This window comes from Chiloscyllium plagiosum, unplaced genomic scaffold, assembly GCF_037043375.1.
Source record: "Chiloscyllium plagiosum isolate Xiang-an unplaced genomic scaffold, Cpla_swu_hap1 HiC_scaffold_37, whole genome shotgun sequence".
Classification (NCBI taxonomy): Eukaryota; Metazoa; Chordata; class Chondrichthyes; order Orectolobiformes; family Hemiscylliidae; genus Chiloscyllium; species Chiloscyllium plagiosum.
Window position 1 is genome coordinate 23,823,205 of NW_028270175.1, and position 60,849 is coordinate 23,884,053.

At 41.1% G+C, this 60,849-nt stretch overlaps 2 protein-coding genes across 3 annotated transcripts; both read right to left on the bottom strand.

Annotated features, from left to right (window-relative positions):
• Positions 1 to 3,644: 3,644 nt before the first annotated feature.
• ube2j2 (ubiquitin-conjugating enzyme E2, J2 (UBC6 homolog, yeast)) lies at positions 3,645 to 36,442 on the bottom strand. 2 transcript variants are annotated; one of them, XM_043675810.2, is made up of 8 exons: positions 36,253 to 36,442; positions 27,563 to 27,639; positions 24,631 to 24,761; positions 21,706 to 21,746; positions 16,922 to 17,024; positions 12,427 to 12,565; positions 7,238 to 7,318; positions 3,645 to 5,132 (listed from the first exon to the last, which is right to left on the bottom strand). In XM_043675810.2, the coding sequence occupies exons 3-8, from the start codon at positions 24,759 to 24,761 to the stop codon at positions 4,854 to 4,856; spliced, it is 774 nt and encodes a 257-aa protein (XP_043531745.1). In that variant the 5' UTR covers positions 27,563 to 27,639; positions 36,253 to 36,442; the 3' UTR covers positions 3,645 to 4,853. The 2 variants fall into 2 exon arrangements, with proteins under 2 accessions (XP_043531745.1, XP_043531744.1); XM_043675809.2 differs by lacking the exon at positions 27,563 to 27,639 and having other exon boundaries at positions 36,253 to 36,441.
• A 5,509-nt stretch (positions 36,443 to 41,951) lies between these two features.
• mrpl20 (mitochondrial ribosomal protein L20) lies at positions 41,952 to 45,853 on the bottom strand. The gene is made up of 4 exons (XM_043675811.2): positions 45,695 to 45,853; positions 45,428 to 45,538; positions 43,778 to 43,855; positions 41,952 to 42,307 (listed from the first exon to the last, which is right to left on the bottom strand). Exons 1-4 carry the CDS (start codon positions 45,779 to 45,781, stop codon positions 42,134 to 42,136), a joined length of 450 nt encoding a protein of 149 aa, XP_043531746.2. The 5' UTR covers positions 45,782 to 45,853; the 3' UTR covers positions 41,952 to 42,133.
• Between the last annotated feature and the right edge of the window lie 14,996 nt (positions 45,854 to 60,849).

The window sequence follows — 60,849 nt, forward strand, 5'->3', positions numbered from 1 at the left end:
CCACCTGCAGGATTCTTACTTCAGGCCATGTGATGCTTTCAAATTTCTGTTATTTGGGCCCACTTAGTAACCATTAATTGAGTTCTGGAGGAACCTTATTTGCCAGAAGATTGCAGAAGCATTTTTGAGGTTCATTGTCCCGGCAAAGGTAATCATTCACTCATCAGTTGCGAATGTAAGCAGCGTATGGAAATCAATACCTGCCAATAAATTAAAGTTAATTAAAAACTGGCCACGAAACAGCTTACCATCATGCCCAAATTTTGTTTTGCATCTATTATTAATAACTTTACCAATCCTGGTAATAGTAACTCCATTCATATTGCGTGTGCAAACAGAAACAAATGAAAACATTCACTGACAGGCATGAGAAAAAAGGAGGCATATTAAAGTCATGGAGTTTTAAGTATTAATGTGCCTCAGTGTCAAGAGTATTTTGGAACTTAATTTCAGATGACACTGCAGTGAAACATCAAGGGACTACCATATTGCGGTCACTTACATGGGATGTTTAAAATATTCAAAGGCAAGAGATTCAAAGGCATTCCTTTAAGTTCTTCATGCATTGACAAGCAGCTGCTGAAAACATAGCAGCACATCGCCTCAAAGAATGTTACAAACTCTCAAGTACAGGGTTGGAGTAGTCATACAAAATAACTGGTTTCCTGCTCCATGTTACGGTGCCATTTACAACTATTAGAACAATGTTGGAACCCTCCAGAAAATTTAGCACAAAATATTTTTACTGCATCATCTTCCTAAAGTAGTACCTATTGCAAGGGACCTGATGATGAGTGAAATTGACAATACATGTGAAATTGAAACTCCGGTTACATGCCACCTACAGAGACAACAGCTACTTTTATGGTAAAGTCCAATTGGAGGAAAATGCTTATAAAATTTGATGCAACATGTGCCCCATCACTTTTGAATGTATTTTAAAAAGGTCAATGTCGGGGTAAAAAGTCTATGAAAGGAGCATAAATCCTGATGCAAAAACATGTGCAGCCATATTTTGTAATTACCACCCCACTCCCATGCCCAAACGATGACCCATTGACCAGGGAGATTTCTGTTGTAATGCCCAAGTTAGCTTCTTGAATTATTTCAGTCAGGGTTTCAGTTGGGTGCCTACAAATGGGCCCAGTGTCTCTGGAGGTTAAGGCAAAGGCAAAAATCAGCAGGAACAGAAGCTCATCAGGTCCCATGAATCTGTGGCTGTGTGCATGTGTGAAAATTAAGGATGGACAAAATTGGGCTCAATCTCCCAAATGCTAGGTCCCATTTACAATGCTGCAATGAGGCATTCCAGCTATTACTGCATTCAGTAAATTAACATAAAGGAACAATAACTTGCATTTCCATGTGTCTCTATACATCAATGCACCTTACAGCCAAGGAACTCACTGACAAATTACAATCATTGCAATGTAGGTAAACAAAACAGTCAAATTGAACACAAAATTCCAAGCAGCAACAAATTACCAAATAATCTCTTAATAACGTTAAGAAAGATTATCAACTAAGGCAATAAGTACAGCTTTGCCAATGGTACCAGGAGATCTTATGCATCCAGAGGGAAAACCTGGCCTTCATTTCACATGTCGTCCAAAATAGAATAAAGCAGCTGCAAGAGTACACAACTGACTTAGACAAAACAGCACAGAAATGGTCTAATGGTAACTAAGAAAATACAACAATCACATATTTGAAAGAGAAGCAATGAAAAGCACATGCAAGTGGGATAACTAAGAGCATGTGAGAGCGAAAACATGAGTGTAACGGCAACAGTTGCAGCATATTTTATATTCAACCAGTTTTAGTTATACAGTAGCTTTCACAACAATACTTCAAATATCATTACAGCCAATTTAGTCTAGTACTGAGGTAATTGTTGTAATGCATGAAAGTAAATTTTACATACTGAAGTCCAACACAACCAACAATATGGTAATGATCATTAGTTTTTTTTAAAACCAATCTATTGATTGAGGATAAATATCGGTCAGGATGCTGCAAAGAACTGCTCTGTTCCAAGAAATAATGTCACAGGCTTTTTTGCCTCCACTTGAAAGAATCAAGGTTTTGCATCTCATTTGAAAGAAAGCAACTCTGTTAGCACAGCAGTTCTGATATTGTTTTGGACTGCCAGTCTAGATTTTGTGCTCACAAACTTCTGCAGCGTGACCTGAACCATCTTTTGACTTAGGGCAGTACTATGATTGAGCCATAGATAAAGGACAAGCTCAGTTTACAATCATCTGTGATGCTTGATCCATGTCAGTATAGAAGAAAGAATTACAGCTGATTTTTCTCTACTTTTGTAGCTGTAGTCTGTCAAGATATAGGAAACCATGTTCAAGGCAATGATTGCAAATGATCATTATAGTCACTCTTAAAATACACTACAGCCTACAAGTGCAAATCAATCTTCACTTCACAATGTAATCTGTGCTCACAATATCAAAATAGCTAAAATTAGTTATGAATTACTAACCAGGCAATTATAACCTGAACAGAGACTAAAGCACAACCAATGGACAAAAATTTCCTGAGTGACGTCTAGGAAGTTCACCAAACAGCAGGACACAAGTTTAAATTATGTTGGATTACATATTACATCCTCTGTTAATCTATGAAAAGATCTATTGCCCTGGTGCTATTATAACTATCATTCAAATATCCTTGCATAAAATGTGCAGTGACTGTGGCTAAATCTTTTTCAAAATTTAACAAAACCCCAGATCTCATTTTCGTTTTATTTAATTCGTGTTTTAAATGAAAAACCTCAATTCCACCACCTCTTTTAATCTTTTACAGTATCCATCCAAAATGTATTATTACACATTTCTCTGCATTGAATTGCTGACTGAGCTCATGAATCTATGTTCTCCTGCAATCTTCTTCATTCCCACTACCCATATTCCACTAGTCCAGAAACCATCCAAGTGTCCCAGCACTTTGCTTCTTGAGCAGTCTCAAAAGGATAACAATGATGAAGAGGTGGTGGCAGAATCCAGGAAAATCCAGTACAAAAGGGATGATCTGAATTTCTATTTTCATTTGTGAAAAAGAATTTATTGATTTTAAAAGCAAACAGATCAGAACATAAACCTTATCAAGTACTGAAGTCAACTTTAAAAAAAACTTTAAAATAGATCTCTCTGGGCAAGTTCATCAATGGTTTCCAGATTGTATAGTTTACATTAAAGCTTGCAATTAACTCTCACTTTTATGGAATAAGGGTTTAAAAAAAAACTTTTTCAAATATTAAAATAATCTTGTGGATGATGCGGGGAAGTCTTGCAAAGTTATAACTTTAATGCCCGCCAGTTTAATGAATTTGCATTGCTTTTCCATTCAGTTTTCAAATAATTCAAAAATAAAAAGTCACCAACACATTCTCAATTCCAATACAGCTTTCAAGAAACACTTTCTAAGGCTTGACAAATATTTTGTACATTATAAAATAGAACTGTAGATACTTAAATGAATGACAAACATCTCCCTACTCTGTAGTTTCAGAATAAAATTGTGGACTTTACATTTATGTTAATATCAGGCTCTTCATGGAAAATAAGTAACAAATTTTGGAAAGTTTTTAGATTTTTTTCTTTCAATGACATTAAAGACAAGCAACAATATTACTATATCCTGTAAATTTTATTGATAGTCAATTTACAAACCAGTCATTGCTATTACACACAACACGTTCATTTCAGATGAACAGCCGAGTGGGACATGTATAACTACATCCAGAAAGGTACTTAAATTTAGCAAAATGACAGTGTCTTCAGTCAAGTGAAAATGTAATCTAACTTCTATTGCTTGTTAGAAAGGACATTTAACAGAATTCCAAATACCCTATTTTAAACGTGTAATGCCACCCATAAAATTAGGATGAGGAATTGCAAAGAGCTTCTTAAATCACCAATTTACAATTGTGTGCATTGCCATGTCTATCAAATTTTTTACACAGGTTTTTTTTTGGAAAACGTATTGCAAAATTCTAGATATTGCGTAAAAGGAAAGGCAAACTTAACATTGTCCAGAAATAACTGGTTAAGCAGCAAATTATTGTCCATTAAAGCACTGTTTCCAACGATACAAATGGGGCATTGAGCATCTTTTCTTCATGGAGAACAATTACAAAACAAATTTCATTTATAAATTATGGTTTCTGTAACTGTTTTGCCAAAGAGTTACCCATAAACCTAATGAGGAAAAGCCTGTAATCAGTTTGTTGGAATGTGCACAAGGTCTTGATTTCTCTGGCGGTCACTTACATTACACTGGATGACCAATATCGTTCCCTTGCCTTTTGAATTTTGCCAAACTTCCATTTTTTAAGTCCATGCTCAGTTTTATCCTGCTTAGCATTTAATTTCTGCATTTTGTTTTTATTTCAGAAATGCTTCCAATATATTCCAAGGACAACAGTAATATAAATACATTAAAAAGTCATTTATGTTGGGGGCATAGATTTTTAATCATTGTGAAGTAAACAATTAAAATCTGAAAATGCTGCTGCAAAACACACCCCTTTTACAAATAGCACAAGTTTCAGATTCACCATAATTAAGAGGCAGAATATTGGTCATCCACTGTAAAATATGCTTGACCAGTACAGTAAATCCGAACCCTTGCATTCTTGAACTATTTGTTAGCTCCGTTGATCTGTACATCTCTGAAACAAAACCATAGGCTCTAATTGGTCACTTTTGTACATATACAAATGTAATTTTAATTACATCACTCCAGCGAACAGTCTTAATCTTGCCTTTCTGCAACGTTTCCCCAAAAGGAGTCCAATTTGTTTGCAAGGTTGCAGTGATTTGGTCTCTTCAGCAGCTTTATTCTTGTGCTATGCTTCGTAACACATACTTCACTGTGTAAGCAAAGGCTGCAAAACCAACAATGACAAATAAGTTTGCTAAAGCTCCCCCTAGGAGTCCGTGGTTTCGGTTGGCCTGCTGAAGGCCTTGGTGGTTGGCAGCCGGTAGCACTGCATGGCCATTAAGAAGCGGCATACCATTTTGGTGCACTTCACCATCAGGGATAACATCTGGTAGAGGCAAGGCCTGAGCCCTATTACTTAGTTCTTCTTGTGCTCGTTGCTTTTCCTTTATTTCCTAGAGTTGAAAGAAGTAAAACTAATGTCATTAAATCTGTTTTGCTTCGAGCTTCCTGGTTTCTTCTCCTTTTCTTTGCACTGTATCCTTTGTTCTTAAATTCATCTCATGAATATACCTCTCTGAAAAGTATTGACCCAGAATCCCTTGCAAATGTAATAAAAATGACTGTTGGTAGGGTGGAAAAGACCCATAAAGATCTAGTTAAAAAATCACACAACACCAGGTTATAGTCCAACAGGTTTAATTGGAAGCATTAGCTTTCGGAGCACCGCTCCTTCATCAGGTGGTTGTGGAGTACACAATTGTAAGACACAGAATTTACAGCAAAAGTTTGCAGTGTGATGTAACTGAAACTATACATTGAAAAATACCTTGATTGTTTGTTGAGTCTTTCATCTGTAAGAATACCATGATAATCTCACTTCTTTCATATGTAAATCACAAAACTTTTTTTAAAAGTTACATTGTCAGGTTAACTGTAACAATTGGTGTCAGCCAGATAATATGTTGAAGGTGTTAGCCCCCTGTGTTCCCTGTCTGTGCCATAATGTTTGGTCTGATTCTAATCTAAAAAGTGAGTTGACAGAGTCTTATATGGATTCATATTTTGAGCAAAGTACAATGTAACTCTGCAAGTACAAATTCACCCACAAACGTATATGTATATGTGTATGTGTATGTCTGTCTGTCTGGGGTGGGGGGGATTGTGAATGTGAGAGTATGTGTATGAGACTGTGATAGGGTGCATGTGAGAGTGAGTGAGAGAGTGAGAGAGTGAGAGAGAGAGAGAAAAAGAGAATGTGTGTGTGAGTGTGTGTGGGGGGGGGTTGTGAGTGTCTGTGAGAGAGAGTGTATATGTGTGTGTGAGTGTAAAGTGGTATAAGTTTGTGAGAGGATGCATGTGAGTCTGTAGGAGTGTTTGTGTGTGTCTGTGTGCATGTGCATGTGCGTATATAGTGCAATAGTGTGACATGAACCTAAGGTCCCAGTTGAGGCCCTCCCAATGGGTACGGAACTTAGCTATCAGCCTCCGCTCGACCACTTTTCACTGCTGCCTGTCCCGAAGTCCGCCTTGGAGGATGGTCACCCGAAGGTCCGTGGTCGAATGTCCTGGACCACTGAAGTGTTCCCTAACTGGGAGGGAACAGTCCTGTCTGTTGATTGTTGTGCGGTACCCATTCATCCATCAACAAACAATCAAGGTATTTTTCAATGTATAGTTTCAGTAACATCACACTGTAAACTTTTGCTATAAATTCTGTGTCTTACAATTGTGTCCTCCACAACCACCTGATGAAGGAGCGGCGCTCCGAAAGCTAGTGTGCTTCCAATTAAACGTGTTGGACTATAACCTGGTGTTGTGTGATTTTTAACTTTGTACACCCCAGTCCAATAGCAGCATCTCCAAATCATAAAGATCTAAGTTTATCAAATATGAATTACACATGAGCAAAGGAAAAACAACTACAAATTTATGATTACAAGATCACAGAAACAAACTCAAACACTCAGAGCTGTATAGCATGGAAACAGACCCTCCAGTCCAACACATTCATGCTGACCAGATATCCTAAATTAGTCTGTTCCCATTTGCCAGCATTATTTTAAAGTTAGATTCTGAGAATTTGTAGATTTCTATGTTGCTGCCTATCCTTAACTTCTTAAAAACTAAATTATTTTTTAAAAATCTTCACCAATTTCCTACTGTCACCTGCGCAGATTAAATTAGACTCCTCTGTACTGTGGCAGGATTCAGATTAAATTAGAACACTGTCAGAGACTGTGCTACATAAGTCAGGTCAACAAATTTCAGCACAGATAGCTATAAAAATTTAGCTGCAATGATCTCCAGATCTTCTTTCCAATCAACATGCACCACTCCTGTTCTATTAAATCGACCCTTCTTTTGATTTCAACTTGCATTCTCAAAACTCTACAGTGTCTACTCACTCAAGAAAATCTGATACAACCTGTCCAGTTAACTGAAGAATTTCAACATTCTAAATCTGGTTTCATTGTTTTTCATCATTTCCACTACTTAATTCAATATCAATGGAGACAAGATTGATTCTGTACTATTGGCCAGAGGTATGACCACTTACCCCTACTAAATCTGGGAAGAGTTCACAGAACACTTTATCCTTTAGATTAAAAGCACTGCTTTGGGCAGCAAGTTGCCTTTTCTGCAAGGGAAAAAAAAAAGATTCAACATATTAGCATTACTTTGGATTTATTCAAGAATCAGGATAAACTGCCACAAGACAATTCTAATGTATTGTCAGTTAAAACAAAACATTACTGAATTTATAAAGAAAATTGACAAGTAACTTTTCAAAGACAGTAAAGTATTTGATCAAAAATTGATTTTAAAGCATTATTCAGAGCAAGTTAATATCTATCAAACCTTAAAAATGATCAGTGCTTTCAAGATTCTAAATGGTATAGCCCCAGTAGGCTGACAGTGCAAATAAAAACAAACCATGATCATTTGATCAATATTAGATCTAGCCCTGATGGGATGATCCCTCACCCAAACGAGTAGCCAGACACTTAAGACAAAGCGAAACTGCAGCCCTCAGCCCTAGCTGCTCACAATGAGTTCTATTTTAACTCTCTGAATTGTGCCTATTTTCAGCCCACAACCTAACCTGTGCATAGTTTGGGGCCTCAATTTAACCCAAACATTGAACAAATTAGACCTTCACTGACCCAAATTCCTGTCCAGTAGACCACAAACGCCCAGGAGCACATTAGCCCTTTCCTCTGCTAGCAAACGGTTTTGAGTTTGCATTCCAACCCAGTGTGAGACTGTGGTTTTCATATCTTGCTGTGACTGCTAAGTAAGAATTTGACCCAAGATTGTTCATTACCCCCTGCTCAGTTCATCCTCTGTCCCCATGTTACAAGTCACCATCTCCTCCTCCTTCCCAAACCTCTAATCCTACCTGACCTAAACTTTCAAAGACATCTATGGCAAACGTGAAATTAACATTATCTAGCATTCAATCTTTGGAGGTATTTGAGAACATGATAGTGCAAACTGTTTTCTGACATAAAGAAAATACCAAGTTTTTCTAGGTTAATACATGGCAAACAGAGAGGGTATTCCATTCTTTGCAGCTGAACAGACAATAATTATAGCAGGTAATGCAACATTTCTCCTTATCCAAACATTCAGATAAATCGTGCTGAAATAACAGAGAGCGAGAAACGGAATAAGGCAGTCCTGTGGGCATATTATAATAATAAGACTTAAATCTAGCTCTTAAAATTAAAAAGATATGAGTGAAAAACAAATACTTTGTGAAAATCTGGAAATTTCACTGCAAAGTGTATAGAGTGTGCTGTGCCACAAATAGAACAAAATATTTCTTGTGCATTGTGAAACTAAGAGAGATATATCCTACTGTCCAATTTCAAGAGTATTAACTTGCCCTTACCTTTTTAAAAAATAAGCAGCTATGGTGCTCTTACATTACTGAAGGTCTCTTGTAATCAATGTCATTTGCCAACACATGACCAATGGCTAAGGACATCTTTCATTTTTAAGCTGGGCTCCTGATTTTCAGCAGGTTTTATGATGCTGACTGGACACATAAATACTACATAGCTCAGCACACTAAAATTCTTCTGACCTTGTTATCATTACTCGGATAAATATTTTTTGAATGTGGCACATAACCACAAACAATGCTTATGGTGCAGCTTGTAGCTGAAACAGATTTGAGGTTATCAAGCTCCAGTTTATTCATAATTCTGATGCCTGTGCATGTGTAGGTTGCTTCAGGATGGATTTAATTATAATGGCAGATATGTCTTAACCACCACTGTTACTACGTGGCTACACTGGTGGCCAGATAATAGAAGTTAATGGGAATATCCATAAGAACATAAGAAACAGGAGCAGGAGCAGGAGTAGGCTGTCTGGCCCACTGAACCTGCTCCGCCATTCAATAAGATCATGGCTGATCTTTTCGTGGACTCAGCTCCAGTCACCCGCCTGTTCACCATAACCCTTAATTCCTTTACTGTTCAGACATCTAACTTTGCCTTAAAAACATTCAACTAGGTAACCTCAACTGCTTCACTGGGCAGGGAATTCCACTCATTCACAACCCTTGGATGAAGAAGTTCTTCCTCAACTCAGTCCTAAAATCTGTTCCCCCTAATTTTGAGACTGTACCCCCCCAATTCTAGTTTCAACCATCCAGTGGAAACAAGCTCCCTGCTTCTATCAATTCCCATCATTATTTTATAACATTTCTATAAGATCCCCCCATTCTTCTAAATTCCAATGAGTATAGTCCCAGTCTACTCAATCTCTCTCCCCATAAGCCAACCTTCTCAATTCCAGAATCAATCTTGTGAACCTCTTCTGCACCCCTCCAGTGCCAGTACATTTTTTTCTCAAGTAAGGAGACTCAAACTGTACACAGTATTCAAGGTGTGCCTTTACCAGCACCCTATACAACTGCACCATAAGCTCCGTTTTTAAACTCCATCCCTCTAGCAATGAATGACAATATTCCATTTGCCTTCTGAATTACCTGCTGCACCTGCAACCTAATGTTTTATGATTCATGCACACAGACACCCAGGACTGTCTGTACAGCTGCATGCTGCAATATTTCACCATTTAAATAGTAGTCCATTTTGCTGTTGTTCCTACCAAAATGAACTACCTCGCATTTACCAACATTGTACTCCATCTGCCAGGCCCTTGCCCAATCACTTAACCCATCTATATTATTTTGTAGACTTTCAGACATCCAAGAAGTTCAGAAGCACATCTCCATTTGTACTAAAGCATCTTGCACAGAAAGACCCATGGAGAGTAGATCTAAGCAAAATTAATAAAAATGCAACCACAGCCCAGAAGTTAGGGAAAGAGGCATTTCACTCCATTAATTAAAAATGTATAACTTTTCTTTAAAAAGATAAAGCCTATTATTTCATCTGCCTTTGTTAATAAGTAGATCATGACTTAGTGGACTCAAATAATGCTTGGATCTGCTGGTAATGAGATGCCTTTATGATGCTATTAGAGCAGAGGCAACATTGATTATTGCCTAACAACTGGACCAGGACCAACAAAAGCAAAACACTAAAACATTGCAAATCTATGCAAACAGGAGTGAAAGCTTTAAACTTCAACAGTTTCAAAAGGATACTCTGGACATCAACTGGCATTTGAGGAAATAGCATTCTGAAAAATCCAGAGGATCATAAAATTAGATACATTCAAACATTGCTGATGATTAAGCATCAGTTAGCACCAAAGAGTAACTAGAAAACTGAAAGCTAGCCAAAATCATTCAAACAAGTTTGCAATTTCAAAAATTGTCGTTGTAATCATTCTTTTTTCCTAATGTTCCAGTGCCAGAATACTTAAGCAAATTTTGATCACAAAGTCAGAGCTTGAATTACAGTAGACTATCCAACCCCCAGAAAACCCGCAAAGTCTCCTCTCTGCTTTGAACTAATACAGGATACAGCTCAGTAGATGACATTGCTTTGTAGCATTCCCTGCATCTCTGTTTGAGCCAGAGGTCTATTCTTTGACAAGCCAGCATTGGAGACACTTGTGAATCTATTAAATCAGACAAACTAGCAAAATCTTCCCAGTACCTTGAATAGCCACAACAAACCTGCTGTAAAACTTACAACAGGTTGTTCATTTTTAGGGTTTGGGATGCTAGTAGCCAACCATTTCGAAAGGCTTACGGCAAGAGGATTAGATTTTGAAAGCAAACAAGATCATTAGCTGCATCACGGCAATGAACATACCAAAAAATAAATTATTCTGAAACCAGAAGCTTCAAAATTATTAACTTTTGCAAATAAATAGAGAAAACCCAGCTAAGATGATTAAATGTGTTAATACACAAAAACTGAAGATCAGTTTATTTTCCCATAGTACAGACAAATGAACAAACAGCTCTCACTGACAGAAAGATCCAATAATTTCAGAATGTGACCCTAAATATAGAGGTGAAAGGTGGAAATATGGTTAATAAAATTTCTATGTATACCAAACTCAAGGAGCACCTGAAGGCTCTCTATCCACTTACATGTGAGCCCGATACATTTGGTATTGATGACTGGCAGACTGATCAATAATTATAAAATGAACCAAACATATTTTCATGTGACAACTTTAATTTATATACCGTGGATGTAGGTTTGCTCGCAGAGCTGGCAGGTTCATTTCCAGACACTTCGTTATCCTACTAGGTAATATCTTCAGTGGGCCTCAGGCAAAGCAATGCTGAAAAATCCTGCTTTCTACTTATATGTTTGGGTTTCTTTGGGTTGGTGATGTCATATAAATAGAAAGCAGGAATTTTCAGCATTGCTTTGCCTGAGGCCCACTGAAGATATTACCTAGTAGGGTAACGAAGAAGTGTCTGGAAATGAACCTGCCAGCTCAGCGAGTAAACCTACAACCAAAACCCCAACCTGGGCTACAAATCTTCTCAAAACTCACTACTTATGTACTGTCTTTAATGTAATAAATATCCCAAGATGCTTTCGAGAAGCATTACAGAACAAAGGTTAACACTGCCAAATTAGCAGACTTTAAGGCAGAGGACCAAAAGCTTGGTAAAAGTGGCCAGTATAAATATCACTTTAAATGAGGATTGTCAGGTGAAAAGGCAGAGAAATAGATAGAAGAAAGCGATTGCAAAGCTTAGGCAGCTGCACACTAATTAAAATCAGGAATGGCTAAAAAGTCCGAAATGGCAGTGTGTGGAGATGTATTGGACTGGAACTGGACTGGTGGAAATGAGAGTAGGGATTTGTAGGGAGGACAAAAAGAATTTGAAAACAGAATGGAAACTTTAACATTAATGCATTGTTGACCAGGAGCAAAAAGCAGAACAGCGAACATGGGGTGATGGGTAAGTGGGACTGGTTGCAAGTGAGAACATAGCAAGGATTTTGAAGATGTTTAAATTTGGAAAGAATGCAAGGTAAGCATAAAATAAAAAGAAGATTACACAATAGACCTAGAAAACAAGGAATAGACATAATAGTAATCCACTTCCATTGAACTGTACTCTTGTCTGTCTAGGGAGTGTTACGCTCAATACAGAGAAAGAGAACTTAGAGGCAGACCATCCTTAGTTCCAGATGTAGGAGATTCAGGGGACTATAAGAAAAGGGATGTGGAGTGGAACAGAATAAGAATACAATGTGAAAGGCAGCAACATCATGCTGTTCAAACCTCGAAAAATCTATAGCATGATAGCAAAAGGCTTTTCGTTAGTAATTAATGGAAGGAACTCACTGTATATTCAGAAGTTTCAATACTACCCAATGTAGGCCCTTTTTCTACCATGAAGCTAAGAAGACCAGTCAGGATTGTAGAGACAGACCAGGCAGGGTTCCAGGTATCTGGATGAAAATCAGTGATTGAAAGACATAACCTGCAAGGTAAAGATCTTTACTGTAATTAAGGTTGTTTTTTCCGAATAGGATTTATACAACTTTTCAAATTTCTTAGTCTACAGATCGACATCAGTGAGGTAGTAAATCACATTTCACAAACTGTATTTTAGGCAATGTATAAAAGTCTGCTGCTCTTTGGGACTCTGCCTACAGAGTTTAATGCATTATTTTTAAGGCAAAGCTCAAGAGCACAGCTGGATGTCAGCCTGTGAGTTCCCACATAGTCAGATCAGATGGAGCTTCAGAGAACTAGTGATATTATTTTGGACAGGGAGGCCAGGGACCAGTACTTCAGCACCTTCCAGTGGCCAGCTAGAGTACCAGCAAAGTCATGGAAAATCAAATACAAAATTCTTCATTAATCAAGAGTGCACTAGCTTTTAAGGAAGGAATAGAATGGGAAACCTAGACCAAAAATGTGGAAAATATATAAACACAACATTTTAATGTACATTCTTTTTTAGCAATGCCTTGTGCCAGGAATGGTGATTCTTCATTCAAGACTTCAAGTGATGCTACAAGTATTAAAGGCACAGACACAAACAGGAGTATTAATCAAAAAATTGAAGTCATTTGCAGTTTATGGTAAACTTCAAATTTGTTGTTTTGAGAATTCAAGCAAAAATAGTTAAGTTTATACATCCTTGGTAAAATAATGTCAATATCCTAAATATAAGTCTGCAGTGCATGAGTTAAAAAATGTTACCTAACAATTACACAAATCATTGTCCAAAGTCTGTTTCTGTATCATCACAGGTTTTTAAGCTTTGTTTACAACATTACAAAATTCTGATGGCTAGAAATGCTGACTAAAAACATGAACAATCACAGTACAAAACTACTGAATCGCCAATGTTAAAACGAGTTATACACAAGTGATACTCCAAAAATAGCAGGAGAAGCCAAGTATGCATAGATTTGGGAGCGAAAGGAAAAATAGGCAACTGTGGAATCACAACATATTAAATTCTATAACATGACAAATATTAACTATTGGACACGTAAATGCGGATAAAGGAATTATATGATTACTAGTGGATCTGGAAAAAACTACCTTTAACAAATCATGTTTTTGGAAAATGGAATTACTGTTTAATCTCTAACTTTGTAACAAATATAGGGTGTACTATTTAGAATTTACAGTAGGAAGTTTACTGTTAATTACTTTCTAAACAAAAAAAAATAGGCTAATCACAAGTGGTAACATTCCTATATTACCCAAAGAAAACTTTCTGTTTACATTGATCAATAGTGAATGCAACTTAGCTTGATTAAAGCTTTTACAGGGTGAAATTTTTGCACCTTAAATGTGATTTTTAAAAAAGTATACACACTGGTTTTATGAAACCTCAGTTCAGCTGGAAACATTAAGCTTGGTACAACAAAATTGGGTATACAGGCCTCTCCTTTAAATCTATTTCAAGATAATAAAATGTTTTGAAACTCTGATAATGCTCAGACATTGGACACACATTTGTGAGGAAAAACTCGGGCCAACTTTTTTTCCTAAATTTGTTCATGGGACATGAGAATCTCTAACAAGACCACCATTTATTGCTCACCCCTGCTTGTCCTCAAGCATGTGGTGGCACATAGCCTCCATGAACAACTGCAGTTAATCTACTGTGGGAGCCTAAGCCACCAAGAATTTCTGCTGTGCAATAAGAAATTTCTAAAGGTTATATTAATTAAAATTACGCAATATTTATTTTACATATCTTTAGTTCCTACACACTCCATTTTATTTCTCCTTCAAAAGATATGAACACTTTTGCTCAAAGAGCTTTAAGGCTTATTGTTTGCCAAGGCTATACAGCAAGTCATTAAGAGATCTGAAATGCCACTCACTTGCCTCCCTGCTGGCCTACAGTAAGCTACTGACAAGTGATCTGTGTAACAGTAATTAGCAATGACTTGCCTTCCTCATAGGAGGAAGGTGATTTACACTCACAGCTCTCAATCAATTCAGCGAGATTAGGAACATTGTTAAGAATTGACTGGCAGTCATTTAATGGCTGCAAACATTAAATGCAACTACAGCCATCCAATGCAGACTTTTAATTGGATCCCAACTGCTAGGTTTTTTTTCTATTTGTGGCATGTGGGCACCACTGGCTGCTCTTGACAAAGCCATGAACAGTCTTCCTGAACTGCTGCAGTCCATTTGAGTTGGACAATATCATTAAGGGAATTCCAAGATTTTGACCCATTGTCACTGAAGTAGAGATGATATATTTCCAAGACAGGATTTTAAATGGTTTAGAGGGGAATTTGTACATGGTGGTGCTCCCATCTATGTTTTCCTTGTCCTTCCAGGTGGGAACAGTTGTGAATTTGAAAGGTGTTATCTAAGGAGCCTTGGTGAATTTCTGCAGTGCGTTTTATAGTTGGTACAAACTGCCACTGCTGAGTATCAGTGGCAAAGGGAGTGAACGTTCATGTATGTGGTCCACATCATGCAGGTTGCTTTGTCCTGGATGGTGTGAAGCAAGTGGGGAGTATTCCATCATACTCCTGACTTGTGCCTTGTAGATGATAGACAGACTTTGGGGAATCAGAAGGTGAGTTATTTGCTATAGGATATCTAATCGGACTTGCTCTTGTAAACACAATATTTATATGGCTAGTCCAGTTAAGTGTCCAGTCAATGATAAGCCCAGGATGTTAAATCATCTTTTCTAGAAATAGAATTAACTCACATTTCTGGCTTCTACATCACTTGAGACAATTAAGTTATCTTGGTTAGAAAGATGAATAATGTTAGAAGTAATTAGGTATTGTATATCAGGCAGACAGGAGATGATTAATTGTTCAGGAGTGTGCAGTCTGACAGAGAGCAAACCTATCACTCCTGGTATAGAATTTACCCTGCTTCACAAACCCATAAAAGCAAAAACAGGGTAATTACAAAACTATACATCATGTGTCCTATCCATTTCAGAATGTGAAAGAAACAATCTTACTTTGACTTAATTTGCACTTCCAAATGAAAGACAGATTGACTTTGGATCCAAAATAAGCTATGCTTATGGATCTCTTCTTTGCCAAGTATCAACAAGCTGGAGCTACTTGGATACAATGAGCATCTAAAAGATTTTCATTGTGGATGTGTTACAGCTAATGAGCATTATTAATGGTTTCAATGGAGTTGATTTCCACTACTGGAGACAAATTATTTACCATGATCTAGTAAAAAGTGTTATCTGCTTTAGCTCCTGTTTGATTTCCTCTTTTAGTAACCTGATTTCTAGCTTAGAGCTTAAAGAATACAGCCCATCACTGATTTCTCAATCAGAAAGGAAATTGTTTTATTAATTCATGGAATGTGAGTATCATTGGAGAAGTTCACAAGTATTGTCCTGGAGGTGGTGGTGGTGGTTAGCTGCTTTTGCAAATTGCTGCAGTCCATATGGGGTAGGTATGTTGTTAATACACAGTGATGTTAAAGAGGCAGATCCAGGATTTTGACTCAGCAGCGAAGGAACTATGATATAGCATTAGAGCGAATACTCAAGATAGCGGATGGGTTGCCAATTAAGGTAATTGGTTATTGGTTGGTTGGATTCACCCAGATTTTTCTGCGCAGGACATACCAGGGCAGTTTCACACATGGTCAGGTTGCTGCTAATGTTACAGCTGTACTGGAACAGCTTGGCTCGGGATGTGACAAGTCTGGAGCACAAGTCTTTAGCACTATTGCCGAAATGTTCTCAGGGTCCATAGCTTTTGATGGAGAGAATTGAATTGGTTGAAGACCGTACTGCTGGGGACATCTGGCACAGGCATTTTTGTAGCTTTCCAGTTAGTCTATCAGGGGAGAAAGGGGTTTCTCAGGAGTACAAACATACAGGAATATTAATTAGTTTCCAAGGGAATTATGGCTTTTGTTGATTGCAAGGAGTGTACCTGGAAATACCTGAATTATAACAGTGACTTCTTCTATTGCTAATGATATGTAAAAATAACGCTTTGAAAGGCTCCATGATTTACTCTTTTAGTGATTCAAAACAATATTAAAAATCTTCACTGTTTAAAATGTTTAGCCTTTGGAGCATCTAAACTTGCACCAACTTTAAAACCATTTAATAACTTTGAACTATTATTCTTTAATGACTCCATGGGACTAGAATTTCAGCACAGCTACGTAACCAGAAATGTGAAATTCTTTTAAAAACATAAACACAGAAACGTTAAATGCCATACAATGTGCATAACCAAGGATGAAACTTGAAATGAACAGATAATAATAATCTTTAACAATGTTGTACAGTATGCTAATGTCTCTGTTTTGACGCTATTAATGAAAGTTTCAAATTATTTACGAGATTGCTTACCTTGTATTGCATTTGAATCTTCCATTTGGTGTGATCATATAAATACTAGGGGGCTTGAAAGGAAATTCTCTGGGGAAAACTAACTTCCCATGATAAAGACCGCCTAGATTTAGAGAGAAAACAAAAGCACTATTAGAATCTGTGTAGACTTCATTTTAACATATTCTGCAATTAAAACTTTAAATGTTATTTATTACATTATGACTTTGGTCATGCCAAAAATGGAGCATAGAGAGTTCCAGCACAAAAACAAAATATCACAGAGGCTGGAAATCAGAAATAAAAAGTGCTGGAAAAACCTGGCAGTTCAGGCAACATGCATGAGGAAAGAAACAGAATAACAGACCAATAGTTAATTTAGCCAAAATACTAATTTGTTTTTGCACTACCTCCAAATGCTGACAAACCAATCGAGCATTTCCAACATTTTGTTTTTGTATTGCACATGGCTAGATGCACAGCCAGTAGAGTCAACACTACATTACATTCACAATTTGAACAAGGTTATTGCTTTTCAATATAATGTTATAGACCAGACCCCCTCAAAAAATTTTAAGAAGGTCGTCTAGACTCTAACTTTTTCTCATTTTAAAGACAAATGCAAAGTGCAGAGTTCCAGATGCATTCCGAGCAGTCAAACTGCTCGACATTAAGCAAAACATAATTTACTCAAAAACATTTTGGAAAGGCACATCAGGGCAGGATTTATGCACTTAATGGGAAGACCCTGAGGAGTGTTGCTGAACAAAGATTGCAGGTTCACAGTTCTTTGAAAGTGGAGTCGTAGAATAGTGAAAGAGGTGTTTGGTATGCTTGCCTTTATCATTGAGTATAGGAGTTGGGAGGTCATGTTGCAGCTGTACAGGACACTGGTTAGACTACTTTTGAAATACTGCATGCAATTCTGGTCTCCCTGCTATAGGATGAAAGCATTCAGAAAAGATTTACAATGATGTTGCCATTGTTGGAGGGTTTGATCTATAGGGAGAGGCTTGAATAGGCTGGGGTTATCTTCCTTGGAGTGTCAGAAGCTGAAGAATGACCTCATCGAGGTTTATAAAATCATGAGGGGCATGGATAGGGTAAATACCCAAGGTCTTTTCACTGGGGGGGGGGGGGGGGGGGGGGGGAAGGAGGGGGGAAGGAGTCCAAAACTACAGAGCATCGGTTTTAGGTGAAAGGGGAATAAGATATAAAAGGGACCTAAGGGGCAACTTTTTCACACTGAGGGTGATGCATGTATGGAATGAGCTGCAGAGGAAGTGGTGGAGGCTGGTACAATTACAAACATTGAAAAGGCATTTTGATGGGTATATGAATAGGAAGGTTTTGGAGAGATATGGGCCAAATGCTGGCAAATGGGACTAGATTAATTTAGGCTTTCTGGTCAACATGGATGAGTTGGACCGAAGGGTCTGTTTCCATGCTGCACCGCTCTATGACGACAATTAAAATATAACAGAAGAAAGAAAATTTTGAATAACTTAGCTCTATTGGAAAACAGTAACAGATACAGTAACGACTACTAATCAACTTTTCCAATATAGCATCATTCCATAGACACACCCTGTTGCAAAATGGCAAATTCAGAAAAACAGATTTTGTCTCACACGCATTCTAGCAGCCTAGGAAGAAACCCCCCAGCTTTTGGCTATAATCAAGAAATGGAAAAATTGCTTCCACTTCTTCAAGCCCACAACAACAACTGCTTAAAGCTAAAAAGAAACACTAGGGAAATCCTGGTTTGAGAGCTGACCACACCCATCCAGGCTGCTTAGACCATAAGACACAGAAGAAATTAGGCCATCATTTCAAGTTTCATTCTTCGAGTCTGCTCCGCCATTTAGTCATGGCTGATAAGTTTCTCAACCCCATTCTCCCCGTAACCCGTGATCCACTTGGAGAAAGTGAGGACAGCAGATGCTGGAGATCAGAATTGAAAAAAGTGTGGCGCTCGAAAAGCACAGCTGGTCAGGCAGCGTCCAAGGAATAGGGGAATCAACATTTCGGGTACAAGCCCTTCAAGTTATCTCCCTTAGAACTCTATTGCTCCAACTTTTAAAAAAACTCAAGGCCTCACAAGTTGTTTACATTACCACAAATGCTTGGCACTCCTTGTTCAATCTCTTTCTTAAAACAAACCAGGACAAAATATACCTCTTAAAGCCACAGCCTCGTCACAATAAAGCAAATCTTTTCAGTTTTATCCCAGTTCTTGAAATAGCTCACAGAGCTATCCTTTCCCATGATCACTACCATGTTCTCCATTCCACATTTTCAGTCGGAGACAAAGAATATTTTAAATATTACTTCCCACAGAGTATTCATCAGGATCAACACCAAATTAATTTCGACCATTCTGTTTTTAAATGTATTGGCCAACATTGATTTCACTGGTATCCACCTGTAATTAGGGCACACACATCCATGAGAATTCTTTCATCTAACAAAGACTTAATTCACCCCATAATTAAAACATTTAATGAAAAATAATACATTATTATAAAGATAAAAACACGATAAAATTTGAATCTCGTTTCTTGTACAAATCACGATCTGAATAAATTCTCTTTTTTGGTCAGTCCACTGATGATACGTAAAGATCTTATCCCACTGGTGTAGCTATCCTCTAGTAATACTTATTTGATCAGTGAGTGTGAAAGCATTCCTGCAAGTCTACAAGTAAACAGCCAATGTTTAAATCCAATTCTCAAAATGTAAGTTGTAGGTAGTATATCTATATAATATTGGTTGTGATAAAGTCTCATCTCCCATTTCTGTTTTTGCAGAGGTTGCAGAGAATAGGCATTAGCAAAAACAAAATTAGCTGACTGGTCCAAACTTACAGCACAGACATGAATTACCCTTTTTTTTGTTTTTAACTAAAATCTAACTTGAAGTTACTCACATCTACTCCCTCCTCAGGGCAGCTGGCTGCCCTCCAGGCTTTATGTGGCTTCTGCATTTGCCCACTTACTTCCTGTGAACACGCTCCCAGACCTACTCACTGCTGCTCAACTCGGGAGATACACTGGTCTTCAAATACAAATAAAGATCTCCATTTTCACAAATTTTAGAAATTTTATGGGCACATACTCTTACAATCTTTCACTACACTCACTGCTTCAAAGTAAGAGAACATTGAACATAACTAGGAGCAGGACTGATCTGCTGTGCTTTTCCAGCACCACTCTAATCTTCAGTCCTCATTTTCACCTAGGAACAGGAGTAGGCAATTCAGCCCCTCAACCCTGCTACACCATTTAATACAATCAAGGCTGATCGCATCTTGCTCTCATTTCCACTTTCCTGCCCACTCCTCATAACCTTTAAACCATTAGTAATTGAATATCTGTCAGTCTATCTCCTCCTTAGGTTTATTCAACATTACAGCATCCATTGCACTCGGAAGTAATTCATTCCATAGATTCATAACCTTTTGAGCAAAGTAATTCCTTCTCATTTCTGTTTTAAATAGGAATAGGTATGCATTATTACACCATTCACCATAGAGTCATAGAAACGTACAGCACGGAAGCAGACTATTCGGTTCAACTCGTCCATGCCGACCAGATATCCCAAACCATTCTAGTCCCACCTGCCAGCACCGGGCCCATATACTCATCCAGATGCTTTTTAAATGTTGCAATTGTACTAGCCTCCACCACTTCCTCTGGCAGCTCATTCCATACATGTACCACCCTCTGCGTGAAAACGTTGCCCTTTAGGTCTCTTTTGCATCTTTCCCCTCTCACCCTAAACCTATGCCCTCTAGTTCTGGACTCCCCTCAACCCAGGGAAAATACCTTGTCTATTTACCCTATCCATGCCCCTCATGATTTTATAAACCTCTATAACGTCACCCCTCAGCCTCCAATGCTCCAGGGAAAACAGCCCTAGCCTATTCAACCTCTCCCTACAGCTCAAATCCTCCAACCCTGGCAACATTCTTGTAAATCTTTTCTCAGTCTTTCAAGTTTCACAACATCCTTCCAAGAGGAGGGAGACCAAAATTGCACGCAATATTCCAACAGTGGCCCAAACAATGTCCTGTACAGCCACATGATCTCCCAACTCCTGTACTCAATACGCTGACCAATAAATGCATACCAAATGCCTTCTTCACTATCCTATCTACCTGCGACTCCACTTTCAAGGAGCTATGAACCTGCACTCCAAGGTCTCTTTGTTCACCAACACTCCCAAGGACCTTACCATTAAGTGTATGAGTCCTGCTAAGATTTGTTTCCCCAAATTGCAGCACCTTGCATTTATCTAAATTAAACTCCATCTGCCACTTCTCAGCCCATTGGCCCATCTGATCAAGATCCCATTGTAATCAGTGGGGCAACAGAATTTCTTTACCTTTAAGCTTTAATTTAAAGCCAAGGTCTTGATGTTGTGACATTCTTATTTAACAGCAAATCCAATCATTAATAGACATGAAAAAGCATTATTACTGCGACAATATTTTTGCCCTACCTTAAATGTTCAGAAAAAGTTTGATAACAGAAAACTGCCCAACACACAAGTTGTACATCACCTTTGATAGCCAGTGGATAAGAAATTAAATGACAATACTTAAAATTTTGAAACAGAACCATTAAGAAATTTGCCATTACTGCCAAATCATGAAACAGAAAATAAATGAACACCTGTCAATAAAAGATATATTTTGCAGGCTCTGTAGCAGTTTATTATATAATGATATAATGACTAATGAATGTGAGACAAACAGAATATATTAATAGATCAGCCAGTTATCAGATGAGAACAATACATACCCTCATAAGGTGTTTTCTCAGGGCCTCGTACCACGTAATGCCTAGCAAGAAATAGTATATGTTAAGGAAACCATTTTTTTCTCATTCTACTTCCAGAATTCTGTGCTTAAATTTAGCACACATAAGACGATTTGTAATCTAAGCATTGATTTTAAATCTTTGACCAGCATGTTACGCCTAAATATGAATTTACAGTATATTGCTGGTGGTGGAGAATTGAAACAGAGTAAAATTTCTCAAAAAGCATTGCTGCAGTAATTATACACTAATGAATACAGGGTTACCATAAGGCATTTGATACACTTTAATCTATTAAGACACTATTCTGATAATCTTGTAGAAAATTGAAGGCCTTGGCTACAAATGATAGCACAGAGATAGCAATATGAGAGATCTAACATGGGACACTGCACATTTTTATTAATTTAATGTTTATTTATTTTTAAAATGTGTCACAAATTACTGATGGCTAGGACTTATCAATATCATTCCAAATCAATTTGTAATTGGTTTGACAGCAACTTCTAAAAATAAAAAGTACCTTTACAACCTGAAGGTTGCAGCTTTTAATTTCTGCCACATTGAGGTGGTGCAGAGATTTGGTCAGTGACGTTCAAAATATTAGCAACTAGCCTTGTCACCAGATGGAAACCCAAATTTGGCTAATTTAAACCAATAAACCAATGATTAGCATGAGACAACATCAATGTTGGGTTATCAATGCTCCTTATCAGTGTGAGTGAAGGGGGCAAGAGCGAAGGGCTGGACTTTGGAAAACTGGATATTTCATTTGATATTCAGAGATTAACTAATTAAATGATAGCACTTAACTATCTAATGTAGAACCATAAATAAATTCAAATTTTGTACAACTGTGAATCATCATTCAGAAGGGATATATTTAGCAAGTTGTGCAGTAAGCAGTTTATTATAAAATGATAAACTGAAAAGGTGATAGATCAAGTACTTTCTACTGGAAAACACAAATTTCAGGTTAACTACTGACCTCAAGGTAAACAACTTATGGTGCAGCAGGGTTCTGCTCCCCCCCCACCCCCATCAATCCACAAGATAGAAAACATTTACAACATGTAACTATATTGTACAGGTTAAAATATTACACAGTTATTCTGATTCTTCAAAAGAATAGTGAACACAACTGGAAATTTATATTGCATATATAGTACGTGGCTGTATTGCTGACAAGAGTTAGTTGCGCTTTCAGCTACTCTGGTAAAGTCACAGAGGGTTTCTGGTAACAAATACAGTTTTTGGACCTCTACATACAATGATATAAAGTCATAAATGACGACTATTCCAATACTTTTTCTTACACTGGATCTCCTTTAATGTAGACGCAGCCTCACTGAAAATAGCAAAACAGGACATTCACACCCTTTGCACCTTAGTAAACAAAATGATGGCAGCGTGGGAGTTGGGTTTCATCATTGGAATTTCCCTCTTTTTCCATTAGCCTAAATATGCCCACAGAAAGTCCTGTAGAAATCCCTCAAGAGGCCAGCATGTTGTCTGGTTCCAAGATTGGTAATGCCTGTTGTCTTTTTGCATACAATTAATTATTGTTAGGCAATCTACACTATGTTCAGGCAAAAGATCTTGAAGCAAGCTAGTTGGCAGTCACTAATAAATTAGCATGAATTGGAATTTAGCAGCCCAAAAACTAGGCATCCAGGAAGCACTTGTCATCATCAACTGCCCAGAACTTTACAACCTGAAACCTCTCAACTTACAGCATCTCATACTCCTCCATCACCATTATCACAGATAGCCGAGCTAAATAAAGAGCACTGAAATGAACATCTAGCAACAGCAGCAGCCAAAACAAAAACACACTAAAACCTAAGGTAACAGTTTTATTCTGAACCTCTTGTCTAAAGTGAGAGAAAGTAGAATGATAAGTCAAAGATTATTGACAAAACATTTTGTTTAATTTGATTGGTTCAGGTCCTACCTAGTTACAGTTTGAGCTAGTAACAGCCAAAAGGATTTAGGATTTATTTTTAGGAATGAGACTGGTTTCAGTTAGTGACTTATTTTGCTCAGTGCCCACAGTTACAGGGCCAAGTTTCTTTCACTACTTTGTATAAAATTGGAGCAAAGTAAGGAAAGTGTGTCATAGAAATCCATATTTAGACAGTGTTGGCATCAGCGAGACAGAAACTGCAGCCTGGTTGCACCATCTCACAAAGAAGAGTTAAATATCACAGCGGATAATCAGGCACAAACTTTAAAAATGAAAAGTTACTATAATTAGCTACAGATGAAGTTGGAAACAAAACAAACCTAGAAGGCTCATCAGGTTGGACACAACATTTTCAGCCAGTGTGAAAAAGAATTTAACCATGTTTAACAATAAAAGCCAAAACAGAAGAGCGCAAAGCACAAAACGTCAACAGCAAACCAAGCAGTGCTTTAGACAGACATCACCTTCTGTGCTGTGCCCTGTTTAGTATCATTCAAACATTGGAGGTAGTTAAGAGAAAAGCCAAATGTCTCCAGCCTGGTTTAAAGAGATTTTCAAACATTGGAGAAAATTCTGCTTTTCATATTTTGGACAGATAGGATAGTAAACAAAGATAGTTACAGGAAGGAAAAGCTTGAAACATATTTCACATTAAATTGTTACAGTGGGCATAGGAAATACAGAGTGAATTTAGTAAAAGGCAAATTCAGTGATCCAAGTCTTCAGAAGTGATCAGTACATGGATAGAATAGTGGAGTGAAAAATCATGAACAAATTGAGTCTCAATTAAAAGTTGCAATGTAGTGTGGACTTCAGAGTCATTTCATAACCAGTGAGAAGCAAGACTGGCTGAATCAGCTTCTTCATCTTTAACTATGATGATGGTGAGATGTGACGTGCACAATTTATTAAGCAAATTTATTAATGCTATATGTACTTACCATTCAAGAATATTAGATGGGAGAGGTTCAGCACAGATATAAGGCACTGGGTCTTTCTTTATTCGAAGATAGTCCTGTTTCAGTCTCTGTGTTGCTGTTGTTGGAGCTCGCTTATTACTGTTGTTGCTCATCTAAGTTAGACAAAAACAATTATCTCATTCAGCAGTTTAAAGAGTTTTAAGATTTTATTTTATTTCATTAGATAGACAGCATAAGCTATTTGTGCAAGGAACACGCACAAGATCATTTCCAGAGAAGGAGACCGTGGTGGTCTACAGTACAAACTGATAAGATGGGTTTACAATGTTTCACATGGCACTGAGCAATAGTTCAAAAAATCTTTGGACATGAAACACCTTGAGATAACTTGAAGACAATGGTAAAATTACACCTTAAACTAAGTTATATAAATGTATGCTCTTTCCAGCTAGTACATGCAGCAACAGTAATCTGAATATTGCTGTGCTGGAGATCTTGTTCAGTTCCCAGCTCTTGAAATTGCCTTTCACAGGACCAGCAGTATGTTTCCTCCATGTCAGCAATGTAGTAAATCATGAGGAGGATAGTAACAAAGTTAAGGATAAGGATTCATGAAATAGGCCACGTCACCAATTAAATTTCTCATGACAAGGAAGAAATGATACATTTTGGTGGAAGAACAGGGGAAGGAAACATAAATGGACGTACATGTCAAATAGGGTTCAATAACAGAGAGCAGGTAGGTGGTAGTGGTGCTGGGTGTGTGTACATAAGCAATCGGTGAAGGCACCAGAGCACTGTTGAGAACAGTCTTTGAAGAGCACATGGCTTTATTATTAACAGAGGCTAAGATTACAAAAGCAAGGGTGCTATTCTAAAATTTTATTAAACACTAGTTATCCTCAGATGGAGTTTTGTGTTCAACTCTGGGAAGAACAACAGAGGCTAGCAGAGGATACAGTAGAGATTTAGTAGGAATGGGGAAACTTCATTTACACTGACAGCCAGGGAATCTAGGATTGTTTGCCACTAAGAAGGCTAAGAGCAGATTTCATCAGTTTTCAAAGTCACAAATATGCTTGAATTTGATAAAGCAGAATAAACTGTTGGAGCAATTGAAAGGTCGATTACCAGAGGAAATGGTTTAAGATAGTTAACAAAACAGCCGGAGGAAAGATGATGAAACGTAAAAACAAAAATTCAGTGAGTTGTTGCGATCTGGAATGCATTGCCTGAAAAGGGAGTTAGAAATGGATTAATTAATAACTTTCAAAAGGGAATTGAATTAATATTTGAAAGTATTGTTTTAAAACAGGGCTAGAGGAAAAATGTTGGGACGTGGTTTAAAAAGACAGATCCACCAAAGAGCCAACACATTCACAAAGGATCATATGGCCTCCTGCTGTGGTGCATCATTCTTTGAAACTGCCACTCTAATGCAAATGGTCCCAATATCTGATACCTTCCAAAAAAGTTACTTAGCAAGTTTTGAGAAGATTTGTAGCTCAGGTTAAGGTTCTGGATGTAGGTTTGCCCTCTGATCTGGAAGGCTCATTTCCAGATGTTTTGTCACCATACTAGGTAACATCTTCAGTGGGCATCCGGGCAAAGCACTGCTGCTGATTCCTGCTTTCTATTTATATGTTTGGGTATCTTTGGGTTGGTGATGCTATTTCCTATTCTTTTTCTCAGGGGGTGGTAGATGGGGGTCTAACTCAATGTGTTTGTTGATAGAGTTCCGGTTGGAATGCCATGCTTCTAGGAATTCTTGTGCGTGTCTCTGTTTGGCTTGTCTTAGGACGGATGTGTTGTCCTTCCTTATCTGTATGTAAGGATACTAGTGAGAGAGGGTCATGTCGTTTTGTGGCTAGTTGATGTTCATGTATCCTGGTGGCTAGTTTTCTGCCTCTTTGTCCAATGTAGTATGTACAGATAAGGAAGGACACCGCTTTGACTGGGACAACACATCCATCCTAGGACAAGCCAAACAGACACACGCACGAGAATTCCTAGAAGCATGGCATTCCAACCGGAACTCTTTCAACAACACATCAAGTTAGACCCCCATCTACCACCCCCTGAGAAAAAGAACAGGAAATGACATCACCACAGGAAATGACATCACCAACCCAAAGAAACCAATCATATAAATAGAAAGCAGGAAGTATCTGCAGTGCTTCGCCCGTTGGCCAGTGCTGAAGAGGTTACCTAGTAGGGTGACAAAACGTCTGGAAATGAACCTTCCAGCTCAGCAAGCAAATCTACACCCAAAAAAGCTACTGTTTTCACCTATTTATTAACCTGGTAAATCCACACTTTATACTCTCAATAGTTTTAATCTCCATCCTTTATTAGCAGGCCTAAGGGAGATCACAAAACTCTTAACTGTGGCCAAACCACTGGCTATATAACTTCATTATTGTCTCCCATTCACTGGCACTTAAATTATATCTGGCAAAATCTGTGCATTCTGCTCACCTATGTCTTCCTCAAATGTTACAATATTGCCCTCATTGATTGCAACCATTTTAATTTGGGTTATCACCAAATTCCGATGTTTCCTGTACGCAAGTCTAAATCATCTAAATATTCAGGAAACAAAATGGTAGTGAATGCTGACCCCAGGACACAACTTCCACCTAAGCTTCAATCTAAGTAATACCCATTAAAACTAATGCTTTGTTTTGGGTTTGTTATCTCTTGTACAATCCTCCGAAAATTCATTCAAATGGCTTCTGAAAAATCTATAATCAGCACAACAGCTACATTCACGTTACAAGTCGAATTGACCAGGTTTTCCAAAACATTTGTCAAATATAATTTGCTTTAATATACCCATGCTGGCAGTTCTTAGTTAATTAATACATTTGTAATGCCTAACTAATTTTATTTGCAAGAATGGATTCTAAGTGTGTACTCACACTTGATATTAGACTAGCTCATCAAGAATTACCTGGTTTATCCTGCTCTCTTTTCCTGAGCAGAGGTGTTACATTGGTTACCCTTCAGGCCATGGCACAATTTGTACATCTAAGGAAAATTGAAAAATTGCAATCAGAACCTCTGCTATTGCCTCTCTGATTTCCATCAACAGCAGTGGGTCTGCGCCAGAGCCCAGGAACACGCCCAACATGTGGTGGGCTAACTTCAGCAGAATATGATTCTCTCTTCAGTTTGGTTCCCCTGACATTATTGTTACCATTTAATAAAAACCTGTCACCAAATATTTAGGAGCTCTCTCATCTTCCCATAACTTTCAAAACTGGATTTCACCATTCCTCCTCTCTAATTATTCTCACACTTTTTAAAATGTCTATAGATGGTCTTCATTAATTTCCTGTTACTGGCTAATCTGGTTCATGTTTTCTCTTAGTTTTCTTAATCTCCTCCCTTTGATGTATTCCCTCATGATTTTTTAATAGTCAGCCCTACCTTTTAGGCTTATTTTTAATTTATCCTTTCCACTGAACTCCATTGTGGGGGAGTTTGCCTTAAATTTGTTCCATAGTTGAAAATTGCCCATGTCTGATCAGACATCTTGTTTACTAACTATTCCATCTAATTAAATTGAACCAGATCAAATTTAACCTCACTGAGTTTTCCTTATCTTTGGATTCATTGCACATTTATGTTTTTATTCTGAACCTAGCAGTGCCGTGGTTTAATTGCTCTCCTACTCTCCAAAAAGTGTGATCTACCTAAATTCAGTTTCTTAAATCAGCAATGTTTCACTCTTTATTGGTCTTGAAACATACTGATTTAGAAAGTGTATTTGGATGCTGTTTATAGAATATTCTGCACTTTGAACGGCCTACTGGGAACATTAAACAGCATCAACAGAAATGCAGCTTAAGCAAAGGCAGGACTCGGAACTAAACACTCCTGGTTCGATAATATTCAAGAGGGAACTATTTCAGTAGGAAGAGAAGGGCCAACTACAGATAATGCAAAACCTGAACCTTCGTAGTTAGTTAAGGGAACTTCTATTCTCTTGCATACTTATTGTATACACGATCAAAGACTACTGCACAAGTTATTTAGACAAATCAGAGAAAACAGAAACAAAACAACTATAATAAATGGCTGTAATTTTTGAAAAATAACATGAAGTAAGAGCAGTGAAAGAGGCATCAAAGGAGAGGGGTTTCTACGACGTGTCCTGGACTACTTTCAAGATCAGTTGAGTTTTACAGCGCCGGGTAAGTTAAGGAAATAATTTGGAGTCGGTCATGAACACAGGGGTCAACATCATCTGGAAACAGCTAAAATATTACAAAATGAGGAAAATTTTTACAGCGAGGTATGATCCCCAGATAAATTGAAAAATGAACTAAAACACTGCACAAAGAGTGGGAATTTTCACATTGGGGTCAATTCCCAGAGATAAAGTTGCTGCATTAGAAGCTGGAGCTCCTTCAATGAAGAAATTCAAATTGAATTAAAAAACATGTACATTGTCAAACCTGAAACTAGCAAAATCTAGAATTCTGAAAACACAAAAGGAATGCAAACAATAGATTAGAAAAATGAAAATAAAATATGAAAATAGGTGGAACAGAGAAAGAAAATGCCAATTTTGGGAAAGGGCAAGTAAAACATTTTAGTAAGCACAAAGAATTGACTGGCAATACTAAATGAACACCTTAGCTTCCCAATGTAAAAATGAGAATAAAGGATCCTAGATGAAGATTACTATAGATGAAGTATTACTGAAAAGAATTCAAACAAAGAGGAAGCAACTTTAAACCTGATTGCTTGAATGCTGAGATCAGTCAGAAACAGATCACAAGCTCAAACATTACTCAATATGGAAGTGCTGCCACAGTTCTGGACAGATTGACCTTTGCCAAAAGGATATAAACAGTATAAATGCAGGGATACTGTGGTAATGTCACTCGACTGGTAATCCTGTTGCCCAAGCTAATGTTCAGAGGACAAATTCCAGCATGGCAGCTGGTGGAAATTAAATTCAATAAAAATAATGTCAAGCTGGTCACCAGTAACTGTGACCATGAAACCATGGATTGTCATAAAACCATGGCTTCTGGCCTGTTTGTAAATTCAGCAGTACCATCTATGATTACAATAGTGTCCTGCCAGTCACTTAACAGAAGTCATGTGCCTTCTTGATAGATATACTTCTTAGGGCTAAGAGGATCAAAAACTGTGGAGAAAACAGGAACAGGTTACTGAATTGGATGATCGGCCATGATCGTTTTGATTGGTAGTGCAGGCTAAAAGGTCTGAATAGTCTACTCCTGTTCATATTTTCTATGTAGACTATATGGCTCCCTAATGTCCTTTAGGGAAGGAAATCTGCCGTCCTTACCTGGCCTGGCCAATGTGTGACTCTGGATTTACAGCAACGTGGCTGACTCTTAACTACCCCCTAAATCAAAGCAAGACACTCAGGGCAGTTAGGGATGGACAACACCTACATTCCACAAAAGAATAAAGAAAATAAAAATAAATGGGTAAGTTTCTAGGTGTCAAAATACAAATAATTAAATCATGTCTCTGTTGATAAATGTTAAAGACAGCAGTACATATTTGAAAATAGAGAGCTGTGTTTGGCAGATCTGTTATTTTTAAAAATGTTTACATAAAGAAAATTCACAATAGGGTTAATATGGTTAATTTCGCAGACAGGCAGCTGGAACAGTGGTGTTCACGGAGGTTCATTAGGAATACTGCTCTTCTTTCAAGAATTCTCTGATCTGTGTCAGAATTCCAATATTTGCAAATGATACAAAAATGGGCAGCATGATTAACTGCTGAGATAACTGAGCAATTAATAGTTGATTAATAAACTGAACACATTTAAAAAATTTCGTTCAGGGGATATTGGCATCGCTGCTAGGCCTGCATTTATTGCCCAACTCTAATTGCCCAGAGTAGTTAAGAGTCAACCACATCGCTGTGGGTCTGGAGTCATATGTAGGCCAGACCGGGCAACAACAGCAGACTCCTTTCCCTGAAGGACAATAGTGAACCAGATGGCTTTCCTTCCCAGACACTAGACCTTTATTCCCAGATTTTTATTGAATTTATATTCCACATCTGTCATGGTAATATTTAAATTCTGGTTGCCAGGACATTACCTGGTCTCTGGATTAACAGTCTGGTGATAATACTGCTAGCTGGAAATGTGTTGCTGGAAAAGCGCAGCAGGTCAGGCAGCATCCAGGGAACAGGAGAATCGACGTTTCGGGCATAAGCCCTTCTTCAGGAATGAGGAAAGTTTGTCCAGCAGGCTAAGATAAAAGGTAGGGAGGAGGGACTTGGGGGAGGGGCGTCAGAAATGTGATAGGTGGAAAGAGGTCAAGGTGAGGGTGATAGGTCAGACTGGGGTGGGGGCGGAGAGGTCGGGAAGAAGATTGCAGGTTAGGAAGGCGGTGCTGAATTTGATGGATTTGACTGAGACAGGGTGGGGGGAGGGGAAATGAGGAAACTGGTGAAATCCGAGTTCATCCCTTGTGGTTGGAGGGTTCCTAGCCGGAAGATGAGGCGTTCTTCCTCCAACCGTCGTTTGTTGTGGTCTGACGATGGAGGAATCCAAAGACCTGCATATCCTTGGTGGAGTGGGAGGGGGAATTGAAATGTTGAGCTACAGGGTGGTTGGGTTGGTTGGTCCGGGTGTCCCAGAGGTGTTCTCTGAAACGCTCCGCAAGTAGCCGGCCTGTCTCCCCAATATAGAGGAGGCCACATCGGGTGCAGAGGATGCAATAGATGATATGTGTGGAGGTGCAGGTGAATCTGTGGCGGATATGGAAGTTAATACTGTGGCGGATAATACTGCTAGGCCAACACTTCACCTTATGGATGAAATTTAATGCAGAGAGCGAGAGATACTGCAATTTGGTAGGTTTATAATACACACTACATGACTAAAAAACCAAGAGATTCAGATACACAAACCTTTAAAAGTATAACAATTAGATCAGGGTGGAAGAGAATATAAGTAACAGCAATTGACAATGACTGACCTGCTGCCTCAACTCCACTTTGCTGCCCCTATTGCACGATTTCAAAAAGCTATCGCAGCCCTCAATCTTTTGATAAACACGATCAACGACAATACTTAAATGTTTTATTTCATCTCTCCATCTGCTCTAAGATTACATCAGATTCTCTACAGTGTGGAAACAGGCCCTTCGGCCCAACAAGTCCACACCGACCCTCCGAAGATTAACCCAACCAGACCCATTTCCCTCTGACTAATGCACCCAACACTATGGGCAATTTAGCATGGCCAATTCACTCGACCTGTTTGGACTGTGGGAGGAAACCCACACAGACATGGGGAGAATGTGTAAACTCCACACAGTCGCCCGAGGCTGGAATCGAACCTGGGACCCTGATGCTATGAGGCAGCAGTGCTAACCAATGAGCCACTGTGCCGCCCATCTCTAAGTGCAAGAGGAATCCAGACAATCTGGATTTGTGGAGAAAGAAACAGAGCTAACATTGTGAATCCAATATGATTCTTCTTCTATCCTTCAGAACTTCAGAGTGCCAAAGAAGAGTGATTAGACTTAAAACATTACCCTGGTTTCTCTTGCCGCAGATATTGCTGGATCTATTGAGCTTCTCCAGCACTTTTGGTTTTTATTTCAGAGTACCCACAATTATTTGGGGTTGAAGATTCACAATGTTTTGAATGAAGAAATTTCTCCTTACATTGACTCAGTTTACTCAGCCTCTCGGTAGTCAGTACAATCCTCTCAGGCCTGAGATGAATCTCGTGAACCTCAACTGTATGGTCTGCAGTGCATGTATATCCTTCCTTACAAGTAAACACCAAAACTGCACACAATACTCCAGGTATGATCTCGCCAAAGCCCTGTACAATTGTAGCAAGACTTGCTTATTCTCATGCTGTGATCCCCTTGCAATAAATTGCTTGCTGCAACTGTTGCTAATTTTGTATCTTTGCAGGAGTACATCCAAACTCCCCATGAACATCAACATTTACAGTTTCACTGCATGAAAGAAATTCTGCTTTTCTAGTCTATGACCAATGTAAACACCTCACATTTCCTAACATTGATACACCATCTGCCCACCCAGAACACACAGTGGACATACATTCGCAGCCTCTTTTGTGTTCTCCTTGAGTGGCAGGGATATTAGCTCTGTAAAGAAGCAGAATACAGATATTTTCAGCCAGTGAGATGACTAAAGGCCGAACACAAGCTATACAACGCCTGCCAAAACATCATGGTGACACTTCCCTTATCGTGTGCAGGACTATGACAAGCAAGAGGTGGTGCTGGGTACAAGAAAAGTATGTTTTCCCAAGAATTTTCCACATTTCAGTGCATTACGTCTTACCAGCGATTCGGAGCAGCCTAGCTGTACCGGCCAGTAGCAAAGAATCTCAACACTTCAATTGGTACTGAATCTGTCCAGACCTAATCATAAAATGTGAACCATGTGTTGACATAAAATTTTAGTCAGGTCTAAGTTGACAAATTTGAAGATTATTGGCAAAATTGTTTATTTGAGGGAAATCATTTTCCTTTTAAATCACTGTAACACAATTGTCTTGTGAGAGTTGAATGAACACCTAAACATGAGATAAATACACAAATGAAGACTAGCAACACTGACTGGAAGTATTTTGCTTGACTATTTTCAACAATAATGGTGAAGACAGTGCTGCCTAGGCAAACAAGCCTGGTTGTTTACTCTGATAACCAGAGGCAGCAGGTATGTCTGAACTGCAATAGGCAAGTTCAAACGAGCTATGGTCTGCAAAATACCGAAAGTTACCTTGAGCAATGTTTATGGATTTGTTTATTTCCTTTAACATCCGAAATTTCTTGAGATCAACCCCAAGCCATTTTTCTTCAATAAATAAAGTGCATCTCTCTTCTTATATATTGGCCAATACATTAATGAACTTAGTTGCCCTTCCTTCAAATCTGTTTCATGATGTCTAGAAGCATCCAATACCCAAAATGGAATCGAACCAGTGATGTGCACATCTCCAGCTCCTGGGCTTGTGCTTGCTCCTTTTTATACAGCCCAAGATGGCACATGCCCCTCATCACCACCACTAACATTGCACTGATGTTCAACAAGGTTTTCCTTCAGATCCTCAGCGCTTTCTCCTGCATCATTTTGTGCAGAATGCATCCAAATTTGTTGCTTACCCAGTCCTTCTCATCAATACCTAAGTTTGATAATTACAAATTGGTCCAAAATGCAAAATTTCCAAAACCACATTATACACCAGAAAGAACAGAAGCCCCAGCAACAAATCCCAGGATCCAGCCTTCGAGTTCAGGATCATTCCCTTAACCAGTACTTGTCACTTCACATCTTAGCCAAAACCTTACGAACATCCAGGATAACCTATTCTCTAGTACCTTAATTTTATGCAACAATCTTGGTTATGGGTCTTTGTGAAAAACTCCGGGGTGTTTATCAGCAATGATTTAGTCAGCAGTGCAACGGCCATTGAGTTAGAAGGTTGTGGATTCAAGTCTCATTCATGAGATTCAAGCGCAAAGTTCCAGGCTGACATACAGTCCAGTACTTAGAAAATGCTGCACTGTAGGAGGTGCTGCCTTTCTGCTGAGCTGTTAAAATGCTGAGACATGGTTTTCTCCCCATGACGGACGTTAACAATCCCACAGCATTGTTTCAAAGAGCAGGAGAAAAACCTCCAGCATCCTGGCCAATATTTATCACAGCCAATATCACAAAACATAAATGACCTTACTGTGCAGAAATTGGCTGCTTCATGCCCTACATTAGAGACATAGAGTCATACACCACCAAGAACCCCTTTGACCTACTATATCACACCAGCTATTGAGTACCTGTTTACTCTCATCCATTTTCCAGTGCTTGGCCCAAAGCCTTGTACATATGACATTTCAAGTGATCATCTAAATACTGTACTTGAATATGCAGTGATTCTGTCTCTTTCAGGCAGTGAGCTCCAGATACCTAACATCTGTTGGGTGAAATAAATTCTTCCTTAAATCCCCTCTAAACCTCCTGGCCCTTACCTTAAATCAATGCCCATGGGTTATGGATCCTTCTAAGGGGAAATGTTTCTTACTATTTATGACCCCCATTGTAGTATACCCCAATTAGGTCACTCCTCAGATTTCTCTAATCAAAGGAAAACAACGCCAAGCCTATCTAGTCTTAAAAGCTTAAACTCACCAGCTCAGGCAAAATCCTGTACGTTTCCTCTGTGCCCTCTCTAGTGCAATGACATACTTCATATAGTGTGATGACAAGAACTGCACACAGCACTCTAATTATGGCCTAACTATATCTTATCCAGCTCCATCATAAACCCCGCTCTTGTCTTTTATTAGTTAAGGCATTGAATACAAGTACTGCTTATGTGTTCATAATCACATTATCCACCTATCATATTGCCTTCAAGAAACTGTGGTCTTGCACGCAAGATCCCTCTGATCCTCTGTATTTCTTAGCATCCTGCATTCATCATGTATTCCCTTGTTGCTCGTCCTACAAAAATGCATCACCTCACATTTTCAGGATGAAATTCCATTTGCTGTTGTTCTGGCAATCTGATGAGACCATCTATATTATACTGTAGTCTAAGGCTTTCCTTGTCAACATTTATCACACCTCCAAATTTTGTATCATCTGTGAACTTACTGATCAAAACTCATACATTCATGTCTAGAACATTAACGTACACTACAAACAGCAAGGGACCCAGAGCCAAACCCTGTCGTACATCATTAGACACAAGCTTCTAATCACAAAAACAACCTTCAACAATCACCTGCTTTTAAGCCAAATTTAGATTCAATTTGCTCTGGATTCCATGGGCTTTTACCTTCTTGACTAGTCTCCCATATGAAAAAGCCTTACAATATCCATACCAACTACATCCACTGCACTACCTTCATCCACACATTTCGTTATCTCCCAAAGTCTGGATCAAACCTGTCAGACATGACGACTCCCTGACAAAGACCCTGGCTGGTCTTGATTAATCCTTGCTTCTCCAAATTAAGATTATGTTCATGAGAAATTTCGATAGACTCACTGGCCTTTAGTTTTCCAGTTTATACCTGTTATCCTTCCACAATAAAGGTGCCACACTAGCTATTCTCCAGTCAAACACAGAAAATGCTGGAGAAACTCAGCAGGTCCGGCGGCATCTGTGGGGGGGAGGAGGAGAATCAACGTTTCGATTCTTCAGAAGTGAACGGTTTTCTCTCCACAGAAGCTGCAGGACCTGCTGAGTATCTCCAGCAACCTCTGAGCGTGTTTCCTCCTCGGGATCTCAAAGACTCAACACGGTGAAGGGAGCTGGCAGCTCAAATTTCCGAAAGCCGCTTTGTTGACGGGGTGGTAATGGTGGGAGCTGGCTCTCAGGGATCAGAGACAGGGAGCAGCATCATGAGGCTGAGATTTAATTTGTATTTTTATCCCACTGGGAGTTCCGGGTGTCACAGAGACTCATTCAGAGACCACACTCCCCTGCTCTCAGCGACACCCGGAGGGGATGGAGCCGGTGGGGAGAGGGGTGGGGAGGTCGGGTTAGGCCCGGCACCGAGCCGCCTCTGTCCCCCAGGCCCGAGCCGGACACCTCAGGCCTCCCTCCCGTCCGTCCTCCGCCCGCAGGCCCTCGGTATTTACCTCGACATGAAATCCAGTTCCAGCGCCTTCTGAACGGGATCCTGGCCGAGCAGCCGCACCGCGGATCGCCACCCCGGCGGGATTTCGCCGCCTGTCCTTCCCCGAGAAAATGAACCGAATCCCGGCACCACGGAAAAGCGGCGGCGGCGGCGGCGGCGCTAATATGGCGGCCACGGGCCCGGCCTGGTGCAGCAGCAAAACCCATCCGGGCGCCCGGCTCGGGCCGCTCACACACTCCCCCTAGTGGCTCCTCCCGGATATCCACCATGTGCTCACACACTCCCCCTAGTGGCTCCTCCCGGCTATCCACCATGTGCTCACACACTCCCCCTAGTGGCTCCTCTCGGATATCCACCATGTGCTCACACACTCCCCCTAGTGGCTCCTCCCGGATATCCACCATGTGCTCATACCCTCTCCTTAGTGGCTCCTCCCGGCTATCCACCATGTGCTCACACACTCCCCCTAGTGGCTCCTCTCGGATATCCACCATGTGCTCACACACTCCCCCTAGTGGCTCCTCCCGGCTATCCACCATGTGCTCATACCCTCTCCCTAGTGGCTCCTCCCGGATATCCACCATGTGCTCACACACTCCCCCTAGTGGCTCCTCTCGGATATCCACCATGTGCTCACACACTCCCCCTAGTGGGCTCCTCTCGGATATCCACCATGTGCTCACACCCTCCCCCTAGTGGCTCCTCTCGGATATCCACCATGTGCTCACACACTCCCCCTAGTGGCTCCTCTCGGATATCCACCATGTGCTCACACACTCCCCCTAGTGGGCTCCTCTCGGATATCCACCATGTGCTCACACCCTCCCCCTAGTGGCTCCTCTCGGATATCCAACATGTGCTCACACACTCCCCCTAGTGGCTCCTCTCGGATATCCACCATGTGCTCACACACTCCCCCGAATGGCTCTTCCCGATATCCACCGTGTGCTCACACACTCCCCCTTGTGGCTCTTCCCGGATATCCACCATGTGCTCACACACTCCCCCTTGTGGCTCTTCCCGGATATCCACCATGTGCTCACACACACTCCCTCTAGTGGCTCCTCTCGGATATCCACCATGTGCTCACACACACTCCCTCTAGTGGCTCCTCTCGGATATCCACCATGTGCTCACACACTCCCCCTAGTGGCCCTTCCCGGAGCTACACCATGTGCTCACACTCCCGCTGGCAGCACCCCTCACGCATCTCCACCAGTTCATTAAGTCCTCGCGTGGCCTCCAGTTTAACATGAGCTGTTCACTCATTCACTCTCGCTTCAGTTCCTACACAGCAGGAACTGGTGTAACTAATCACATCTGGATGGAAAACTCTTAACCCCAGTCACCTCCAAACGAAGCAGACCCTAACAGATGTAAAATTTGGAGGTGCTGTTATTGGACTGGGGTGTACAAAGTTAAAAATCACACATCAGGTTATAGTCAAACAGGTTTAATTGAAAGCACTAGCTTTTGGAGCGCCGCTCCTTCATTACAACCGTTTGATGAAGGTGCGGCGCTCCGAAAGCTAGTGCTTCCAATTAAACCTGTTTTTGTTTGATTTTTAACTTCTAACAGATGTATGTTAGTTTACAATGATTGTCAGTGTCAATGCCCACTTGCTCTCAGGCCACTTTTGATCTCTTCAGTCTCACTTGACAAGAAACCCAATCTGTCTCTAAACTTTGCCAAAATATTTCCTGAAGAAGGGCTTATGCCCGAAACGTCGATTCTCCTGTTCCTTGGATGCTGCCTGACCTGCTGCGCTTTTCCAGCAACACATTTTCGCATCTGCAGTCCTCACTTTCTCCTCCAAAATATTTCCCCATCAACCCATTAGATAGTCCTGATGAAGTCACCTGACTCAAAATACTGACTCTGATTTCTCTGCAGATGCAGCCACACCTGAGTTTCTCCAGCAACTTGTTTTTATTTGCAATCTCCAGCAATCCACAGTTCTTTGTTTTATTTTAACCCAATAAAGAGGCGGAGATGTTTTCAGGAGAACGAGGAGGTTTTGGGATGTCTGAGGTGTACAAAGTTTTGAGGGGCACAGGCAGGATAGTTGGGGGAGGAAACTTCTCCCCTTAAAAGGAGTCTATAACAAAGGAGTATTGTTTTAAGGTAAGGAGCAGGGGGTTTGAGGAAAGTATTTTTCACCTATGGGGCTCCGGATGCGTGGAGTTCACTGCCTGAGAGACAGAAACCCTCAAGGCACTTCACTATTTAGATGAGAAGTTGAAACACCATAGCATACAAGGGTTTTGGGCCAAATGTTGGAAAAAGCGTTTCGAATAGATGGATGTTTGATAACCAGTGCGGATATGATAAACCAAAGGGCCTGTTTTTGTATTGTAAACAATATCACCTGTCAGCCAAATACTCCTCTCATGCATGCTGAAGGTGAGACTCTGAAATATATTTGGCACTTTGCATAGCATGGCAGTCATTATTTACAGGATATCCAGCACTGGATTAGCCATGTCACTTCCTGAGGAAATGGTGTCGTGGTAATAATCCTGTGTCCTAGACTAGACTTCGACAGACAATGGGTTCAAATTCTGTGACAGATAGTGAAATATAAAACAAAGCTAAACAATAATGACCTGATTAGCATTAAAAGAACATTTGATTCCATAATACACCTTAGGGAAAGAAATCTGATGTTGCCTGGCCTACTTATGACTCCAAATCCACGCTCATGTTGTTGACTCCTGGGTGTCATAAGAAATGGCCTGGTAGGCCAATCAGTTCAGGTGCCCAGCCAGTGATCCCTTCATCTGATGAACAAATAAAAGAAAAACTCCGCCATCCACAAACTACAGCAGCAAGTGTTTGCCAACACACTCTCCATAAATCAACATCAGCTCCCAATTCCCCTCACATTCAAGGTAAGGTATTTTAGAGTTGCTTATCCCACCTACAGGTGCATTCATGGCCCTGAAATTTGCAGCCCAGCTCAATGGAGCTCCAGCCCTCAAACACAAATCACCAAGCTGTATATGATTTTTTTACCTCAGCGTTAAGCTTCAAATATCCCTGCCTCATGTTGGGGAGCTTTGGTGGATGAATAAGGGTCAAACATAAATAAACTGAAAGCAAACCCTGATTGTCCCAAGCATCTGTTTCTATCAAATGAATATCACCCTCTCCCTTTCCCTGGGCAGCTCCACAAAGACCTTTTTACACTGGGACAGAACATGGGAAGTGGGACCAACCAAGTTACTCTTGGTGGGAGTCAGCACAGAAACAATTGCTACAAGATCTGCTGTGCTCTAATTGATCTGACTCTTATGATTCTATCAGTGCGCTGTTCAGCAGGCAGCAACCAAAGTAACAGCCAACTATCATGTTTTCAGGAAACATTACATTTGTTTTCTGTATTTTAGACCTGGGTTTCTGGTTGGAATTGGTCATACTCCACCATTTGTTATTATGGCCAATCATCTAACTCAATGGCCTGTTCCTGCTTTCTCCCACCCCCTTATCCTTTGATCCCATTAGCCCCAAATGCTATATCCAATTCCTTCTTGAAATCATACAATGTCTTGGCCTCAATTGGAATTCGTTACCACAGAAAACACAGGCTCACTGGGTGAATAAATTTCTCATCTCAAGCTGAAATGGTTCACTCACTATCCTTTGACTGTGACCCCGGACTCCCTCACCATTAAGAATGTCCTTCCTGCATCTATCTTATCTAACCCTATTACAATTTTACAGGTTTCTATGAGATCGTCCTCTTTCTGAATTCCAGCCAACATAATAGTGATTCAACCTCTGATACGTCAGTCTGTGTTTTCTCTTTAGCAAAGACATCCTTCCTCAGATAAATGATCAAAACTGCAGAGTACTCTGGGTGTGGTCTCACTGAGGCCCTGTTTAATTGCAGCAAGACATCCTTGCTCTCCAACTCCTTCAACAGGTAACACAGAAATTCCACTCCACCACAACTTTTCCCAAACACATTTCAAGCCTCAATTGACCAGACTAGCTGTGATGTGGTCACTAATGGACATGAAGCACATATATCCCTGTCTGTGTGTGTGTGCACACGATCCTTCAGCTTCCAGACACAAACTGACTCAGCAGCTCAGATAATCAGATGCCACTTTCATCTAGGATTCCCATCCAGGACAGCAACTTTTCCCAATCCCATCCAAACAAACCTTGGGAACTGAAGTCAGGGTCTATAGCTCAGTGTGTATCGAGCAATCACTGATCTTTGACACTTACCTCACACCCAGGCAAATCTTTCATGAGTGAATCCTATGAAATTCCAGATAGCTTTCTCTCTTAGCAGGACAGAAAGGAACAAGAATAGAGGAGGTGTGGGATAGAGGCAGTGAGGGATACAGAAACTCGGAGAGTACAGGAGAAAGTGAGTGAAGAGGGGAATAAACGAAAGTAAATGATGGAATAGGAAAGCTGAGGGAAAGACACAGAGGGAGAGAGTGGATAGATATCAGTGCAAGAGATGGGACAGAGCCGTGGAGGGGTAGGAGAAAATGTACATCCATTAAAGTGAAGAGGGAGAGTCTCTGCGATTTGTTTTTGTTTAAAACATGCAACACTTCCAGCCACTTTGAAAACTTTTGCTGTCAATCTCTGCAAATTTCAGTAACGGAATTTGGACCAAATCAGGCTTGTGTGTCCAGGCTGGAGGGGTCCAATTTAATCGCATGCTCCAGTTCCTCTGTCCCCAGAACCCAAATCCTAACTCTTCAAGAACTTGTTATATGTTTGAAGCTTCCCAGGGAATTTGCTTCCAGGGGTTTGGTATCCCAACTGAACAACCTTCTCCATAACAGAAAATCCCATTTTGCATTCTACTTCCATCAATGGTTTCAAATTTGTGACCTCGGTCGAAGGCTGACTTACCAAATGGTTAGCAGTAGCAACTGTTGGAGTCACTCGGAGTTAGCTCTACTTAAGAATGCCAGGTCATAGCTCCCTTACAGAAACAATGGCCCAGCTAACAGTAGTCATAGAGATGTACAGCCTGGAAACAGACCCTTCAGTCCAACCCGTCCATGCCGACCAGATATCCCAACCCAATCTAGTCCCACCTGCCAGTACCCGGCCCATATTCCTCCAAACCCTTCCTATTCATATACCCATCCAAATGCCTCTTAAATGTTGCAATTGTACCAGCCTCCACCACTTCCTCTGGCAGCTCATTCCATACACGTACCACCCTCTGCGTGAAAAAGTTGCCCCTTAGGTCTCTTTTATATCTTTCCCCTCTCACCCTAAACCTATGCCCTCTAGTTCTGGACTCCCCAACTATAATGTGTCTCATTTTCACAGACATTCCTGGACTAGTGAAGTGTTTTAACTCAATTACATTGATATTATAGGAGAGGCATTGTGTTTGATTGACCAGGTGTATGTCATGTCATAAAAAGGCAGCCAGTGACTAAATACAACATAACTTACAGTTTGGGTTAAGCTGTAAACAGTATTGGAAGGAAACAATGAGAAGGATATAGGCAAGGAAACCTGCAATCTGACAAATAGGGTTCTCACAAAACCCCCTGCTTGCCGACATATTCACTCATTCCACAGCACAACAACATCACCCCTTTCCACCCCATTTCCTGTGAATGAACCAAAGTCCTCAGGAGGATTTCAAATGCTTCTTTCTCCAGCCAGCATGCCCGCTCACCCCACCTCTCCCTCACCCAGCAAGTTACTGCATTTCAATATAAAAAAATCTTTATTCAATGGATTCCACACGTAATTCTCATTCAACACAGTCAAGCCCATAAAGTGACCAAAAGTCTTGGGAAAAGCAAATATCTGTCATAAACATTTCGTTAAAATGGGAGTAAAGTCAGTCATGGTGAGAAGTGTTTGCATCAAGTATTCACATTCCATCCTTAACTCGAATGTACAATGCGTGAAAACACACCATTGGGTTCTCGGCCATCACCCAGTGCATCATGGAAGCCTTCTTCTCTCCTTCGCTTTGCCAATGCTGCCAGGGACTTGAATGTCTTTGGTTCATATATGGCCAAATCCGAAAGGACTTTCCTGTTCAACTCCACCTGACACTAATTGAACATAGAACAAACATTTCAGTTAGCAGAAAAGCACGTCAAACAATTTTCAAAAGTAGTTTTTTGTTTGAAGTCTTAGGATATAAATGACTTATTAAAACGCAGTCCTGCTCAATACATTGAAAGTATTTTCCGAAACGCAGTAAGTCGCCATAGTCCTACCAGGTCATTGGGATACCCACTCACTGGAGATAGAGGGAGAGAGTGAGAGAGACAGAGAGAGAGAGAGACAGACAGACAGAGAGACAGACAGACAGACAGACAGACAGAGAGAGATAGACAGAGAGGCTTAGGGAGAGAGAGAGAGAGAGAGAGAGAGAGAGAGAGCGAGGCAGACAGAGAGAGAGAGAAAGAGAGGCAGACAGTGTGTGAGCTGGTAGTGGTTTAACCAGAGGATGACCATGCCTCAGGAGGGGAAAGATTGCAAAGGAGAGTCTCCCACGGTAACCTCAGCTGGTGCAACAATTTGTTGATGAAGCCACACTAGTTAGGCATGCTCAGTTCATTGTGATACTCAATTTAGAAATACACAGAAAAGGTCCACGTCAAGCCTGGTCACACACCAACATTATACCGCTGATCATTTTGGAAAGTTGCTAACGATCCTGGTCTTTGACCTTTGACAGCACTACTCTCAAACCTTGTCTCTGCTTCAGCAGCCATCAGGCAGACTACACTCTGGGCCATTTTCTGTCAACACCTTGGGCAACTTAATATTGATGTTTGTTCGCTGAGCCCTGCAACATATCCACCTCAGAGAGTGAGCAGCTCATGTTGATGCTCTCGAGAGAACAATGTATACGCAAGAAGGAACTGAATGTATTGATTTGTGGTTCTGCTCTTCACCGTCATTTCTAAGCTGCAACAGGGAATTCCTTTAGTGAGATCTATTTTTTTTCCCCCAAAATGTTAATACACAAGATGGAACAAAATAAGTGATCATTCCTGCTCTGCTATTTACTTTAGCTTTCCTGCACTCTGTTGGACTGCACATGGCAGAAAGATGAACCACTTACAGACTTCGTATTTTCATGGTACCCATCCTAAAGCTTTTCAAAAGGAAGAAAATTGTTTTATTTTGCAAGCAGAAAGCCTTTTGCTCTCCAAACAGTGGTTGTGGCAATGCTCAGCAAGATCCTAAAGCAGCAACTTGGAATAATGATTTTTTAAATACAAAAAACAGTGACTGTTGGCCAAGGCACTGGGAGAACTCCCACAATGGTCTTCAGTCCTGTCAGCTGGGGTTGCCTGACACCACATGCAAAGGTCAATGCCTCTGATGTGTCCTCAACTGAGGTGGCAGCTAGATTGTGTGTTCAAGTCCTGAATGGGCCTAGCATCCACAAGGTGCCTGCTACCAACAGAATCAAATGTAATATACAGTGCCAGAGACTATGACCTCAATTAAATTTAACTTGTTGACCCTTGAAAGTCAGTCAGGTCCATTTAGACAAGCAACCTCACCTTAACCAGGTTACTGATCAACATGGGGTACTTCAGTCCATGCTCCCGGGAGGCAGCTGCTATCCTGTTTATCCAAAGCTGAAACAGAACAAAACATTTTTCAAGATCTCCTTTTAACTGGGTTAATACAGGATGTTTAGGATAGGTACATTTTCAATGGAAGTCAGGTGAATTATCTTCCTATTTGTAAAAAAACTGTAGATGCCGGAAATCAGAGAAAAACCCAGAAATTGCTGGAGAAACTCGGCAGGGCTGGCAGCATCTGTTCTGAGGAAGTGTCACTGGATCCGAAACGTTGACTCTTGATTTCTCTCCACAAATGCTGCCAGGCCAGCTGAGCTTTTCCAGCAATTTGTTTTTGTACTTGCCTACTTGTGCCCGTTCTGATGATTTAAAATACAGCGTCTCCCTAACGTGGGTTTGGGTTCACTCTCTCTTGCAGTCAATAGTTCAGGTTTGTAAATATATTAAAGTGGGGCAGCTTTGTGCAACAGGTGGGATAGGGCAGCTGGGGGTGAGCAATAAATGAAAGTCTAGTGCACTTCCTATTAATCTCCAAACACCAGCACACTTAAAACAGAGACATAATTACCAGGAACAATACTTAACAGTTACCCGCTGAGGACAGGCAAGGTGGGACTCTAGGGGAGGGGATAACTAACCACGATGAACCAAGAAGGGAAGGATAGTACCAGATTGAAAGAAAAAATATAACATGGCAAAGTGATAAACAAGAGGTTTCAGAAAGCTCGAAAAACGACCAGACAAAAAGAAAATACACAGAGGGCAAAGGAGCAAATAATATAATAACAAACAACTAGAGTTTCTGTAAATTTATGAAAAGCATGATAGAGACCAAAGTGAACATAGCCCCTTTAAAGAAGGAGGCTGGGGAAATAATAATGAGGAAAGAGCAAATGGCAAAGCAGTTGAAGAAGTACTTTGCATCAGTTTTCACAGAGTGGACATTAACATCATTCCAAAATTACTAAATAATCACAGAGTTAAATGCGGAAGGAGGGGGTGGGAGGAGGAGGTGGAAGACTCAGGCAAACAAATAGGGCAAAAGGCCAATATGTTCACTGGCCCTGATGGGTTGCTTCATAGGATTTTAGAAGAAATAACAACAGACATTGTGGATGTTCTGGTAGTAATCTTCCAAGAACCTTTAGATTTGGGCAAGTCCCAGACAATTGGAAAACTGCCAATATCGTACCTTTATGAAGACAAATGTATGAACTAGTTCTTGCTCTGTTATTCTGAAGGTCTACCACTGTGTGTGAACTCAACTCTTGATCATGGTCCTAAAATATTTAAGAGAGGCTGTTTGACCCGAAGCCTCACAGTTCACCACCTTCCCATTCAAACTGCCTCCTGATTGTATTTACTCAAACCTTCCCAATTGTACAGATGACCGAACCTCAAATTTGTTCAAACAGACCCCTTCTCTCCCCACGGGCCTGGTCCAGCCACTTGCAGACTGTGACCATGACTAGGAGTTAGATATCTGCCCAGTACGACTTGCCGATCTTTAGCAGAACCACATCAGTTTCTACGGCCCTCGGAGGGCTGGCTGCCTGTCAGGGTTCACTCGACTGCCCAGGCCCAGTACGTGCGGCCACCCCTGGTCTGTCCCGCCTGCCCGTTTACCGTCCTCATGTTCCGCTTCTTGGGTGTCCTGGCCTTGGTGGAATAGAGGAAGGCTCTCCGCACCGCCCGCAGAGCCAGGCTGTAACATCGGTTCTTCCTGCCTCGGAAATGCTGCGGAAAAAGAAAGGCTCTCATGAGAGTCGGGTCTCAATGACATGGGAAAGGCCCGGGACAGCCAAAGGCATCCAAGTGGAGGTCTCAGGTGCCGGATTCTCTCATCCACCCGCTAGGCCAGGACCCGATGCAGTTTACTTCGGCCTCTCTCACCCGGGCATGTTTCAGCACCTCCTGGACCCGCCAGTAACGGTCAGGCCCTCGGCTCCGGATCCAGCGGGACAGCGACAGGAAAACCATTGGCGGCTCCGGTACTCTCCGCTTCTCGCCAAACTCGGCCTCCTCTCACACACCGGGTAATGGTCCTCAGTGAGCTCCACCTCCAGGTGGGCGGAACCTCAGCTCCTGCATCAACCCGCGGCCTTTTGAAAATGGCATCACTCCTTTACAATGCGATGTGTTTCGTTTAGAACACGGTGTATTTCTTTTAGAACGCGGTGTATCTGTTTTAGAACGCGGTGTATTTCCTTTAGAACACCGTGTTTCTGTCTTAGAACGCGGTGTATTTCTTTTAGAACGCAACGTGACTCCTCTAGAACGTGGTGTATCTCCCTTGAAATATACAGTTTAAAAACTTTATTCCACTCCTCTTGGTACTTTAACTAAGCCAGCGGTTCCAATAGAGCTCCAGATCCCTGTTCAAGCACTCCTTGAGCCCTGACCACATTCTGGCGATAATGAAGTCTTCTGCATCAGAACCGGCACCCCCGCCCTAGTTCCAAGCTGTTCCAGTAAAGCTACAGCAGTGGCATTCCCCACAATGTGAAAAATTGCCTGGATATATTCCAGCAAGTCAAATCCAGCCTGAGAATCACTGCCTCACCCATCGATTTTCAAACATCAGCCAAATGATGGAAGGTGTCATTAGCAGTGCTATCAAGGCCCTCTTCCTTACCGGCTCGGTGATGCTCCGTTTCGGTTCCCCCAGGGCCACCAGATCCTGACCATTGCAGCCTTGGTTCAAAATTGTCAAAAGAGCTGAATTCTGAAAGTGAGCTGAGAGTGATGGCCCTTGACATCAAGGCAGCATTTCATTGAGTGTGACATCAAGGAGTCTTGGCACAACTGGAGTCAATAAGAATTGGGAAAAGTTTTCTGCTAGTAGGAGTCATATCTACCAGAAAGGAAGATGGTCATGATTCTTGGAGGTCAATCATCTCAGCTCTTGAGAAGTCTCTTGGGATTGAGTCCTCAATCCAAACCTCCTCAGCTGTTTGATTAATGACCTTACTTCCATTGTAAGGTCAGAAGTGAAGTTGTTCATTGTGCAATCATTAATGTTCCACACCATCCTCAGATGTGGAGGAAGTTTGTGTCTGTGTCTAGCAAGGTTTGGATAATATCCATGCTTGGGACAATAATAAGTAGTAAATATCACTACACAAGTGACAGGCAATGACTGTTTTCAAAAAGAAAGAATCTAATCCTCTCCCCTTGACATTCAGTGGCATTATAATTGCTGAATCCCCCATTGTCAACATCCTGGAGATTACCTTTGATTAGAAACCAAACTGAAACAGCCCCATCAATATTGTGGCTACAAGAACAGGTCAGGAGCTGGGAAGTTTAAAGCACGTGACTCACCTCCTGAATTTCTAATGTTCACAAAGTACAAGACAGAGTTCAGGAGTAAATGAGGGCAGCTCCAGCAACACTCAAGGAGATTGAAACTATCCAGGACAAAGCAGCCTGCTTGACTGGAACCACATCTACCATCTTTAACATTCACTCCGTCCACTACTGGCATCAAGTGGCAGCTGTGTGTACCATTTATAAGGTGCACCGCAAGAACTCACCAAGGCTCCTTTATCACTGTTCCTTCACTGTAGTTAAAATCCTGGAACTTCCTTCCCGACAGTACTGTTGGTGTACTTACGTTCCAAGAAGGAAGTCCACTACCTAGCCAGCTATGCCTACTTTCCTGAAAGAATTAAAAAAGGATGTACATAGCATATATGCAGTGTAGAACCAGGCCATTCTGCCCAACAAGTCCACACTGACTCTCCAAAGAGTGTCCCGCTCAGACTCACCCCCCTACCTTATCTCTTATCTCTGTAACCCGGTATCCCCGTGGCTAATCCACCTAACCTACACATCCCTGGACACCTTGGGCAATATAGCATAGCCAATCCACCCTAACCCCGCACATCTTTGGACTATAGGAGGAAACCGGAGCAGCCAGAGGAAACCGACACAGACACAGGGAGAATTTGAAAACTCCACGCAGGCAGTTGCCCGAGATCGGAATCGAACCAGGGTCCATGGGCTGTGAGGCAGCAGTGCCTACCATTGAGCCACTGAGCTGCCCTGTTTTGCTTAAAAAAATTTCTTAAAAAATGCTAAAGAAAAGTCACCTTGTGTAATAAGCAGATTGGCCAACTCTTGAGTTAACTGAAGGGACAAATTGGTATGGAGGTGAAATTCAGAATAATAACAGTGGCAACTTTCAGATTGGACGCAGCCCCCCTGGTGACTGGGGTCTTTTGGTTGGTAACTTGCAGCATTCAGATCTGTTGGTGCACACACACCTGCTTGCCCAACCAGGAGACTGATTCACAGACAGGTAGAGGAGTGCGCTGACGGCAGAGTTTGGGATGAATCGTCCTGGAAAGACCTGACCTGCAACAAAAGGTGAAAAGCCAAAATATGGAATAGTCCCAGAAAATCCAGGACAGTTCTCCCCACCTCTCTGTCCCATTTAAAACCTCCCACTTTCACCAAGCTTTTTACTCTACCTCCTTAAGTCGCTTGATGTCATTGTTAGAATGTTTCATTATCTTAAAGGTGCCACATAATCATTAATAAAAACAAAAGCAGAAATTGTTGGAGGAACTCTCGAGAAAGCAGAGTCAATGTTTTGGGGCCAATGACCCTTCATCAGTTCAATATAAATATTCATAGAATAGAATAACATCCCTACAGGGTCAGGTGGAAACAGGTCATGTGGCCCGCCCTGACCCTCTGAAGAGTAACCCTCCCAAACCCATCCCCCATCGTATTGCTTTATATTCACCTCTGGCTAATGCATTTAACCTAGCAAAATCACTTCAAACTCTAGAAGCACTTGGTACCATTCAACTGGAAAGGTAAAAGAACACAAATAAATCTTATCTCTAACATTCACAGTCAAACCCAAGAAAATGTATTACAACTTTATTAATTAACCAATGTAATGAATAGAAGGATCTGGAGTTTTAGTTATAAGCCATGAATCAGGATCTGACTGAAAAAATAAACAAACCTTTGAATGTTGCGCCCCAGTTCACACACAAAAAATAAACAGTCTGTTGCGTAAAATGAGCTTTCCCACAGTAGGTACAAGTAGGACCACAATTTACGTTAAAGAACATTCTGTTGTTAGACCCAGTTGAATGGATAATGGAACTTAGTTCTTCTAATGTAATGCATGAACTTGAAATTCTTAACGATGTGTACATCGTATAGACGTGCACATCTTTATAATCTGGTACATGTACCAAATACAACTTAAATAGAATCTGATGTTATTCATAATAGTAAAATCAGGGATAGTGTCATTTTTGAAAAGCTTTGCATTATTGAATTTAGACTGTCCACTGTGGCTGAATTGGTACAGCACTCTCATATTTGGTATCTGAGTCACATTTTTCTGGATTTAAGTTCCACACTATGGCTTGAGTGCAGAAATCAAGGCTTACATGCCAGCGGGACCTTGATCAGATGGGTCAGTGGGCAGAGTTTGATTTAGATATATGTGAGGTGCTGCATTTTGGAAAGGCAAATCAGGGCAGGACTTATACACTTAATGGTATGGAGAGTGCTGCTGAACAAGGAGACATAAGAGTGCAGGTTCATAATTCCTTGAAAGCACACTGGAAGATAGTGAAGAAGGCATTTGGTATGCTTGCCTTTATTGGTCAGTGCACTGAGTACAGGAATTGGGAGGTCATGTTGCGGCTGTACAGGACATTGGTTAGATAACTTTTGGAAAACTGCGTTCAGTTCTGGTCTCCCAGCTATATGAAGGATGTTGTGAAACTTGAAAGGGTTCAGAAAAGATTTACAAAGATGTTGCCAGGGTTGGAGGCTTTGAGGTATAGGGAGAGGCTGAGGCTATTTCCTCTAGAGCAGTGGAGGCTAAGGGATAATATTATAGAGGTTTATAAAATAATGAGGAGTCTGGATAGGATGAAGAGCCAAGGTCTTTTTCCCAGGGTAGCAGAGTCCAAAACTAGAGGACATAGGTTTAAGGTGAGAGGGGAAAGATTTAAAAAGGACCTAACGGGCAACATTTTCATGCAGAGGATGGTGCATGTATGGAATGAGCTGCCAGAGGAAGTGGTGGAGGCTGGTACAATTCAAACATTTTAAAAGCATCTGGATGGGTCTATAAATAGGAAAGGTTTAGAGGAATATGAGCCAAATACTGGCAAATAGGACTAGATTTATTTAGGATATCTGATTGGCATGGACAAGTTGGACTGATGGGTCTGTTTCCATGCTGTACAGCTCTGTGACTCTAAAAAGAACATGGACGAAAACCCAAGAATTATCTTCATATTACTGCATTATCTCTGGTTAGTATCTGTAGTATAAATTGTCTTCTCTAATGCTGTGAGCTCGAAGTGCGTGAGGGTTAACGTTCACTGCAACACTCACAAGAGAACTTTGCAAAACATCTGGTCTCTTTTTATGTTAATTTATAGACGCAACCTCCAATGTTGATTTGTCATTGGGAGCTGGGGTCATGAAGGAGAATAGGAACAACCTTTTAAACACAATCTTAGACTTGAAAAGGCTGCAATTATTTTAGCCTTGGTGTTATTATTTGGTGTACCTCCACTTGCAATGGCTGCCGAAACTCTATCTGATACGACAAGTGTGGAGTCGGAAATGGAATCTGAAGACAAGTAACACAACATTAATGTTTTTCATTTGGCTGGAAGTTGAGGGGGTAGGGAGCGGGGAGCTGCCTTGTTTGCCACTCCAGAGGATACTATGGCAGTTTGACTGACAAGATATAACTCTCAACCTAATGCATTTGTACACACCTGGACTAATAACAGATATGGAAGTCAATGGCATTTTGAAGTGGCGAAGATTAACACACCTCACAATTTAATTTACAAGGTTCGTGGCCCATTGAGATCCATTACGAAGTATTTGCTAGCTATGTGTTTATTGCCAACATTGACTACACAAGCTTGTAGCTCTATGATTGCTGACCATATATCTCCACAAGGCACGTATTGTAGTGTGACTAATGTAAAATCAGAAATTGTGGCACATTTTACACCTTAATTCCATTTCACATACCGAGTTGCTTTAAAACAATCTCTCTCTGTGATGCAAGCTTACTTACGGATCATTATAGAGTGAAGCTACAGCTCAGCCATGTGTTCCTTCCATTAGTGATGTATACGATCGATGACATAAAGTCAACAGGACTCAGATTGATGGTTTTCAGCAAGCAATACTGAGGGGAACGAGAGGAAGAACTTTATGTATACAGTGAGTGGTACTGACCTGGAACCTTAGTGGGTGGCACAGTAGTTAGCGCTGCTACCTCACAGCACCAGGGCCCTGGGTTCAATTCCACCCTTGGGTGACTGACCTTTGGAGTTGGACATTCTCCCCGTGTCTGCATGGGTTTCCACTGAGTGCTCTGATTTCCTTCCACAGTCCAAAGATGTGCAGGTTAGGTGGATTGGCAATGATAAATTGCCCACAGTGTCGGGGATGTGCACACTAGGTGGGTTAGCCATGGGAAATGCAGAGATACAGGGACGGGGGTGGCTCTAGTTATGATGCTCTTCAGAGGGTTGGTGTGGACTCGGTGGGCTGAAGGGCCTGCTTCCACATTGTAGGGATTCTATGATTCTAACTCACCACCAATGAGGTAGGTGTTGGAAACAAAGACAGTGATATCAAAAAGAAATGACCTCTTTCTGTGCCATTAAAACTCAGGTGAAGTCCTCTTCTGTTGACACCAACAGTGGGGACAGAAGGAAGAACCTCAGAGGTTGCTGCACATTAGTTTGAGGAAGCAGCACTGGGTAAGTCGAAGGACAAGAGTGAGAAGGAACAGGGTGCTGAGGAGGTGAATAAATCTGCATTTTAATACCAACAGAGTTCGGAATCACAACTGGACATTGGTACTGGGTAGGGACGGAACACTGCCATTCCTTTTTCATGAGAAAGAATCCTTCAGCAGATTAGAGCAGGGGTGGAAGCTGTTTTAACCATCTAGACTGTGAGAAGCCCTCACTCATGCCAAAAATCATCAGACTGCCCTGCTCTCTTCCAAAAAGCTCATCATAAATTTCCCTCTGTCGCAATGGTGACAAGTTGCATGGGGGTGGGACTCCATTCCACAGTGAGTTTAGACCATTTGATATCGTGTTACACTTGGGGATTGTGATACAAGGGCCAAAGGCGTAGAAGCTTTGTAGCTGTATACAATGGTGCATTACACAAGGTATATCTGTGTGCAATCTGTGCTACTGTGGAGTACACAAGTGAACAGTATGATTGTGTGCAGGGATATAGCATTGTACCTAGTAGAGTAATTTGTAATTTTTGTGACCGTACATGGTATGACTTTATTTTAAATTTAAAACCAGAAAGTAATGTCATTTCTGCATTTCAGAAGTGATTTTTCCAGATAAGCCAAAACACTTTTCCAAAGCTCGTGCTGATGCTACGGCGAGAGGAGTTTCATCCCATTGATTTGTAGCATCCACATTCGCCCCTTTGCTCAGCAGGAGGTGGATGGTCTGCTCATGACCTTTCTCTGTGGCCAGGTGGAGTGGGGTTTTCTGCAGCCAGCCCCTGGCCTCAATGTCAGCTCCGTGGTCTATTAGATATTCTGCAACTGTAGTGTCTCCCCTCTCCGCTGCTCGGTGAAGTGCTGTCATCTTCAAGCTGTCTCTAACATCCACACTGATCCCTCGTTGTGTCAGCACTTCTATTATTCGGAGGTGACCACTCAGTGCTGCAGCATGGAGAGCAGAGTCTCTATTACTGTCTGCAGCCTCATGTGCAAGTAAATCTGTGATTACCTACAGGAAACAAAGAACAAAGTAGTATCTCTGCTGTACTTTATCAAGAAGTGCTATATACAGTGGTTAAAGCACAAATTGAGGCTTTACCAGTCCACGTTGGCTCCTTGCAAAAGCAACTCAGTCTCACTCGTCCCTCCCACAACAGTTTCCCCTCCCCCACCCTATTCCCAACGGCTCTGATACTTTTTCTACAGTTGCTTAGCCATTCCCTTTTGGAAGCTTCAATTGTACCTGACTTCACTCAGGGCAGGGTAGAAATTATGGATCTGTTATTTTCCAGCCTGAACCCCTGACCCAGGCCTATGCATAGGCCTCAGCCTCGATCTGAGCCTATCAGGTCCCCCTGGAGCCCAAGGTAATGGGCACAGAAATGGTGCCCTCCAACATGCCCCTGCCCCGGTCTCTGTCTCAATCATACTCTCTGTTCATTCCAGGTCCCCAAAACTATCTCTGCACATCCCTCCAATGAGTGCAAAAAGGATGCAATGATGTCAAATTTTATTGTTTGATGTTGAAGTAGGATGGGAAATGTATGGAACTTAGGAGCAGGTAGAAGCTAATCAGGTTGTGGTCTCAAGTTCATTTTCCTGTCTGCCTGGCCTAGCAAAAACTGAACTCTTCAAAATGAAATTCAATGACATTGCCTCTCTTGCTAACTGCAGTCGGGAATTTGGCACACTAACAACTCTCAAAAAGAATGCAATCTCCTTGTCTCGGTCTTAAAAGGGAAACCTCTTATTTTTAAATTATATCTCCTAGTTCTACTCTCCTACAAAGAGGAAACATCCTTCAGTATCTAATCTGTCTCTCAAATCAGCCCACATTCATCGAAACTGTAGCAATGGCTGTAGGCTCAACTTGTTCAACCTTTCTTCATAAGATAAGCCCTTCAGCCCAGGAATGAATAAAGGTAACCTTCCCTGATCTGCTTCTAGTACAATTGTAACTTTTTTTTAAATAAGAAGAACAAAATTATTTTCTACTCCAGATGTGTCTCACAGGACCCTGTCCAGCTACAGTAAAACTTTCCTACATTTATATTCCATTCTTTTTGCAATAAGCAACAACACTCCATTTGCCTTCCTTTTCACTTGCTGTACTGCATACTAATGTTTTGTGATCCATGTATCAGGACACCCAGTTTCCCCTATACCTCCAAGTTCTGCAGATCTCATTCTGTTTAAATAGTATACTGCTTTCCCACTCTTCCTGCCAAAGGAGACAAGCTTACATTCTCTCACATTACACTCCATCTGCCAAATGTTTACCCATTCACTTAACTTACTTTTAACCCTTCACAGATTCTTTAGCTCCTCCTGTCAATTTATTTTCCTACTTATCTGGGCGTCATTGGCAAAACTACCTCTTATACATTTGGACCTTTCATTCAAGTCATTCATGTTGACTGTAAATAGTTGAAGCCCTAACATTAATTGCTGTGGCATTCCACCAGTTACAGATTGGCAACCAGAAATCCCATTTGTCCTTTCTCTCTATTAGTTAAACCAATCCTTTCTCCATGCCAATATGTTACTCCTACACATGCTCCTGTGTAATTAAATAATTATTCAATACCTTTGGCATTTCCTTGTTGAATTCCCTCAGTCTCACTCTCTGGAGGACCAAGACTAGTTTTAGTTAATTGTTTTCTAACAGAAGCAAGATAACTTGGCTGATTTTGAATTACTTTAGTTTCGACTATAAGTTGTGACTGCAGTTAGGAGTTTAGACATTGAAATGTAGACATCAAAAAGATGTTCTTACATTTGGAGCAGCGAGTTGAGTAGGACAATCAGTCAGATCTGCAAAGCTTCACTCAGGTGAAGTGGTCAGAAATGTTGTACAATTGGCTGAAGTTGTGAATGAATTAAATGACTCGTTGTCATTACTTCTGTATAAGTTTGAGTTCACTGTGAAACAAAGCAGCTGCTCATTTGAACCAAACCTCACTTCTTCCAATGTTAACTCAATCCAGCATTGGAAACAATGAGCCATGCAAATTACATGAGTGTTCAGGCTGGATGCTGGGGGATTTTATTATCACACCTCTGGGCTACATTTCCATCATGCAAGTCAGTTCAAAGAAAGGTACCATTTTCAGGCATGAATAACATCTTTAATATCTTGAAGGTATCTCTGACAGACCTGAATTAAAACCGATGCTGAAGTTCTGAAACAAAAATGGAAAATTGCTGAAGAAACTCAGCAGATCTGCCAATGGAGAGAAAGCAGTTTCAAGACCAGTGACCCTTAATCAGAATTACCAACACATTCCCACTCCCAACTTTCCAAACAAATCTCTGTTCATGAGATTTAAGGTGGGGGGTGGGGGGGGGGGGGGGGGGGAGAGAGGTGTGTGTGTGTGTGTGTGTGTGTGTGGAGGGGAGGGGGAATGGTGGATGGGTGGGTGTAGAGTGTACAGTATGGCCCTTCATTGGTTTATATAAACCGTGGATGAGCTTGGCTGTAGTTAATTGTGAGCTGAAAATGTGTTGCTGGAAAAACGCAGCAGGTCAGGCAGCATTCAAGGAGCAGGAGAATCGACGTTTCGGGCATGAGCCCTTCTTCAGGAATGAAGAAGCTCTCTTCCAAGCTCCTTCTGCCTGTAATTAATTGTGTTTGTAATTGGACACCAAGCAGAAACAAGAGAAGCTTATGTGTGATCTGCCTCTACCAATGTATCGTGAACATGGCTGTGATATTTTGTTTGTCACATTAGCACTGGTGCTTGTGGTCTGAACGTACCTCCTGATGGCCATTAGCAGCAGCAATTGATAATGCAGTCCTTCCTGCAGCATCTTCAGCATTGTGCAAGGCTCCATTGTCTAGCAGCAATTGAATGATTTCTCTGTTTCCAACTTCCACTGCCAGATGCAAAGCTGTCATGTTGCCACTTGTTGTACAATTGACTGAAGCTCCATTTGAAAGTAGCAATTCTACTATGTGGGCTTGGTCACTCACAGCTGCCCAGTGCAATGGAGTCCAGCATCTTGCATCAGGCATGTCTTGGCTGGCACCGTAGCTCAGGAGATGCTGCAGGGCCAACGTGTGCCCATTTGCAGCTGCACAATGCAATGCTGTCATCCCGCAGCTGGTACATGCACTTGTCAAAGCTCCACGACACAGCAAGAACTCAGCAATCTGGCTGTGCCCATTCCATGCAGCTCGATGAAGAGCAGTCCAGTCATGCCTGTCCATGGCATCAATTGGTGCTCCCCGGTGAACAAGAAACTTAACCAACGCCAGACAGCCATTGAATGCTGCATGATGCAGAGCGGTCCACCCATATTCATCCCTGTGAGTAATAAGATGACAATTTCAGAACAGTTAAATGCTTAACTCCTCCCACACAATGTCTGCAAACAGCACTGCCATGGATTCGACACAGCCTTGTTCATTTGCTGAGAAACTGCCCCCTCCTAAATTAAACACATTCTATTCTGCAATCTCTGTCTAACATATTACAATACAAATAGGGACAGGGAAAGATCACCTGGTTATCAACCACCCTCAAGCCACTCCGCAGTTCACACAAGGCTATGGAAGACTAAGGAGAGAAAGTTCCTCAATGTGCCAAGTCTTTGAATGGGCCTCAAAACTCAATAGGCAAAAGTGAGGACTGCAGATGCTAGAGATCAGAGTCTAGATGAGAGTGGTGCTAGAAAAGCACAGCAGGCCAGGCAGCATCCGAGAAGCAGGAAAATCGACGTTTCTGATGAAGAGCTTTTGCTCGAAACGTCGATTTTCCTACTCCTCAGATGCTGCCAGACCTGCTGTGATTTTCCAGCACCACTCTAATCTAGACGCAAAACTCAATATGTTCGATCATTGCAACACCAAAGTTCTTCCACTGTGTGGTAATCGGTTCCATCAAATGCTCTTCTATGATGGAACCTCTTGAACTCAGAAGAAGAGGCAGGCAAATTGGCTGAAATTTGAATTCAAGGAAGTCCTCACACTCCTTACACTCACTATCAGCAAAGAGGAGAAATGGAAGAAGATTGATGAAGAATGTTCATTGTTTGGAAGAGCAGCTTAGGGTATCCAAGAGGATTTTGAAGCCATCAAAGGATTTGAAGAAGAAACATTAGTCATTTGATGCTCAGAGAGCTGTGTGTAATCTACCTATAATCCTATCCTACTGACTCCTATGGTACGTACATTATGCTATTTCACAATGTCTCTCTGGGTCAATGCTTTTCCCAGCAATGACTTGCAGCCTACCTGCTATCTATTAGAGCTCCATGCTGTAGCAGTGTCTTCATGAGGCTGGTGTTGCCACTATAAGCTGCCTGATGGAGATCAGTCCATTTGCCCAGTTTTATATCTCCTGTCATATCATGTTCCACCTCACTGACTGCTTCACTGTTATCCACCAGTCTTCGAAACAATTCCATTGTCATCCCAGGGGCGTCCTCCCTCTGTCCAGAGTCAGTGAGTTTAACATTCCGTTCAAAACTGGAAAGTACAAAGACAACAACCTTTTGAATGTTTGTGGAGTAGTGTTCATATCTGTATGATTTTAAAAAAGCACCGTATAAAGCCATATTTGCTGGTTGAGGAAAAAAGATTTGATCCTGCAGAGATGGAAATTGGAGTGGGGTCCAGCATTTCCAATTTTTGTCTTTTGTAAAACCTTTGTAGAAATGTGGGACAGGAGCAGAATATATGGTAACTCCTACTGTTTGTGCTCTCCTACCCTCAGCTCAAGCATGTGTTCCTGACATGCAGCATTGAGAAAGCTTTTGGAGGATTCACAAAAGGCCGAAGCTGAGAGATACCACAAATCTTTAAAGGTCTCACAAATCTGCACAACCAACTCTTTAATGCTGAGGCCAGTCCCAACATGGTCAGGAGTCCATTAACATTTCTTAAGAAATGGTACATTGCACGTGGATCTTGCGATGTTTTAGCTTGGGCTCTCTGTGTGTTGCTCACAGATTCTCTCTCGTTTTTTTCCTCACACGCTCTCATAAGAACTAGGAGCAGGAGGAGGCCATTTGGCCCCTCAGGCCTGCTTTGTCTTTCAATTTGCTGATCTCACCTCAGCCTCAACTGTGCACTTTTTTGCTCATGCTCCGTAATCCTTCAACCCTTTACTAATTAAAAATCTGTCTGTCTCCTCTGGCCCTCCTTAGTGGCTCAGTGGTTAACTCTGCTGCCTCACAGCGCCAGGGATCCGGATTTGATTCCACCCTTGGGCGACTGTCTGTGTGGAGTTTGCGCGTTGTCGGCGTGGGTGCAGGTTAGGGCGGATTGGCCGTGATACATTGTTCCATAATGTGCAGGAATGTGCAGGAATGTGCAGGATAGGTGGGTTAGCCATAGGGAATGCAGGGTTACAGGGGGGTGGGTCTGGGTGGGATTCCCATCGGAAGGTCGGTGTGGACGTGATGGGCCCACTTCCACACTGTGAGGATTCTATGATTAAATAAATACGCAAATCTACTAAGAGGTGGCAAGAGCCATCCTGTCTTACTACTTCACTGACACTTGTGAAAAGCAGGGGTTACATTTACAGGGAGATTTCACTGCATGCGCTCACCTACTTGTGATTTATTGCTTTTTTTTAAGAGACAAGAACAGTAGGAGATGGGACCCAAAGAGAAAAAAATCTCAGCCAGCAGGATATTAGAAAGGATGTTTTGAAGACAAGAGATTACACATGCAGGATTCTCAGAAGACTTGACTTGGTAGATACAGAAAGATTATTTTCCCTGATAGGAAAGTCTGCAACCAGAGGGCAGCAGGGATCATACATTTAAGACACAGATGAGGAGGAATTTCTTTTCTGAAAGGGTAATGAATCTGTGGAATGACTCACTGCACAGGGCTCGATGATTGAAGTATAATAAAGGCTGAGACAGTCTGAGTTTTTATCAGTGAAGCGGGGTTGAGGGTTATGGGGGAAAAGACTGGAAAGCGGAGTTGAGATTACCAAATCAGCTGTGATCTCATCTAATAGTGGAGCAGACGTGATACCCTGATTGACCTGTCTTATCTATAAGAGGTAGACAGAGAAGCCCATCACAATTTGCATCTTTTTTAAACTCCCATTAATAGGTGCACAAACCTTGACAAAAAAAACCCAGCCATTTACCTGCACAACCACAAAGTGTTGCTGGTGAAAAATGACCTCTATATTTCAATAATCAGGCTCGAAACATTAACTCTGCTTTCTCTCCACAGCTTCTGCCAGACCTGCTGAGTTTCACCAGCAATTTCTGTTTCAGATCTCCAGAATCTGCAGTGATTTGTTTTATTCTAATTTATCATTGGTATTTTGTTTCTAGGTGCTGGTGTTGGACTGGGGTGGACAAAGTTAAAAATCACACAACACCACGTTATAGTCCAACAGGTTTATGTAGAAGCACTAGCTTTCAGAGCGCTGCTCCTTCATCAGGTAGCTAGTGAGACAGTATCATAGGACACAGAATTTATAGTAAAAGATCAAAGTGTCATACAACTGATGCAATGTATTGAACAAACCTAGATTGCTGTTAAGTTTTTAATCACATAGAATGAGTTGCAGGTTTCGATTCATTAATATGTAAATCCCAGAACTTCTTTCAAGTCAAATTCTTGAGATAACTTAAGGTTTTATAAAAAAAAGGTGACATCTCAGCTCAGGCAATGCATTAAAAGTGTGAGATTAGAGTCTGTTTGCATCCCAATCTTGAGTCATTCTGGTTCTGTTTCCAAAGTAGGAATTTATAAAATGTCACATGGACTGACTGCCTACAGATTGCGTGCTTTTTGAACAAAATAGAATGTTTCTTCAAATACAAATCTGCACATGCAAATTCACCCCATAGATTTATGTGTGTATATGTAAGTATGAGAGAGAGAGAGAGAGAGAGCGTGTACGCCCGTGCTTAATAAAGTGTGTGGGTGAATGTGACAGAGTATATGCCTGTGAGAGTGTGTGTGTGTCTGAGATAGAGCATGGTGTTGTGTGATTTTTAACTTTGGCTTGTTATGTTATCCAGCATTAGACACTGCTCTTAAACATAGTGGCCTGTATGATTTTTAAGAGAAGGACTGAAGGAAATAATATTGAATCATGCTCCTCACTACCGATCATTAGCTTGACTATCATTTGAGTGACGTGCATCTGCAATTTGCTAAAACAAAGTCTTTTAACAAATGACTTCCATTCTGATAAATGCAAAAAAAGATAATTTAAAAATCATCCTCTTTTTCAATTTTTGAAACAATTTTTCTCAAAGAATGTCATATAAGTATGAAAAACCGTGTTAGAATAATGTGCTTATAATATAAGAATGATACCTGATGAGGAGTACTGAACAAAATCAAGACTTTATTCTCTTTCTATCAACTTCAGTCCTGAGGTGTGAAGATCAGCCTTCCCTGGAGTGTCTGCTCCACTATTCCAACAGGGTGTACAATGATCACTGTTTATTTGCAGTGGGTCAATAGAGTTTGGGGAGATCACTAAGTGACTATTGTGTAGCTCCTTTAAGACATAATCCTAACAAGTAATAAGTAGCTAAGCAACTCTGATAAATGATACCCTTCAAATACCACATGGGATCACTGCAAAGTTACTTTGCTAATCCTCTCAGCACCTATTTCACTTCCAAGTTATGTACCTTTATTGATTCTTGTGGCATTTGCAAAGGCATAAAATAAGGAGCCTACTTAATGGAGAAAGTGTAGAAAGTGAGGACTGCAGGTGCTGGAGATCAGAGTTGAAAACTGTGGTGCTGGAAAAGCACAGCAGGTCAGGCAGCATCCGAGGAGCAGGAGTAGCAGAAGTCCTTTGTAGACCTGGGAGAGTGTGGCCCTGAGCTGGGGCAGGGCTGACTGCAGGGAGAGTACGTGACGCCGCATGGCTGCGAGTGTGGAGTGGAGGATCCGGAGCAAGAGCCGTTTCTGGATGCTTTAGATTGGTAGTTGTTGGCCTTGTCAGATCCAAACTGTGATGGTCTGAATGCAGCCTTGAGTCCATGCAGGAGAAGTCAGTTGCATAGGCAGGTGCTGAGGATGGAGATGTGGCTATAGTAGCAGATCTACTCTCCTGCTCCTTGGATGCTGCCCGGCCTGCTGTGCTTTTCCAGCACCACACCTTTTGAGCCTATTTAATGGCCCAGAGCAGACGATGATGACAGCCAGCAGTCAGAGCACATGAAGACCCCCTGTGCTGGTCTGCTGCGGAGACCCCTTGGACAGAGACTGTGACGTTTGTCTTTCTAACTTTCCTTCTTGTTTTTCTGACCTATGGGTATACTGTGTATCGCTGTC

Bases quoted from the DNA above. Each gene is read 5' to 3' on its own strand.
- ube2j2 (XM_043675810.2), bottom strand. From the start codon at position 24,761: ATGAGCAACAACAGTAATAAGCGAGCTCCAACAACAGCAACACAGAGA. The intron at 21,747-24,630 runs GTAAGTACATAT...ATTTCTTGCTAG, and splicing joins CCATCTAATATTCTTGAATG to GCATTACGTGGTACGAGGCC. The intron at 7,319-12,426 runs GTGAGTTCCTTC...TTTCCCTTGCAG, and splicing joins TTGAAACTTCTGAATATACA to AAAAGGCAACTTGCTGCCCA.
- mrpl20 (XM_043675811.2), bottom strand. From the start codon at position 45,781: ATGGTTTTCCTGTCGCTGTCCCGCTGGATCCGGAGCCGAGGGCCTGAC. The intron at 45,539-45,694 runs GTGAGAGAGGCC...CTTTTTCCGCAG, and splicing joins AGGTGCTGAAACATGCCCGG to CATTTCCGAGGCAGGAAGAA. The intron at 42,308-43,777 runs GTGAGGTTGCTT...ATGTTCAATTAG, and splicing joins TGATCAGTAACCTGGTTAAG to TGTCAGGTGGAGTTGAACAG.